The sequence below is a fragment of the Gymnoscopelus braueri genome (assembly GCF_963280865.1).
Source record: "Gymnoscopelus braueri genome assembly, chromosome: 8".
NCBI classification, from domain to species: Eukaryota; Metazoa; Chordata; class Actinopteri; order Myctophiformes; family Myctophidae; genus Gymnoscopelus; species Gymnoscopelus braueri.
Genome location: NC_137609.1, coordinates 21,322,731 through 21,386,386, shown reverse-complemented (window position 1 = coordinate 21,386,386; position 63,656 = coordinate 21,322,731). Strand labels below are relative to the sequence as shown.

The window sequence follows — 63,656 nt, the reverse complement described above, 5'->3', positions numbered from 1 at the left end:
TACCATGGCAAACAATGAATGGTTCATTCTTAATAATAATAATTCATGTGATTTATTGTGTTATGAATGTTTATATATAGAGAGCCTGGTTATGCAAAAATAGACCCTGGAATATATATGTTGTGTCAATAACAAGGTTGAGATGAAAGAGCAAAGACATTTGTGATATTCTCAGGAGATATTTCTGGAGCTGCGGCACTGGCAACATATTGGAGACTGGTTTGATGAGATGACTAATAAAATGTGTGAGGGTGTTTGCACCAAGATTTCAAAGCATCACAAACAGTGCAGAATTTTAAACAAGACCATGGGCCCTATTTTGAAAAAGGAACTTTGCACCATGGCACATGGTCTTAACTTGGCATGGGGGCGTGTGTCCAGCGCTATTATGCTATTTACAGGACATGCCATGTGGGCACCATGTGTTGCACTTGGCACCAAGGGTATCGAATTAGTCGAGGGTGTGTTTTGGGCGTTACATAAATAAAACCAATCAGAGTTTCGGGTGTCATCACCTGTAAGAACTAGATTGTGCCCGATGTGAGGTGCAGAGCTCCTAGTGGAGAGCTGAAGACGAATGCTTTGCTGATCTTGTGCAAGTGAAAGCACGCACGCTTACAGGAGCAGCATTAATAATGTGATATAATGATGCTTAAAAGTCCTGCAACCTCGCATAGAGGCTAAGGTTAAGGGGTCACTCAAATGATTAGGGTTCATCCTCCAGGGAGCATGAATGTGCTGGGAACGTTTCATAGCATTTGATATTGTGTGAAAGTGAATTTGGCCTATGGGTGGTGCTGGAAAATCAGTAGGTTCATCCTCCGGAGGGCCATAATGGTGCACAGCAGCATCAAGTTACTCAATTACTGTACAGGGGGAGGCGGGTACTGTTTGTTAGGATAAGAGATTTATCATGGACCCATGCTTTGCATATACTGATTTTGTTATGCAGCATTCCCTCTGTTTTACGTGGGAGATCGCTCTGTTCTGCTGTTCTGAGCCAGCTTTCACCTGAGTCAGAACAAACTCAAACACAGGTGCCTCAACAGTTCAGTTCACATTTAAAAAGCAACACAAGCCTGCAGCACTTGTTCAATTTTTCTTTTTCATCTATTCTAACCATATTCCCTCCAGTTAAAATGTCAGTACATGGCCAGATACAGAAAATGTTACAAACCACCCTCCATGAAAAGCTGTCTCTGATAAACATCCAAATACATACTGTAAATATTGGATCAGTGTTATGTTTGCTGAACTGCTCTGTAGTAAGCAAAGCAGATTTAAAAAAGCTACTTTCCTGGCTTGTGCAAAGAATGGGGCTGGTGACTTCGTAATTATGATTTATAATGCATGTCAACTCTTTAACTATTAGAGAAATATCACATAGGGTTTCATCACTTTCATGCCAGACAATTGGTACAGAGGCACAACACAGGTCTGAGGTCTCTGACAGTTTGGATCCGCTAAGCAGGAAAGTTTATTTCTCTTGCTGTTCAATTGCATTCTGCCTTTGCAACCTTTTTTTCTTTTGATGGAATGGTCTTTCACTCGAAGATGTTAATTGTGGCATCACACATTTTATTACATTTACAGTAGTGCTCAATCACTGCGTAAAACATGTGATTATACTGTATATATATAGTATAATTTGGAGTTATATTCACATAGTTTGATTTGTAGATTCAAAATACATTATTTAGAACTTTGTTATCCCATCATAAATACAAATCGGTCTGTTTTACTCTGTTTACAATTTAAATAAACAGCCCCTGTTTCCTATGGTGTTTGTCCTTCTCCCCATAGCTGGGTCAATCACCTAGAAAACAGATAAAAACGTGTCTCCAATGCTCTTTAAACTCTTTGGTGAGATCCCCATCCCTCTCGCGATGTAGCGTTTTGTGAGCTTGTAGAACGGCTAATTTCGACGTGTAAAACCATAATATTCGACAAAGTACCTCAGGCTTAAATAAAAGGATTTTCTTCCAATCGAATTGAGGGCAGAACAGAACAAAGCAAAGCCTGATTAACATGCTACCTGGCGGAAATAGAGCAATCCTGTGACATTGATTGCACATCCGTATTTTAAATTCCTGTCATCCAGTCATCAGGCTCATTGATTAACGGTGACTTGAGTCAGAATGAAAGTTAAATGTTTGAACCATTTCAAATGTATTCTACTAATGGTTTACTGAGGAAAACAATGTGAACTCTGAAAATGTATTTGACACTTACATGATGAAGACTTATGGAATTATCAAAGTTCTCTCTAACCAAACCACATACACAGATAACATCAGGCTTGCAGAATATATTTAGTGAGGGAAGGAAGGAAGCTCAGCAGTTAAACATGTCAACACAATATGCATGTTTCATAATATTCAAATGGAATTCATAGATAAAACTAAAGTAGAGGGTCCCAGTTACCTTAATTGTAGTTAGTACAGCATACTCCTCTTCCAAGCTGTGAATTTCTCTTGAAGACAGATTTGCATATATCGCTTAAGTAGTGATGACATTCAGTCTTTCAACAGAACATCCCTTGCATGTACAGCATGGAGACACACATGCATGGAACACCCTCCGGAGATAACCCTGCGTTCCACTCTACATTCACAGTGAAGTGGGAATGGAGAAGCCAGCCTATTTTGTATTAAACCCACCCTCCCACTGTGTCTCCCTCCTCCCATCTCTCTCCATCTGCTTATCTCCCCATACAGTATGCTTTTCTGACCTTTTTTTTGTAGTTCCCTTGTTCCATCTCCTTTTGTATAGTGAATCCTCTCTCTCTCTCTCTCTCTCTCTCTCTCTCTCTCTCTCTCTCTCTCTCTCTCGCTCTCTCTCTCATACTGTTGATACTGGACTGGTCATTAGTAAATGAGAGAGAAAGCTAAAACAGAAGCAGACACAGCTTGGAGCAAGACACCTTTGATTGTATACGAGTCTGCTGTGGGTGAAGGACTAACCCCGATCCCTAATGAGACATGCATCGCATGTCACTTACCACTGTTCAGAATCCTCAAACTATCCTAGCACATACAGTAGGTGCATTATTATGCAGCTCTAATATGTATGTGTGTGTGTGTGTGTGTGTGTGTGTGTGTGTGTGTGTGTGTGTGTGTGTGTGTGTGTGTGTGTGTGTGTGTGTGTGTGTGTGTGTGTGTGTGTGTGTGTGAATGTACAAACATTCCCGTGTCATTCCATCCATGTTTCATCTCTGTGATAACCCAGACATCTTTACATCTTTGACAGCTAATACACCATGTTGTAGTAGTTGATCATCCAGAGAAGTGTCTGTATTAGAGATAGCATGCACCTTTGATACTAGCCTAGAGGAAGCTTTTATAACCGAGGTCATTAAATACCAACCACTTCTACATACCATCTCAGAGCTAGACCGAGTGTAGCTATATGGAATGGAAAAGTAATTAAACCCATCTTTTTATTTTTTCTTCTTAAAATTGCTAAATACAATGCACAAGAACGTAGTATCAAATAATCGATTATTTGCATTGCAAAACGATTCGATACCGATTATTTGCATTGCAAAACGATACGATACGATACAAAGTCAAACGATACGATATGTTGTTGTTTACATATCGATATACTTCGATTGTTGAAATTAAAATCGATATTTTGATGCAATTAATGTATCGTTACCCCTACACCCCTACTATTTACACAGGTAAGCAACCTTTACACAGTAAAGTAACCTTTACACAGGTAAGCAACCTTTACACATGTAACCTTTACACAGTAAAGTAGCCTTTACACAGGTAAGCAGTGAACTTTTGACACTGGTCAATCACACTTGGAGTCATTAAGTAAGACGTTACCACTTTTGAAAGATGAGACATTTAGGAATGCAAAATTACTGATGGTGATCCAACAAACTCAAAGCTAACCTTTACTAAATAATGGATTGAGATAAAATTATTTCAATGGCTGATATAATTCTAGATTAGAAAATGCTTCCAAAATATTTACACCTAGGTGTATATATATATTTAGGTTGCGAATTTGCCTCCAGAAACCCCCCAAATTATCTTTTGAATTGTCATGGAAGGGAGCCCCACGAGGTTAAAGTAAGATAGATTTTGATACCATGCTGATGATGAAAGGAGGGACAAACAGCATCGAACAAAGTGCATTCTCTGTTGATGCTTTACATCATAAATATCGCAGGCAATAAATAAACATCAAATAAAGGCATGCTCAGTGTTGGGCAATATTACTTATTACTCCTTTAAAAAGTATTAATATTATATTACTTATTACTTTGGATCAAGTGTAATATATGATCAAGAGTGATATATTATATTATAATATATTACTTTTATTTTTTACAGTTTTTCTGCCTTTTCCATATTGGAACAATAAATACAGGAGGAGTAAAAAATCAACCAAACAGCAGAACGAAACACATTGAAGATAACAAGTAAAGCAGCGTTACTTGGACCAGTAATATGTTTTCAATTACTGTTTTAGCAGTTGTAATAATTACACTACTTGTTACTGGGTTATGGAATAATATTACAGTAATATATTACAAAGTAACGCATTACTGCCCAACAGCATGCTATTTTTTGCCAGTATAATGTGATTTACTACTACTAAAACTGCACTTTTATACAAAACCATTTTATACAAAACCTTTTGATTTTCAGCCTACTTCAGAGATAAGATCTCGACCATTAGTTATTAGAATGAATATCAGCCAAACAAGGTTGCATAATGATAAAAATAATGGACTGCTGCACACTGTGAACACATTATATGGCCCTATCTTGCACCTGGAGCAAAGCAGTGGAATTGTCATTGCTAGTTTCCAACCCACGCAGTTGTCATTTTCACACACCGGCTTAGCCATACACTCGATCTCTTCCTATCTCATGGTTTCCCAGTTTCCAATGTCAATATATGGGGTCAAGTATACTGTACATCCGACCACAAACCGATTCTATTCAATGTTCCTCTACCCTGCCATGATTGAGACCCCTCCCCCTCACTCGAGTATAGAGGAGATGGTCACCTTATTTCATTCCACCTGCTTGGGCATCCTTGACAATGTTGCCCCCTTAAAATCCAGTCAGCCTAAATGAAATCCCCAGCCCTGGCTAAATGACGCCACCCGAGCGGCCAGACAATACTGTAGAAGAGCAGAGCGAAAATGGAAGAAGGATATGCTGAGAGACTCCCTGATAAATCACCAAGGTTGCATGGGGGGAGGGGGGGGGGGTTGCAATGGTCAACAGAGGAGGGTGAATTGCTGGAAGGAATGCTGGCTACCTTATCAATGAAAAACTGAAGGAAATGTTCACAGGTGGTATGGAAGAAACCAATACCGAAGGAAAAGTGTGTGTGTGACCTTTTAAAATAATCTTAAATATTATGAAAAATAATAATAATAATAATGGTTTGACACATTCCACGCTAAAAAGACTTTATGAGGTTTTTAAACACAACATTGAACATCAGCCTCTTTCCTGCAAATGTCAGCAATGATGAATAGATGCTAAAATATGAAATACATTATTGTCTGATTCAATATGATGTGTTAAGAGAATAAGTCAACGCACCTGCGGACCTTGTAAGCATTTTGGTCAGACAGACTCCCACATCCTCTGGAAGAGGGACCCAAGAGAGGTGAAGTGAATATAGGGCTAGGCAGACACAGTCAGTGATTTCATGTACAGGTACCAAAGCGCTAAAAGAATGAAACAAATAAAGCGCTAAACAAATTAACCACTACTGCTAAACTTATGGAGCAACCAAAATCTCCAGTGGACTGTACAGCAAATGGAATGGAATGATGTATGCATGCAAAAGATTATAGATTAATACATTATGAAAAACAGAAGAGAGTGAATCAAAACAGATACCAGTCAAGCAGATACAGGTCAAACCTAAGGTCAAACTGATACAGGTCCATCCTAATATATATTATGACAATTATACACAGTATTTTACTTGCAGCTATAAATTAAATAAGGTAAACTGTAAGGTAAACTGCCATGCATCGCTGTGTTACCATGGGAACGGTGGTGTAAAACAGCACATACCATGGCTAAAAGAACCGGAGACAGAGATCAAGGCACAGAAAGTTGGAAAGAAAAAAATGGTTGAGCCGAGCTGAATGCGGTGGTGTTTTGTCTCAGTGGGCAGTCTACAATGTGTGTTAATTCATCCTGCACAAAGAGCCTTGAAGCAAGACTCTCCCAACTCACTTTCCTACCTCATTTGGTATTCAGTGGGCGACTCTCTGGGCTTTATGCATTCTTAAGCTGCCAGAATAATTAAAAACACATTGCAATTTCAAGGAGTGTAAATAAAGTATGATCAACTCAATGTATAACCAAATATTACACACAAATACTTAAAAAGTTGAATGGATTTAAGTATCCAAGCATGCTTCCTTGTTTTATATGAGTGCATTTCTGTTCATTTGACAGTAAGTCCACAACATTGTATCTTTATGATGAAACACTGTTGATGAAACATAATGGAAAGAGATATGTAAGTGCTAATGAGTACTTGTGAATGAGCTCATTCAATACAAACCCCTATGTGAATGTGATCCTATATTGCCCTTCAAATCACAAAGCCATGTCAGCATCTGTCAGGGGAATGCTAGCGAGGTAGCAGGAACACAGGGGAAGGAACCAAATGCTGAACGGAGGTTGAGCAGGTGCGATACAAAGGATTTATTCAAACAACAGGAGGTACAGTACAATGCGTATGGAGTGGTGAAAAGGTCAAAACCAGGAAGACAGTCCAATACAGGCAAGGAATCCAAATAGGGAGCCGAAATCCCAATGCAAGGGTCAAAAACCATAGTTGAGGCACAGAGCCGGCCCAGCCAATAGGCAGAGTAGGCAATTGCCTAAGGCACCATTAGGCTGGGGGGGCGCCCACCAAGCCAAGATTTAAGTTTTCTGTTTTTTTTAAAGAATAGAAAAATATACATATTTGGACATGAGTCAAATTTGTGTACATGCCTAAATAAAGTGACTAAAGGGGTGCATATTTTCGATAAGCACAAACGGACGTGTGTACCAACCGGCGTGTAAATCACTCTCTCTCTCTTTCTCTCTCTCTCTCTCTAAATTAGATAGCATGTTATTTAGACAGATACCAGGTCATTGTTGACCTGGCATGGTTGGTGCTGAGAAGCACTCGCTCCTGCGGGATAAAATGAATGATTCTATTTTATAGCGTAATTTAATAAGCCTGTAATGGTTAAGCCCAGACTTGTCCAGGAGAACGGATGCTCCGGGATCTGAGCCTGTGATGGAGGAACAATCTTTACCTGTCCTTGACATGAAACGGGAACTTATAATCAAAAGAATCTATCCAGTCAGATGAAACGTTTTTTGTTTAAATAAAATTAAGGTAGCCTACATGAGACATGTGACAAGTAGTATAGGCTAGCCTAAATTTTACTGTGTCTGGTACCAATACAAAAAAAGAAACTGGTCTGAACTTGTAGATCTGCTACTTTCGCATTAAAACGGCGATAACAAAGGAACGCAGGCTTGCACCACATACAACGCTGCCTGGCCAGGAGTCGGTGCGTTGCTTCCCGGCCTGCCTACGACCGACAGACCTCCGCCGCGGAGGCACAAGGGGGCTATTGCCTCCTCCCATGCCCACCAGGGGAAGCTCCGCCCCAGGTAGTGGAGCCGGGTGGCCCCTGGTCCATGCCCGGGCGGAGGCGGGAACCACTTTTTGCGCATGTCAAAAGTTATATTCCGAATGAATGCTTTGGGTCATGTAAACAAGGAATACTTTTATTCAGGTTCCATGTAAACAGGTGAGTGGAACAGATTATGAATCTCTATTCGGAATGAGTTCATTCTGAATGAGTACATGATGCAGCCATTGTAACCGCAGCCATTGTAGATCAGCGCAAGCGAGTACTCAGATAACGCCCAATATAAATTCATTAATATTAATATATAATAGTTTTGTTTTAAATGTTAGCCTTGACAACCATGCAGTCTTATGCAAACGTTAAAATGTAAATTAGATAGCATTTGATTTAGACAGATGACAGGTCAACCTGTTGACCTGGCATTCTAAGTGTGTGTATAGTTGCAATGTAATTTTTTTACATATTATGTACATTTTTACATATTTTTTTATATTATTATAATGTTTAGACTGATGATAGGTTATTGGTTTATCTATGATCCTAGATTACTGAGGCACTACACTATGCATTTGATGTATTATCTCGAGTTGCTTACTGTAAATCAGCTTTTGTAATTTACACAGTGTCCTAGTTATTTGTGTTTGTGAAATAGCGTTATTTATTATTAAATAATAGGCTATGGGGGTGGGGGGGGGGGGGGGCGGGGCACCAAGTAAAATGCTGCCTAATGCACCAAATTCCTCAGGGCCAGCACTGTTGAGGCATGTAGGTAGAACAGATTCCAAAGATGGGACTCCAGAACACAGATACAAGAAAACAGAGGCTGAGACGGGACACCGGCAAAGAAATGGAAACTTTACTGCCAAATCCAAATGAGGATTTCAGTCTGATTTTTGTCTTTTATGTCCCATTCCATGTAATCCACCAGACATGTTTTTAGTCATGGTGTGGCCCAAAGTATTATTTTTTTTATTGTACCATGGAATTAATTATTTACTAACCAAATGGCCTTGCTTCATTATTCAAAGACAAATGGCAAGGGGAAGCAGTCTGGTCCTTGTTACTTTATGCAGAGGTTTCAGGGGTCCTGAAGTGGTTCACAATGGGGGTGGACTGGATTAATATTTAATTAAGACAGTAATTATAAAGCTCATTTCAATAGTTCACACAATTACACTCAAGAAGGCAAGGTTATGTGCCATTTTTCCACCCACCAGGTACAGAATATTTTCCTCCCCAGCCATCATGGGGAGAAGTACATAAGACACAAGGGTTGTGGTAAAGTAGTTCTGCAACGAATACAGGGATCAGACCATAGTTATACTCAAGAGAGAAGCTGCTTGTGTCATCAGGACAACAATAGATACCAGGGCTGAGCCATGGCATCTTGACAGCGTGTCACAGATTCGATTCCCGTTCCCGACGACCTTTGCTGTATGTCCCCCCCATCTCTCTCCCCATTTCCTGTCAGCCTACTGTCCTGTCAAAATAAAGGCATAAAAGCCCCCAAAAAATATATTAAAAAAAAATAAAATGTTAGAACATATCGTAAGGCAAAGGTGAACAACACGATAACAATATAAGATATAATTCTACCACAATTCTTCCTCAATATAAAATATATATTTCTCAGCAAATATCTCACACCAACGTTGCTATTGTGAAGCAGTTTGTTTATTTATTATAAAGGTCGCTGGAGTCATTTTGCAGCTCAGGGCTGGTGCTGTGAGCGAGACAGAGCAGGCTGCTCTCCCCAAGATCAGAACCCCTCACAGGCTCTCGTCGGGGGTGGACTAGTCACACACAACACCACTTGAAGTGGACAAAAATAAACTACTGTATGGATGTACTGTAGCGAATATTCGTGTTAGCAGTTGTAGATTGACAACTAAACAACATACATAAACAATCTATCCCCAGTGTTGTAGGACTGCGGACTCACAGTACTCCTGCGGTTTGATATATTATTTTTAGCCGATAAATAGGTAATATGGTTGCTCAATATTGATTCCTTTCCCATCTACAGCTTGATTTCAAAATGTGCAACTTCGCATATAGTCTGTTTATTCACCTCGACAGCAGACACACATTGTTGATACACGGTGACAGCTGTCACTCATAACCTCAGACATGCCCCATTTATAGCATTTAGCCTTGTGGACTAGTGTCGACGCTTTTCCATGCTTGTCTCCACAAAGCGTGAAAGCGTGGAAATGTTCATCTCCATAGACTTTACATTTACGCATCACTATCAGAAAGTGCCAGCCCAGTGACGCTGCTTGTGTGAATTGGGTATTCGGTTGGCTGTGGCGGTCAGTCTGTCGGTCAATTGTTTAATCCTTCCACCACTGTTAATCAGTTATTCAGCATCTACTCTTTGTTGATATTGTCTGCAAAGCATTTTAAAATCTGTTTAGAAAAGTGATATACTAATAATGTGTAACCTCTGCCTCTGTTTGTTTGTCACTCTGTTAGCAAAATAACTGGTGACCATCAGTCATGAAACTTTGGAATAAGAGACCTGATTAACTTTTGGGTAAGAAAAGACAGAGGTCATGGTCACTACCAAGGTCTGTTAGATGGGTAACTTGAGAACGCATTCTTATGAAACTTGAGTGGAATTATCAGTAGACTACCCTGAATATTGTATTAAGATTTGGGTCAAAAATATCAAAGGTAAAGGTCATAAATAATGAATTTCAATGTCAAAAACAAGAAAGAATTGGTGGATTTTGATTCAATCTTGTTCAGCAGGCTGCATGTTCAGTAGGGCATGCATTCCCAACTTGCAGGACACTGTTCCGGTCTAGTACACTAATGAGTAATAACTGACAATTGCATTGTCTTGATGGAGATGAGTGCAATCTTTCTAGTTTATTCTTATATGTATTCCATTGTCAGGGATAAGTACACAAGGAAAGGAATAGTTGGCAATTTGCTGATATTACTAACACCATAAAAGACATTTGTTGTTGAATGAAAGAACAATGTTTTCCCTTGTATGCATGCATGGGCGGGCATTTCTCATGAGTCCTCCATGTGTACTAAGATGTTGACATGCTTCCATGCCAGTTAGTTACAGAGGATCTTAAGACTGCCCTGAACATCTCTGTGGAGAACACACTTAATCCTGCTGATCCTGCGTTGTGTCTACTGTCAATAAGTTTGACTAACTCAGAGTAGAGATCACAGATGTATTGCCTGCATTTACATCACATCCATTCTTGGTTTTGTATGGTTGTGTATTACATAGCACATATTATTGTCATAGATTCTTTTTTATTATTAGTGCTAGGTCCCAATTGTAATATCTTGTGGGAATTATGAGACATACTATACACAACAAGCACACAACGGTTATAAAATAGATTGTCTATTATCGTATTTACTGTATGGAGCCAAGTACAGACCCCCGACCGCGGTCAATGAAGTATCTAAGGTTTAAGTGGTTAAAAGGCACAGCAGTATATATGCTCATGTCAACAGTCAAAAGAGACTGGAATCTTCCTCTGGCAGCCCACTTGATTGTGGAGTGTCTAAGGTTATTAACACAGGTTATTAACAAAAGAAAAACCTCAGCCTGTTTTCCATGTCCTCCCACATTTAATAATGAAGACCTTCATCTTGGATGGAGACTAGGGTAGGGAAATAATGGGAGTAATTCACTGAATGTCACTCCTAATCCACACACACACACACACACACACACACACACACACACACACACACACACACACACACACACACACACACACACACACACACACACACACACACACACACACACACACACACACACACACACACACACACACACACACACACACACACACACACACACACACAACCTACCTAGCAATTATTTGCCCTGGGTGGTGGGAGGGTGTGGTAAAAGGACAGAGAGGGTAATAAACTTGCATTGATTGGTTGCCGTACAAGCCCTATAGGGCTGATACAGCATAACTATCACTGCTGAGCATGCATAGCTGCTACAAGATCCCCACTGTGTTCCTGTTTTCCTCAATGAGAAAATACCCACGGAACCATCAACAACCAACCACTGCTGCAACCAGGACGACTTGAGCCTCCAGATCCTCCATCGGTTAGGTGTGTGCACAAGGCTGCAGCTCCTCCAAAAGTACCAACAGGTTAGCTCAGTTAATTCAACTTGAGGACCTCCTTGAAAACGAGATACTGCATCTCAAGGGGCTTATCCTCAAATTAAATTTCAAATAAATATATTTATTGAGTTAGAACTAGTTAATCCATTGTCTAAGTCAGCCCTTTCCCTCTTTTAATTTCCTCCATATTCAATCATTTAATCTCCTGTCTGTTGTTTATTCAATATGGGCCACTATTTTATATTCTCGCCTTTGCAGTGACCGTGAAAGGCTATACTTGGGTTTTATAGATTTGGGATCATAAGAATGGTTTTGGTTTATTCAATAAAATGAGTTACACAGTGTCATTCATTGCTGTATTTCACTGAAGATTGTTGACTTCATCAACATCATCATCAATCATATAACGGTAGTGTGTGATACATTTTAGAAATATAATTGTTTACTCAAGTGACTATTAAAATTAAATAATTGTTTTGTGCATTCCCACTATTGAATCTGACAACCCTGACATGAAAATAAATCTCACGTCCTTTGGACAGTAAATTTGTTTATTAATAAACTCCATAACCCGTAAAAAGCGTAAAATACACGGCAGAGGAGACACTGAAGTCTATCTGGGTGCAACGGAACCAAAACACAGAGTGGAAAACAGCTACCTTTAATGCAACTTTAATGGCATGTGTAATGGCAAAGCCAGCTACCAGCTGCATCTGCTGTGTTTTCATCCAACTCCTTCCCTGCACTGTCGGGAAATCCCAGCGGGAGTACAGTTTTATATTTTCTTGTCATCTATTTATCATTTGTTGTTGCCTTGCTATTCAACCTTGTTCATGACTGCATCAGCCCTCACCCACAGCTTGGGCTATGCCAGCCCTTGGTTGGATAACCTAGCGAACTGACAAATTACATTATTCACTCAGGGTGAATATAGGTATAAGGCAGAAAAGGTTAAGTGAACAGCCCAACATTCTCCAATACTCTCCTCTCTGTCCTGTGTCCTCCTAAGTTCCCTCTAGTTCTAAACCCAAAAAGCACTCTCAAAGGCCTCTAGTCAATTTTTTCAATACAGTACTCAAAGGCAAGGCACACAAGCTAACTAAACAGCCACTGAGCTGAGTTAAATTAGCACATTCCAAGTAACAATTATACAACATAACAATTCTTAGTTTGGAAAGCTAAACTCTTACCGTACATAGACTCTATATATTGGCATTTGGCAAGGACATGCTGTCATTCAGGTAAAGAAACAATCATATTTCAGTGTACCTGGAGGCACTTGATTATCTTCAGCGCTCACATACTGTATGTGATCCATCCTTCTCTGTCCTCCTGTCAGTTGTGTCAACAAGACAAATAACAGTGTAATTTGGAGCGCATTGGGAGAAAGTGAAAGCAATGGATCCTGGAAATAATACAAAGCTGCACAAAACAATGTAGCAATAGGGGTAAAAGGCTGATCCCTACATGACTAAATGTAAGAACCCATAATACCTTAGATATGTCATGGCCCATTCAGGTTTTAGTGGAATATAGATAGATAATTCATCTGCAAGATGTGCTCCTCTCTCTGTTTTTCCTTCATAGATAAAACAATAATGACATTCATGACGTTCATGTTGGCTGTCATTACAACCATTAATTATTTCTATTTACAATCTGTAGACAGCAGTCAACAAAACACATTAACAAAGACAAGAAGTGCACACATTTATAGAAACTACACTAAATTGTAAACTAAACTGCACACAGTAAAATCTGTAAACATTTACAAAACTGACCCTTTACAGACACAAATGGTTCCTTATGGGTTCATTACATTACAAAGGTCATTATAAATTGGCATTTGCAAATACAACAACAACGAATACATAAATGAACAGTTAATCATTATTGTGTTGACATTTGAAAGTGCCCTGTTTCTGCACAATCTGTTTAAAACTGGGAGACCCAAGTGTACCCTTATGGGTCCTTTTGGTAACCTGAACGCTCTCCCCATTTCACGCTCGGCCCCATTTTTTTAATAGACTGCTCGCCCCCAGTGGCGGCCATTCGCCCCGCCAGTGCGCAACGCTCGTCCGGAACATTCGCCCTGCCGGTGCGGTACGCTCGCCCGGAACACTCGAGGCCGAGTAGGTTCTGGTGGCCAGAAATACCTGGTGGGTCCGACCATTCCGAGGTCGCCGGATTTGTGGGTCCGACCGTTCCGAGGTCGCCGAATTTGCAGGTCCGACCATTCCGAGCTTGCCAGATTTGACTGGGGCAAGTGGACTTTGGTGGCCAGACATACATGGGTCTGACCGTTCTGACGTTGCCGGATTTTACCCGGGGCGAGCGTGTTTTGGGGCGACCGTTGTATTCGTCGTTTTTACCCTTTCAGTTATATTAACATTATATTTTAACAGTTATATTAACTGAGTATTTATAGGTATATGTAATAATGTAACATGCATAATGGCACATGCCCCTCATGCATTTGACCTTAATTATCTCCATATTGCAACGCCAGTGACAGAGATTACAGTTTTCTGTCTGTCTGTCTGTCAGTCTGTCAGTCTGTCTGTCTGTGCGTTCATGGCTAATCTCTGAATTCACAATTTATAATAAAGTTGAGTTTGTGCGAACAGATACAGATAGCACTTAAAAACGCCAACACTATTGTCTTGTTTAACAGCTGAAACTGTGGACCTGGCTTTATAAAAGTTCATTAGCAACAACAGTTGCTTCATCAATACTCGGCATCATGAACATCATGGATTTTCTGTGAGCATATTGCATGGTTGTCCAGTATCAGCAGACAGGAGAACGTGAGCAAGAACAGAAATACAGGTGGATAAGTTACCAGACCAACATCAAAGCATGATATTTGAAAACAGGAGCATAAAAGCATAATACGTTTAGAATTCGAACAATAAAATATCATCTCTTCATGGATATTTCTTACTTTTAGTTGACCACACTCACCCAAAATGATCTGTATAGAAATGCAATGATTTGTTGAATGAGTACATAAATACTTCATTTCTGTTGGCTTCATGTTTTATGATATCCCTCATCTCCTTAGATGCCTTCCCTTGATTGAAATTATTGTTTGATGTCATGGTGGTTTATTCTCAAATGCATTCCAGCCCTAGATTAACAACAAACATGGATAAAGAAAATGGATGACTGACTGGTCCATGACTTGCATGTGATAACTAATTCATGAAGATGAGACATTTCCTTGGGTCGTCAGTCACAGAATATTTCACAGCCTGTGTGTGTGTGTGTGCATGTGCTGTGCATTTGCAAGTGCATGCATGTAAGCGACTGAGAGAAATAGAGAGAAGTCTATTGCACTCTGTTGAGAATTTGAAGAGAAGTTATATTACATGCTATCATTTACTCCCACTTGAGCCCAGACATTTTACGACATAGAATAGGATGAGATGAATTTGTATTTAACCCTAGTGGGAAATTTGGTAGATACAGTAGCCAATAGTAGAATAAAGATATACCACAAAATAGGAAATAACATTATATTAAAAAAAGGATCCTATTTCCACACACAGAATAGTTTAACCACTTAAAGTTTATATAAACCCTTAAACCCTATATGGAGTAACGGAGTCCCTCAGGGCTCTATACTAGTATAGTTTCTGTTTTCTGTTATTATGGGGAAGGCTTTTGCAGAAAACAGCCGATCGACAAGCTTACAACGCGTCACAGTGCGACGTGTTGTAAGCTTGTCGATCCTTGTCAATCCTGTGAAGGTCTTCCCCACAATAAGGATGCTGGGGTTTAAGTGGTTAATAGATGCATCATGCAACAATAAATGCTGTATACTTCATGTTTGACATGTTTTCCAAATTGCAGTTTCACACTAGTGTGTGTTAGATCGCTCATAGGGGTACATTTGGTTCTATTTGTACACTCGGAATTACATTAACACTGATGATTTTACTGTGCAGTGTGGTTGCTAGGAATGCCAGGTGTATTTCATACAGTGCCTCAGCGAATGCTTGGCCACCCCTTGTTAACCCATTCAAACCGGTAACGCATCCGTGTAACCACTTTATCCATATTTTATACTTTGGCTATTTTAGAAAAGTCTTGAACATTTGTGCAAATATTTGAATATATATATATTTTTAAAAGGATAATTTTTTACTCAAATCTTTGCTTCTGGGGGGTCCCTGGAACAAAATATTTTGAGATGGGGGTCCGCGGCCAAATCATTTTGGGGGTCCTTGACATGAAAAAGTTTGAGCACCACTGATATTACCGCAACAGAGGTTTTTCAGAAAACTGTTAGGATTTAGAAGACATTCGTAGAATCCCCAGAAGCAAAGATTTGAATTACAAATGTTCGCTTTAAAAATATATATTCCAAGATTTGCACAAATTTTCACGAATTCACTCTGTGCCATGCTATGAGCTTGTATATCTGCTATTTTTGAATAGCCAAAGAAATCTAAAATGACACAGATGCGTTCCAGGATTGAATGTGTTAATGAAAGTCAGTGATCCACTTATATGACCATCCATCTCTATGTTGTCAGCACTATCGCTGGTGGGCAATTACATGTTCATCAATCTGGGAACCCATCGCCAACTGAAAATGAAAAACAGCGCCCTCTGCTGTTTGTTCTATGTCTGTTGGCTCTGGGGGGAAGAAAACGTAGAGCCAGAGCGCAAGGAGACCGGTGTTTGTGTATGCCTATGCCGCGTCACTTCCGGTTGGTGCGCTTGTGTTTTCATTCCCACTAACAATATTTCTACACGGAACACTAACACCACTTCTCCCAGAGAACATGGATCGTTTTGGTTATAAGCCCACTTGTTTCTATGATGAAAGAGTAAGTTAAAATGTGAATATATTTCCGTGGTTTTGTCTGCTCCGCGGACGCTATTGTTAAATTAGTTTCGGTTTGTTTCGAGGGGGAAAGATCGACGGACATGTGAATCCCGCCCACTACATTTGATTGGGTAAAGCGCGGCCTGCTTCCTGATCTGAAGGCACGCCCACTTGTAGCCCAGTGTGTACATGTTACGACGAGCCTTCACGACAGATTCTCACGCAGTGCAGAATCTGTTCTTGAGAGATTACATGTTCATAAACACAGCAGAGTTTAATACCGTTGGAAGCCAAAGGCCTTGGTTCCCCCCTGCTGCCACCATTTGGTAAAGGATCAACAAAACCCCATCCATCCCTATGCAAACACTATCCAATTAATTCCTATGTTGTTCTTCAGATAATCAAATTGGCTGTCAAAACTCTTGGGAAATTTACATATTTATTGAATCTCCCTGTTTATTTATCCATCTTAGAGTTTGCACCTGTAATCGTGATTGTTAGGCCTCTGCAATCTGTGATTCATGGCCTTAGGTGGTAAAGTGGCAGAAGGGCTGCCTTTGAGAGATGAGATGAGCATCATATCATGTGCTAATAGCATGTGACTCCATCTGTTTCTGAGAGAGATTTTATTTCAAAGATATTATAGTACTTTTAGACCCAGCACGCGCGCACGCACACACACACACACACACACACACACACACACACACACACACACACACACACACACACACACACACACACACACACACACACACACACACACACACACACACACACACACACACACACACACACACACACACACACACACACACACACACACACACACCTTTATCCAATTTGCACATTTCAAATATACATCCTCAATATGCACAAATATTCATAGCGTGTGAGGATTGCACAAAACGCTTCATCCACCATCCCCACTCAGGGTTGGACTGAATGAACTGATTAAAACAGAGAGGTATTTTCCTGACAGCATGACACAGTGCTCTGCACAGGTGAAATTAGATCTGCCGGAAAAGTGTCTAACCCCAGAGGGCAGGTTCATTCAAACGAGGGAAGAAAAGGGGATGGAGGAGTCGTAACGGCCTGCCAAGTCTCTAGTAGCAGGGGTTGACTTGATGCGTTAATTGGAATATTAGGGAGCTAATTCCACTGTGCGCTGTCTATCCTGATGTGGTGGCACTATTGCTTCTTTGGTACAAGTAGGGTGAAGTGGAGTATTTTTTCCTGGGCACCTTATTTCAGGAATGATGGTTTCTGATTCACTATTCACATTATAAGTAATGGCTAAACCATGCCCCAAGCTTTAACATACACACATACAGCACGATTCCTTCATGATTACATATCTAACATCATCAACAATAACCTCACCATGAAATAAGGTTAATTCAATTTCATTTGGCCATGTATTATAAAAGAGATATATGGTAGCATATCTTCTTGTGTGTTTCTCTTTCTGGTCTCTATAGGTTAATTAACTTACCGGATATTATCTGCCACTTGGCTCCCACCTTCTTTGCCGCTCCTCAACACACCTTCAAAGTTGCTTGGCATCACCTCTGGAAAATGGAGAGGAAAAGATAAACACGACACAAACACATTAATGCACTTGAAAATCTACAGTAGGCTATACGAAAAATAACAGACCAAAGACTTCTGAAATGCAGTCGTCACTTTAGGTATAATGACTTCATTAGACATGTGAATGTTATGTGGTCAATGTCCACACTGGGCCCCACAAGGCTGTATACTCAGCCTCCTCCTGTACTACTTTTTCACTGACGACTGAGGTTCGGCATTAGGTCATTCATTAGGTTACTGTGCAACTTCTATGTCTGGTTACGGTACGGAAGATGGTCCACCAATGACCGCAAGGCTCAACAGAGGGTGGTTAAAACAGTGCAGCACATCACTAGGACTGACCTGCCAGCCATGCAGGACCTCTACACCCAGGATTAGGGTGAAGGCCCAGAGGGATCCCAGTCACTCCAGCCATGGACTTTTCACTTTGTCTGGACTGACAAATGCAAAATTGCGTGATGTGGCAGCCTGGCAGGCTCAGGGACAGCCTCTATTCCCAGGCCACAAGACTCTTGAACTCAAAACAATGACTTGGACTACTATATGCACTGTGATACCAAAAGTCAACATGTGCCTTACAGTATTTGCCCCCCCCTTCAAGTCTCCGTTTGATGTTTGGTCACGTTTGTCCCAAGAAGTCACAATATGCCTTTTGGGGGTGAGACAGTGTTGGTGTCTCCCAGACACCATCACACATACTCACATATTCAATATTATAACGCATTGCTCATTTAACACCACTACTGCAGGCTAAGTGCCTGTAGTAACTGCAGGCACTTAGCCCCTCAGGGATCTCCATATGGGAATGTGACATCATTCACGACAGAAACCATTAACAACGTTGGTTTGAGCTGAAGTCGGGGATCTCCATATACGGTATGTGGTGTGTGAGGTCAGACCAGAGCGAGAGAGAAAGAGAGAGAGGAAGAAAGGGACAGGGGGAGGGAGAGAGGGAGACAGAGCGAGGTTGTGTATGATGTCAGACCAGAGCGCGCTCAGCGAGAGAGATAGAGAGAGTATTTGCAGTGCCTTTTTCTACAGGTACTATGAATATTTCGATCTCTCCACTGTTTAGGAGGCTCTAAGTACAAGAATGTCACTGCCTGCAATGTTGCCATAGCTGTATTGTAAGTGCATGTGACAATAAAAAAAACACTTGAAATATTGCCTTTGTAATGATTCTTGTTATATTTAAACCCTGACGGCAAATAAAATTCCCCTTGCAAGACAAAACTAACAAAAAAACAAGTTGAACTTGCACTTAAATGCGGAGGTAGAAACTAAAGTAACAAGATAAAGATACAAAAAGCTACTCAGCTTATATTTTAATAGGTTTGAGTAGCCTAATGTTTTTCTGAGCATTTTAAACTTGTATATATTACAGCTTGTATTTAGCTGCTTGGTCATGAAAATGTCTCTTTATAGTGTTGGGTGTTATTGGTATAGTGTTATTTCCCCTTGCTATTTTCATTGAAAATGTGTGTTCCTTCCTAGTGTAGGCTATGGTAAAAGAATCTACAACGGTAAGTGACCACTTCCTTCTGGGAGATCTCTGGGTCACAATAAATCAGTTGAACATAATGGGAAAGTCAGACACCTGTACCTGTAGGGTACTTTGAAAAATATCACAGCCAAATCACTGGCTGCAAATAAATCTAAATACATGAAATGCATCAGCTGAAACGATCAACTCAGCTGCATTGTTTTAGCCCCATCTATTGGTGTGATCAAGACTCTGCATTGTCTAACTGAAATCTTCCAAGGACGTTATGAGCCCAACATAATGCACACATTCAGAGTAGTATAAATGATAATAAATAATAAATAATAATAATAATAAATACAAAATACAAGATAATGCACTTTAAATCTGCACCACCATTTCACAAGCCTTGACATACGCCCTGGAGTGGATGTGATATTACATACATTTCATGTATATCACAGACATTCTAGGGCTACTTGACATGTACATTTTGAAAGGGGAGAACATTTTCATTCAGCTCAGAGTATACAGTAGAGCAGTGGTTCTCAAATATTCTAAATATGATATTATGATATTTTTTGGTTAAACCAAAAAGTTTTTTTTTTTTAGATTAAAGCACTATTTTCTGATACTAGTAATCATTGCTATAGAGTGTTTGTTCTGTAACAGGGGTCTCCATGTCTCTCCAGCTCTTTATAGAACAGAAAATACATTTACAGGTAGATGACCAAAATTTCAGCCAATCAGGAGAGAGTACCCATTCATCAGCTTCATCTTTATAGTGTTCCAGTTCCAATTTTGTCTGCTCATTTCTTTGTGTCATCACTTCCAATTTCACTTGTTTAATCTGTATCCTGTCTGAGTTCTCTATCCTGATTGGATACAATTGGTATCCTAACCTGAAAATACATTTTCTGTTTAATAAAGAGCTGGAGAGACATGGAGACTCCCGTTACTGAACAAACACTCTATAGCAACTATATAGTCATCATAATATAGCTATATAACTCTTATTTTAAGCAAAGAAAATCACTTACCCTACCTTTAATTTCAAGATTTCCCCTATAACTCTCAGAGTTAGTTACAGACCTGTATGAGTCCAGTCCATTCATTAGAACCCTAAAGGAACGCTGAGGGTCCCCGGACCCCACTTTGAGAACCACTGGTGAAGAGCCATAGTCCCATAGAGTTATAATATATCTAGAGGGCGGACTGCCCCGCCCCCACCTATTAATTTCAATGAAAGTTGCTCACAAGCGCATGAAGCACCCGGAAGTACCTCTACTTCCTGGCCTCCAATTTTGGTACCAGTAGAGCAGGCGCACTAGCGTTTCAGACGATACAAGAATGCGCAGTAGCGTCTCAAATGCGGAAGTTCTTCAATACCAGATTTGGCCACCAGGCTTCTGAGGCTTCAATCATTCTCCGCGGTTCTGGGAGCATGCTCACTGCTCAGAGCACTGGCGAATGGCAGACCGCTTTCAAATGCGCATGTGCGAAACGCAGGATTACCCCGGACATGTGATGGTGCATGAATTAAAGTCGTTCTTACATACCGGGTGACTCAATATGGTTAAAACAACGGACGGTTCTTTGTAACGAAGCCGCTTGCAAATGTTACTTCATTGGTGACGACGACGTCTGATCTATGTAATCGACGCTCAATATAATAACTTGTGAGCCCATATTGATTCAGATTGACCGTCCCTACAAGGGAGGCGGGTGGCATTGTTTAGTCTCTTGCGTGGCAAGACAAGACTTTCAATAAATCGGGAATGTCAACTATATTTAGCTCTATAACAACTGGGTGTATGGTGTCGTAAAAATAACTTTGCAATCCACAGCACATAAACACCGATCATCAGATCCGCACGCTTAGAATTGACTAGCTTTAAAGGCAAATGTCCTATTTGACCGCCGTCTGTTGCTATTCGAATATTGATCCCCACCACCAATAGATGTGAAAGTAAAGCTTTGGTGGTGATTGTGACACGCCCCCGAGTCATTCAGCGGTGGAGTCACGCACGCGCAGCTTGTCGTGCTGTTTAAATGGATGATGATGATGTGGAGTCCAGTCAGTCGGCTCGGCAGTGAACAGCAGAGGTAATGGTTCACTATCTTGTTTATTGATCAGTGGGACACTGGGGGTGTATGTTGTGCACAAATCAACTGAGTAAAGCTGCTGCTGCATGGATGCACGTGTAAATATAATATGAATGATGTTTGCATATTATTTAGTCAACCCTTCGAACTTCGAAGAGTAGAGTACACAAACTGGTCGCCATATGTAACCTGGTGTATTGTACACATGTGTTGGTGACAAATAGGCTTCCGTAATTTATTTAAAAATGCATAAGTAACATGACTATTGACATTGTAACGAAGATCTTCAATAACTTGGTACTGCAGGTTTGGGTTGAGTGGTTAACATCAAAACATCAATTCAATAAACTATCAGACCTCTCATTAGTTAAAGGCTACAAGCACACTTTCAAGTTTCTGGACAGATTTAAAGTGCTACTTCTGTTCTGAGAGAGTGATACCTGTGGTGTTTACTATGTAAAACTAAACTGCCCAAGACAATTAATGTTAATGGGGAAATGACAAGTCAGCATATTTCGGATATATATAAAATGTATAGTTCTTCTAACATAATGCTGTATGCTATTATCCTCATTGTTGTATAATGAATTGGGTGGACATTATTTCCATCTGAGACCATGATTATTTTACAGTGATTCTGACATCCATTTAATTACTGCTGCTATCTTTAACCTTAATTTGTCCTGTTGATATTGAAAGTGTAAAGAGTGGCTAATATGTAGCTGGTGTTTACATTGGCATGTTGCAACTACTGCTATTACTTAATTCTAATTATGTTGTTTCTTCATTTTTCTAGGCAAATGTGATGTCCAACTCCTCTTTGGCTCAATCCTTCATGCAGAAACCAGACTGTTTCTGAGAAGCGCCAACTTGGAAAAGTGTTGTCCTTTTCCTCTGCACTGCTGAGCCATAGCTACATATTATTTAACATAAACTTGAAAGTGTTGATATTCTACTGAGAACAGTTCAACTACATCCACATACAATAACAATTACGTTCAGTGTGATTAACCCGTACTACATGCAAAGGGGTGACACTACAAATCTGAGCTGAGAATTTTTTTTTCCCATGAAGTGCTGATTATTTTCACGTTTGGAATCATGGGGGCCACAGGCTACGGCTACTATCGCACAGTAATTTTCCTGTGCATGTTCTTTGGATATGCACTATACTACTTTAACAGGAAGACCTTTTCCTTTGTCATGCCCTCTGTGATGGGGGAAATTAAACTGGACAAAGGTGACCTAGGTAAGAATACATTGAATATATTTCTACCTTTTTACTATTGTATTTGATATTGCACAACTCATGGTTCTTGTCAAATAGTTGTAAACAGTTTTTAAAATCAGCACTATGGTTGCTGAGAAATGTCCACTGGAATTGTGTGCCCATTTCGCTGCAATTCTAATGAAATGGAATCCCTATCTTCTACAGTCAGCTTTGTGATGCACTGTATAGAATAAAGAAAATTACTGGACACAGGAAGGATTAAATCCATGCCTTTATTCCTTTTAATGTGTTGGGTCATGCAGCCATTGCTTTGAATTGCTATATTGCCAATAGTATAATGACTCGATATTCAATTTAAAGGTAGGGTAAGTGATTTTCTTTGGTTAAAATAAGTGTTAAATAGCTCTATATTCTGATAATATTCATTTCTATAGATCAGTGTTCAGTAACACAGTGTTTGTTTAGTAACAAACACTGGTCTCCATGTCTCCAGCTCTTAAGTAAACAGAAAATGCATTTCAGGTCGGGATACCAATTGTGAAGTGATGACACAAAGAAATGAGCAGGCAAAATTGGAACTGGAACACTATAAAAAGGAAGATGATAAATGGGTACTCTCTCCTGATTGGTTGACATTTTATCACCTATCTGAAAATGTATTTTCTGTTTATCAAAGAGCTGGAGAGACAGGGACACTCCTGTTACTGAACAAACACACCATAGCAATGATTACTATCCAAATATATTGCTTTAACCTTTTTTAACAAAAATCACTTACCCTACACGTCACATCACCCTACACATCACTTACCCTACCTTTAACTTAAACTAAGATAATGAATAGAAAGCAACAAAGGAATGGTGTACTACAATCTTGTAGTACAACATGGGGATTGTTGTTTTACTCCTAAACTTAAGTTCCTATCTGTCTCTGCAGGTCTGATCACCAGCAGCCAGACCATGGCCTATGCTATTAGTAAGTTTGTCAGTGGAGTGCTGTCTGATCGGATTAGTGCCCGCTGGCTTTTTGCCATCGGTCTGTTACTGGTGGGGGGCATCAATGTGGCATTCTCCTGCTGTTCCACTGTGCGCATGTTCACACTTCTCTGGTTTATCAACGGCTTGGGCCAAGGCTGTGGCTGGCCCCCCTGCGGGAAGGTTCTGCGCAAGGTAATGCTATCCACTCCTCTTCACTGTGTGTGGGGACCCCCAGGGATCCTTGAGGGGGTTCCAGGGGGTCCCCAGCTAAATGATTGATAGTTAGGAGCCAAATGGACCCCTATGGGTCTGTAACTCCCAAGAGTGTACAAATGGAACCAAATGGACCCATGCTGTGCCTTGCAAAAGTATTCACCCCCTTCACTTTTTCCACATCTTATGTTACAGCATTATTCAAACATTTATGAAATTACTTGTTTTGCTCAGAATTCTACACACCATGCCGCATAATGATGACAAAATGAAAAAGTTTTTTTTTTAAATGTTTGCAAATGTGTTAAAAATACAAAATTACAAAATCACATGTGCACAAGTATTCACACCCTTTTGAAGCACCCCTGGCAGAAATTTGAGCCTCAATTCTTCTTGAGTATGATGCTACAACATGGCACACCTATTTTGGGGAAGTTTCTCCCATTCTTCTTTTCAGATCTTCTCAAGCTGCATTAGGTTGCTTCGGTGCACAGCCATTTTCAGATTTCTCCAGAGATGTTCAATGGGGTTCAAGTCTGGGGTCCGGGGGGGCCACTCAAGGACATTCACAGACTTATCCTGAAGCCACTCCTTTGTTATCTTGTTGTGTGCTTAGGCTCCTTGTCCTTTTGGAAGGTGAACCTCTGCCTCAGTCTGAGGTCCAGAGCGCTCTGGAGCAGGCTTTCATCATGGATCTCTCTGTACTTTGCTGCAATGCTGATGCTGCGACCACCATGCCTTCCATTCCCTTTAGGGATGCTGTTGGCCAGGTGATGAGCGATGCCTGGTTTTGTCCAGACATTACACTTGGCTTTCAGGCCAAAGAGTTCATTCAATCTTTGTTTCAACAGACCAGAGGATTTTTTAAAGTGCCTTTTGGCAAACTCCAAATGTTTCATGTGCCTTTTACTGGGGATTGGCATCGTCTGGCTACTCTACCATGAAGGCTTGATTAGTGGAGTGCTGCAGAGATGGTTGTCCTTATGGAAGGTTCTCCCATCTCCACAGAGGAACACTGGAGCTCTGTCAGAGCAACCATTGGGTTCTTGGTCACCTCCCTGACGAAGAACCCAAGACCCATCTCCCCTAATTGCTCAGTTTGACCAGGTGACCAGCTCTAGGAGTCCTGGTGGTTCCAAACTTCTTGCATTTATGAATGATGGAGACCACTGTGTTTGTTGGGACCTTCAATGCTTCAGAAAGCTTTTTTGTAACCTTCCCCAGATGTGTGCCTCGATACAATCCTGTCTCAGAGGTCTACAGACAATTCCTTTGACTTCATGGCATGTACTCTTAACTGTGGGACCTGATAGAGACATGTGTGTGACTTTCTAAATTATGTCAAATAAATGTAATTTACCATAGGCAGATTGCAGACTCCAATCAAGTTATAGTAACATCTCAAGGTTGATCAGTGGAAACGGGGCGCACCTCAGCAACATTTTGAATGTCATAGCAAAGGGTGTGAATACTTAAGCAATATTTTTAAAATATACATTTGCAAAAAAAAATGTTATTATGGGGTATATTGTGGAGAATTTTTTAGTAAAAAATGAATTTAATCCATTTTTTAATAAGGCTGTAACATAACAAAATATGGAAGAAGTGAAGGGGGTGAATACTTTCGCAAGGCACTGTAAGTTAACGCTGAGGATTCTACAGTCTAGACTAGGCTCCTAGAGATAGGTAGGTAGTGAGGTAGTGACACCTCATAAGAGCAGAGCTCTCGAGGTAGAAGTTGTTCCCACCTCTTGAGCTTGTGTTGTGTGTGTGGTTACATGAAAGTATGCCAGTCATCCAGTGGCTGGCACTATTGCCAGCGTAGTGAGGAATTCTATCCCTTACCCTTGGACGGGCCTGACCTCTTAGGTTAGAGTTTAGATTCTCTCACTCTCATCTGTTTCAGACACTCAGCTTCATGTCAAGTGATATGTGACAGGACATGCAGCAAAACGGAAAAGGATATCTTATTACTTGTTGTTGATGGATGATTAATTCATCTTGTTTTAGGAGTATGTGTTGTGCCCATTTGATGATCATAACCACCATTTACCCACTTCCATTGAACTCTAATTTGTTCCAACAACTTGTCCTGAACAGGAATGAGGAGGGTTAGTTTCATCACAACCTAATTGACTTATGTTGTTAGACTCATCATTAACCCTATATACTTTGTATAGACAAAGTATAGTATAGACCTTGGGTCTATGATATACTTTGTATAGACAAAGTATAGTATAGACCTTGGGTCTATACTAGGCCCCCTCCTTTTTTTCTGCCCAAAATAGCAGATCTACAAGCTATAAATACATCACATTCTTCTCTCTAGCTGGCTATCACTTTGAAATACACAGGATCACAAATGCATATAGTAACCACAGAAGCATGATAAAAATGCATCAATAGACTGCTACAGCTGGGGACTATAAAATGCCTATAGGTTACACTGAGCATATTATAGTATCATAAATGTCTATGACAAAGTATTGCTGAATTCTACTACTATCAACTATATTATATACTGTAGCATTAAAATCACAATGATTAGCTTCAAACTGAGTCTGATCAGCCATTAGAGATCACTTTGTTGCCCCATAAGTCCATTAGAAATTTCAAAAACCTAAATAGTTGTTTCCTGAGACGTTTTTTTTTGGTTGATTTACAGTATATTCATATGGTATCCTTGAACAATTGCCAGTTGGGTAATTCGCATAATCTAAGATGGCCACTCAACGCCATGGCCAAAATGTAACTCTTGAACCGCTTGTCCTAGAATTATGTGTGATATATATTTTTTTAAATGTGTGTAGAATCCATTTCGGATGTTATATTTTACATTGCAGGTCAATCTCACCTCTCAATCTCATCTGGCAAGCAGGTGAATTAGTCCATTTGATGTTTCTATCTGTTCAATACTAAACGTAGAATCGTTCGGATTCCTTTTTTAAAAATGTATTCGCATTTATATAGGGACCTAGAATGATTTTAGCTTGGTTGCCCAAACGGCAACTTTGGGCAACTCTTGTAATTTGCATAATCAAAGATGGCCACTGAACGCTATCTCGAAACTTTTGACCCGCTTGTCCTAGAATGATGTGTAATACCTCTTTTTGGGGGGTTACATGTGTGTAGAATCAATTTCTGATGGTTCTATTTTCAATTGCAGGTTAAATTCATGTGCTAAAGCTAGGTCAAGGTTAAATTGTTATATTTTCAACTGCAGGTCAATCTCACGTGTTAAAGGTCAGGTCAAGGTCTATCTCACACTTTCTCTGCACATTCAAACCTGTGTATGAGAAGTGTAGGAAGAATGCAGGAGTCTACCCACTGTCAGCCAGTAGGATGGAGACGAGCAGTGTTCAGGTACTGGTATGTGTTAGTTAACTGTCTTCAGCCCAATTGGCAGAAACCAGTGCAAACCACTTCAAGAGTCCAGCTGATACACCCTGAAGGGCTCGTGACTTTCACTCAGGACACCATTTGAGTCGCCTGTCAGCCCCCATTATGCTGCAACCACATGCATTTCCAGTGCTGATCCGTGCATCAGTTTTGTGATGCAGCTGAGGAATGACTGTATGATATGCATCCCACCAGGATGTACGTTATAGAGCTGCACCGGCAAGTTCCAGCATACCTGCTTGGTTGCATGTCAATGGTGAAGTGACGAGTGACCATATCTGCTGTCTGCTTGGATGAGAAAGTGTGAGATCAGATGCACCTTGACCTGACCTTAACACGTGAGATTGACCTGCAGTTAAAAATATAACAATTTAACCTTGACCTAACCTTAAGCACATGAGTTTAACCTGCAATTGAAAATAGAATATCATAAATGGCTTCTACACACATGAACCCCCCCAAAAATAGGTATTACACATCATTCTAGGACAAAGGGGTTCAATCTGGCCATCTTTGATTATGCATATTACAAGAGTTGCCCAAAGTTGCCGTTTGGGCAACCAAGCTCAAATCATTCTTGGTCCCTATATAAATGCAAATCAACAAAAAAAAGTAACCTGAAAGATCATTTCTACGTTTAGTATTATATTGAACAGATAGAAACGTCAAATGGACTAATTTACCTGCTTGCCAGATGAGATTAACCTGCAATGTAAAATCAGAAATGGATTCTACACACATATAAACCCTAAAAAGCAATTGCCATGGCGTTCAGTGGCCATCTTGGATTATGCAAATCGCCCAAATCAACAAAAAACCTTCATAGGAAACAACTATTTAGGTTTAGTATTGAACACATGGGAGCGTCAAATGGACTACATGTCTGTCCTGCTGTTAACCATTTGTACTTCCTTCCGATGATAAAAAAGATATGTGATGAAACAAAGAAACAAAGTATCTGAAGTTATCGACCAACACAGTATATTTAAATGTATTAGTATACTTACTATGGGTTGCAGTGTATAGTATACTTACTGTCCACTGCAACCCTTACATTCTGCCAGAGGTCCAGAGGCGTCCGGAGGTCCTGACCTTAGATGTTTGCTATAAAAGCAGTACTGTTCAAAGGGCGCGGAATAAATAGTCATTGGCAGGTGTGTGTGCCAGCAGTGAAGGAACAGGATTGTATTACAAGAGAGAAGAGACTACATTTTGAGCAGTTATTTAGCAGAGCCTTTACACCGGCATAATGCAAAACTTTGTCATCATACTCTCCCATGAGAGACTGCCTATATCCAGTATGTAATGCAAAACTATTCTCTTTTTACTGATATCATAGCAGTAACTTATAGGACCACATTCTGTCTGGTTTGGCACAGTACCAGGGCCAGAAGCTGCATTTTCTGTGGCTCAGCAGTTTATTAAAGCATGTGTGGGCTTCTGTAATTAGCCTGGGGATTCTCATGTTACTGTTGTCAGCTGATCTGTCTGTGAGTGTTAGTCTGAAGAAGAGCTGCACACCTTGAAAAATCACATAAAATGTATATTCAACTATATTGAAGGGAGTTTCTCAGTGTGCACACTTTGTTTTTGTATATAGGATTTGAGGTGATATTGCTTTAGGTGTGTCATTATGTCAGCATACCCTATTAAGCAGTATCTGTATGCGAAGAATCTAAACACTGCTTAGATAGTGTGCTACTGCACTCTGCAGAGCCTTTGAGATGTCAACATTTCAAAAGTGCTTTTGTTTTGTTCTCACATGTCATCCACTGTCATAGACAGTGTCACTGGCATACTCAGGGTTCCCATGGATCCTTATAAAGTCTAATTGTCTAATTTGTGACATTCTAGGCCTAAACATTTCTTTAAATGTCAAATAAATTGTAGGAGTTAGGGCATTCAATATGATCTGGGGTAGAATTTATGAGCGTTTTGCAGACAGAGGAGTTGTTTCACTCCGTTGTTTATTTCCTGACTTCAGCAAATATGGAAGCCCATGACAAATGCAAAACAACAATACATTACTGGGTACACTTGGCTTTGGTAGGTGGCGGTACGCCCAAAAGTAGCTTCCGATGGGGCTGCAGCACGGTGAAAGAAAGAAAAACAAAACAAGAACGCAACGCTGCAAGCCATCCATACATGGGAAACGCACTCTTCTATAAGCTAACGACGAGTCGCGATGTAGTTCTATTTGTACACTCTCAGATTTACAAATTATAAATTAACACTGAGGACATTACTGTGTACTTTTGTAATCCCATGATCTGTTGAAAATAAGCAACGACCTGAAAAGAACTGTTATTGTTTTGCATATTGTGCTGTTGCATGTGCATTATTACCACACAACTACAGCAACAGTCACTAGTAAGTAATATGCATACTAGATGCTATGCATGCACATATGAGATACTTATGTACTGTGTATGTATGTCCCTTTCCCCCCAGTGGTTCGAGCCGTCCCAGTTTGGAACGTGGTGGTCTGTGCTTTCCTGCAGCATGAACCTGGCTGGGACTCTGGGTCCAATCTTGGCCACAGTCCTCCTTCAGTACTATGGCTGGAGGACCATCATAGCCGTATCAGGACTTGTCTGTGCAGCCTTCTCATTCGTCTGTCTGGTGTTTGTAAAGAATGAACCAAAAGACGTGGGGCTGCCCTGCATTGCAGCTGCGGCTAAGAAAGGGGCTGCAGGAGGTACTGTAATCAATGACGATGGTTGTGCAGTGAAACAGATTCCAGTTAAAGTAAAGAAACTTTTATGTGCAGTACATACAATATACACTTTTTTGATATGTGAATGATCTTTCTATTGATTTTAAATGCAGTTTAATTGTGTGTTAGTTTTATACGTAATTCTTGTCATTTTACTGCTTTTACTACTTGAAGATTTTGATAGAATTTGGATTCCTGCACATGGTATCAATTTATAATGCTTGCATAATAATATGAGATAAATCTTTAGACACCCTCAAGCAACTGTGGTTGCTATAGCAGCCAGTAACAGAATAAAGATATACTGTAGATCGAACACAAAAGAAGCTAGAACATCATTATATAAAGTTAGCAAAAGCTGGAAAGCAACCTTGCTGCTGAAGGGACTCATGCATGTCAAACATAGATGAAACTCCACCAAACCCGTTTACTGGTATTGTCAAATTCACAGCTGAGGAGGAATAAAAAAAGGAACAAAAACAACTGTGACCTTTGACATTTCACATAATGGCTAGACGGGCTGCGTTTTCAGCCAACTCCCTCCCCCACACTGGTGAATTCCCAGGACGATTACCACTGTTTGTGTGGCCATTTATTCATTGACTAATGTTATTTAATTGAGTTGATCAAATGTTATTTTGTCATGGTCTTCGGGCATTGGTTTGTAAGCAGATTATTGCCAGACGGGTGTTCATAATCACAGATATTCTTGTACATGTGCTGATGTGTTATTTTATCTAGGGTTTTCCGCTTTCTTCTGTTTCCTACACCAGATAACAGCACGCTCAGTGAGTTTCTCCTGTCGCCTTTCCTGTGGGTCCTGTCCCTGGGCTACTTGGTGGTGTTTGGGGTGAAAACAGCTGCCACTGACTGGGGACAACTCTTCCTCATCCAGGAGAAAGGGCAAACGGCTCTAATGAGTATGTTTTTCCAACTAAAACTCATTATTGTTGATTTACTAAATGGACTGCAGCGTCTTACCTCAACCATGTTGCCAACAGGTAGCTCCTATATGAGCGCCCTAGAGTTGGGTGGCCTGATGGGCAGCCTTGCGTCAGGATTCCTCTCGGACAGAGCTGTGGCTCGGGTAAGTTAGACACAACTTTACCCAAAATTCTGTTCTTGATGTCACATTTGTATGTCCCCTGTTTCGCTCCAGCAAGGACTAGGTACCCATGGCAACCCTCGCCATGGCCTGCTCCTCCTCATGATGTCTGGCATGTGTATCTCCATGCACCTCTTCAGAGTCACCGTCACACCCGAAGTCCCTGAGGTGAGGAAAGTGTTCTTATTTCTGTGGAGATCACTTAGTAAAACCATGTTTTAACTTGTAGGTGCAATCAGCTGTTAACCCCACTGCACACAGTTAAATCCTCAGTGTTAATTTAACCCTGAGTTTTACAAATGTAACCAAATGGATGCTTGATGAATGTCAGGCGATAATTTACACAAATGGCCTTATTTTTTCACAAATTACAGGTCCATTTGGTTACATTTGTAAACTCCCAGGGTTACCGATGGATAAATTAACAATGAGGATTTTACAGTGTAGCAAGAAGGTAGACTGAAAGCTAATTTAAAAATGTTTAAAAATGCTCATTCCTCAGGCTCCTCTTTGGGTCCAAGCCTTTCATCCTGTGTACGTCTTCTTCGGGGTTTCAGAGAAGGAGGTTATATTGCAATTGGCATGTTTCGCTGTTTGGCTGTTTGTCTTGGCTAAAGTGTGGCTCGACGGTTACACCAACATTGGTGGCCTATCGAGGCCGGACGGACACGCGCACACACAACAGAGGGGGGAGGGGGCGGGACAGTTTGTTGCTATGTTATGCCAGAACACCTCTCCAATTTCCACCACATTTCGCCCTAAAAATCTATCATGCCAAACCACTAAACAGCTATAATGTTGCACTTACTTTCCTCCCTCGCGGTAATGTCCGGATGTACTCCATTCAGAGGTCGTGCTAGGATTTTAAACTGCCGGTCACCGTGTCCGGAATGATTACAATTTATCGGACATCTGATAAAAAATAACGGACATAATCAGTTTTTAATGCATGAATGACAAGCAGGTGCGTAAAAGTAACCAATAATAACAGTTCAAGCATTATATTTGGGACTGAAAACAATTTCAATGTAAAGGAGTAGGATATAGAAAATAATTACAGCTTCATCTTGCATAAGGGGATTAATTAGCCTAGCCTACAATCGCGCAGGTTGTGTCCGTGGTGCGTGCGTAATGATTAGATTTTTCAACAAGGTGTTGCATCATTAGTTTCATGGTAAAGCATGTCCTTTAGGAAGTCTAAAAGTCTGGTCTGCGACTCTGCGCAAATCATAAGGTTGATTGCTTCATCTGTCCAGCAATGAATCAAAATATAGGCTACTCACCATATATGGTCGTATGGTGACATAATTATATGTTGGGAGTGCGTCCATGCATCTGTTAGATGCAACTTTGGGACTGTTGAATATTGTGGGGATCTTAATCTAGTCTCCTGACTCTCCTCATAAAGAATTTAAATTCAAGTGGTGTTGTTTGTTTACGGGTTGGGACCGCGCATGCATTCCATATTCCTGGTTTAACCACGCTACGAGACCTGGCGCTGAAATAGACTGTTGTCTCTGCTTCATCTTCAATGAAATGCGTGTGCATTGTTCTTGATTTGTGGTATAAGACAGCTTTGTGTATTCATGTAATTGTCTGTGGCAGTTCAGCTCCACAGTAACTGCACAGAGCAGCTCTGAGTGAGTGTGAGAGAGAGAGAGAGTGTGAGTGTGAGAATTTGAAATGTGTCTTATTTGCAGAGTGCGCACATATAGTATGGACTATAATATAACAATAATGCTGATATCTATTGGCTCTGTTTGTGGTTCAAACTGGAAGGGGTCCTTGGGGCCAAAAAGGACTGTTGCTGTACAGCACATAACCCAAAGTCTGTTAATACTTTGACTCCATACTCATGACATCAGGGATCTCCATACATGGGAATAAAAGGGACAAGTACTGACAAATACAGAGATCTCCATATATGGCTATAAAAGGGACAAGGACTGACAGACACACAGATCTCCATATATGGCCATATCTGTCAAATCGGCAGTGGTACAGGTGTCGAACTCTAGCGGTTCGGGCCGTGAATTTCTAGTTTGGTTGAATTTGTAAACTCTCAGGGTTACCGATGGAAACATTAACAATGAGGATTTTGCAGTGTAGCAAGAAAGAAGGTAGACTGAAAACTAATTTACATTTCTTTCTCAGGTTCCTCAGGTGACTCCTCTTTGGGTCCAAGTCCTTCATCCTGTGTCCGTCCTCATCGGGGTTTCAGAGAAGGAGGTTTGCTTATTAATTCATGTGATGGCTTTACCTGTGTATGTGGCCTTGGCTTCTCTTTAATAAGACATTCAAGAGCATCCTGTTCCTATATTTTCTTTTTTTTTTTCTCTCTCTCTCCTTCACAGATCTGGATCCTCTTCCTTGGTGCTGCGTTTGGTTTCTCTTGTTATGGACCAATTGCCTTGTTTGGAGTGATAGCCAATGAAAGCGCCCCATCAAACTTCTGTGGAACCTCCCATGCCATTGTAGCTTTAATGGCCAATGGTAAATGGCTTACTAACTTTATCTACCAAACACAAGTTCTTTTTCATTTTTTCCCCCAAAATATTCTCGATAACATTTTTGTTTGTCTTTGTTTTAATAAGTGTTAGATAACTTTATATTCTGATATCAATCATTGCTATAGAATCTATATGAGACGCCTGTTACTGAACAATCGTATATATTGTTTGTTCAGTAACAGGGGTCTCCCTCTCTCTCCAACTCTTTAGTAAACACATTTTCAGGTCGGGTTACTAATTTTAGCCAACTCATACAAGACACAGAATAAACAAGTTAAAGGGATGAAACGAAAGAATTTGCTGGCAAATTGGAACTTGAACACTATAAAAGTGTTGATAAATGCTGATTATATTACTGATAAATGATCTTTGTGGGGTTCTCTCCTGATTGGATAAAACTGGTACCCCAACCTGAAATGTATTTTCTGTTTACTAAAAAGCTAGAGAGACAGGGAGAACCATATTATTGAACACTATAGCAATGATTACAATCAGGATATAGAGTTTTAACAAAAAACGTTTTCACTTAAACAACCATCTTTTTCTGTTACAGTTGGGGCGTTTATAGCTGGACTCCCATTCAGCAGTGTTGCAAAAGAATACAGCTGGGACATGGCATTCTGGATAGCTGAGGTGGCAATGGCCGTTACCACTATATGCTACTTCTTTGTGCGCAACATACGCACCAAAATGGGACGAATTGCAGAGAAAATGGATTGATATCCTCTTCAACTGTGCCAGTTGACGCCCTGTTACAGTATGTGACTTGATGGCCAGTCTACACATGATCAGTTGACTGATCATACAGAGCACTGCACGTTAAATACATCTCCAGTTCCACCAATGATAACCATTTTGTCTATAAGTGATTCATCTTATGGTATTCATACACAAATTAGATGGATTCACTCACTGCCAATAAAGGTTGCTGAACTTGTTGACCGAAATAAATCATAACACTTATCTCTGAATGATGCACAATGAGCTACAGTCACCATGCATGTACATAATACACTTTTAGTCATATTGAATATCATGAGGGCAGGAAATGGTTATTTTGGTTGTGCTTGAATTTCTTGACTTCACTCACTAGACCAAAACAAAACACTTGAAAGTAGTGTAAGATTACGTATCTTCATTACAAAACTTTAAATTCAGCGAGGCCAAGAATCTTCATGTATTGACTATATATGAATGTTTACGGGATTGCACATGATCCACATAATTATTCTTGGTTAATTATGTGGAGATATGCACAGGTCTATGGTGTTCACTCTTCCCTTTTATGATACCTCATATTTCACTGGAGAAAAGCAATGCTATATTTTTCTAGTTCACATTGTGCTACAGTATTATGTTAGATCCAATACACAGATTCGTTTTTCGTAGGACACATCAACTTGTGAATGTTGATGTATTTTGAGGGCAGGAGTTTGTCTGGTCTTTGCTACAGAGTAGAGGTTCTGTCACTGCCATTGTAATTATACAGCAGGAACGCTCCCTGAAGCTGTGTTATACAGCATTAAAGGGGTAGTTCACCCCCAAAATAACTTTTTTTCTATTGATTACTCACCCCATGGAGCCTTGAATTCATGGATATTTTTTTGTTTTTGTCGCATTCCTTCCTTTATTATTTGATTATAATAAATTTAGCCCCATTGATTCCGGTAGGAGACACAAATGCATTTGTGTCTCCTACCGGAATCAATGGGGCTAAATTTATTATAATCAAATTATTGGCTTAGGAATGTGACAAAAACAAAAAAATATCTATGAATTCAAGGCTCCATGGGGTGAGTAATCAATAGAAAAAAAGTTATTTTGGGGGTGAACTACCCCTTTAACCTTTTCATCTCTAGAATGCATTACTCTTGTATAAACTTTTCTTTATTGATAACTATGTCTGCTCAGTGCCACTTGGCATATTTTTAAACTTACTGGAATTCTTATATTGACCTGTAAGACGGAAGAGTTCATGTAAATCTCTTTGTAATAATAAATATGTTATTCATGTCAGATTAACTCCCAAAATGTATGGAATTGGAAAGAGATGCTAAAATGATATGTGGTCAATATTTATTTTGTATGATATGTGTTTTATTTGTCCTAACTTATTTGTCCTTACTCTGCAACTGTGGCTGGCAAGGTCCACTATACTGTGTTAACATCAACATAATAAAGATATAATAAAGATGCATACAAGATATGTTAATATGGATAATATGTTTTTGAGGATCTTCATTTGGGTCACAGAAATATGGGATACCTGCCATGTGGCGTCAGTGGACCCCCAGGGGTCCTTGAGTGGGTTCCAGGGCGTCACGCTAATAAAAATAAATTTTCAATATTTTTCAAAAATAGCAGATGTACAAGCTCTGAAATTGTAAATTTGCTACTTTTAAATAGCCAACATATAAATGAATGAAGTGGTTAAAATTATTGTGATGCTATATTAACTAGTTTTACCAAGGACCCCTGGGGGTCCTCGGACCCCACTTTGAGAAACAATGTGCTATGGGACATAACATCAACTCCGATGTTAAAGCGAAAGACAATTTGCCTGCATGATGGCCAAACAAAAATGTAATTGTAATTAAATGCATCGTTCTTTACTGTCCATTAGGATAACTGAAACCGAAACGACATAATAAATAAATAAAAAATACCGCGACGTCAGCAACGAGTCAAATTAGGTAAGAATTGAGCTGTCCGTGGTGCTGAAATCTGGGCTGTAACAGCGGTCGCATGATGTAATTTCGCTTTAAATATTCATTTTGTGATATTAATACCGATTTTTATGCCAATGTATTGTAATAAAATGTCATTTCATTTTCGGTCAATCATTAATTGGATGGTATGTGTATCCGTTTTATCGTGAGTAGGCCTACTAGTGTCTGTGGTGTTATGTCGTTATGTGAACATTTTGGAAAAATGCAATACAAATATTTGAATAATATTCATACATTTTGACAAAATCTGAAGGCGATTTCAGGTTTTAATGTTGAACCATGGAGAGCCAAAATACACGCTTCTCGTCTAAATACTTTTTTTTTTTAATTGGTCAATTCCATTTCTCGGAAACGTGCTGGTTACGATTTATGCATTTCAATAATGTCATTAATATATACGGTTCCCTCCCTTCTGGCACCAAATCCTCTATGTATGTAAACTCCAGGGAATCGTCTCACAATGGGCTACCGATTGTCAAAGAACCTAAACAAAGTAAATGTCCAAAAAACGATTGTCATATGATGACCCCCAGCCGTCAAATAATTGTTAATATAACCGTTAGGATGCATCTACGATATACTGTATGATGACGCTTGACCTTTACCAAGGGGATCAATAAAGGTTTATATTGGACAAAAAAAAGCCAAAATATTTTTTGATACAAGATTAGATACATAGTATATACAGTATTATAGCCTGATATTTGGCTTCCAATGCAATTAACATCTTGAGTAGGCTAGTATCTGGTGTGCTCACACAATCAGAAAGCAAACAATTACCAACCAATTTTTATTGGCTTGTTTATAACAATCATTACACCAACACATCTACAAACAAAGAAAAAAAGAAACTGTACACATGTACTTGAAACAGATACCTAAAACCCACATGAATATTGCTACTGCTGGTATGCATTTGACATCGTAAGTGTAGTTTGTCTCTTGGCATTCAATGAACCAATTTGTCTTGTATGGTTGTAATCCATTAGCTTGGCTAAGAAAACATTCCGTTTTTACCATCCTCACAATGTACCATTACACACTGCGTATAGAAAATTTGAAAACCCTTTTCACAGCAGCTATACAAATTTATTGCAATGCTATCACAGAACAGAGACAACCAATACACGCGATGCACGGGTCTGATAGGGAGAACTCCAATACTAGGGACTGTAGATTTATTGATCAGTTTGGTTAAGAAAAACTGCATGGTACAAGAGTTAACATACAGGAACAAAGCTTACAAACATTCTAACCCCCTTCCCCAATTACAAACAATAAAACCATGTGTTGCTCCATGGGTTCTCTCTCCATCCCAATCCCAACAGATCATGTATCATGTCCCTCATAAAGCATATGGAATGTTAGCGTCTCAGGCAAGCTCTCAGTTGTTGCACCAACTCCACTAAACGGCAAGCTTGCATGTTGATACAGTAATCTGCTCATATCCCTCCCCCCCTCCCTCACATTGAAAATAAAAGCCATTGACATTTACAATGACTGCAATTGTTCTGGTGATGCAAAAAAATGTGGGATGTGATGAAATCCACCTCTCCAAATGTACTCGTTTTATTTTGTAAAAAAAAAAAAAAAAAAAAGTGTTCTCTACAATCAAACTACTAAAAAACCTGCATTTAGAAAATAGTTGATAAAAATATTCCCCTGAATTGTACAAGAAAAAGAGGTACAGGGAGCGCTGATCAAAGATGTGGTGTGAGAGATGTTATTCAGCCGCCTCCTCTTCTTCTTTCTTTTCGTCTTCTTCTGTAGCAGGGGCCTGAAAAACAAAGCACGTAGTGTCAAATGGAGTCTTACGCTTTGCATGTTTTACATCTTAAACCTTTCACAAAAGCATCTTATTTTTCAGGTATTCATTACATAACACTGCATGCACTGTCCCACACGAGCCTCTCACCTCTTCCTCAGCTGTGGCTTCTCCATTCTCTGCAGGAGCCTCTTCCTCTTTCTCCTCAGGTGCGGCCTTCTCTACCTCTTTAGCTTTCTTAGGCTTGGCAGGTGCCTTCTACAAATACAGATTATCGGTTGACATACATTTTTAGTGACAAGTTTGATTTTTTTTGTGACCATTTGAAATGTTTACCAGATTTCGTAATGATATAAGCATGTGCTGCAATAATAAAATATGAAAAAATATGGTAAGTGATTCTCACCTTTGGCTTAGCCTTGGGCTCTGCCTTTGGAGTTGCAGGTTTCTGCTTGGGGGGAAAACAAAATTATAATTTGTTGACTTTGTTCTCAGTATGTAGTAATACACATGCCGTCTATGGCAATAATATTGTCATATTAGGAATACTTACATCTTTCAACCTGTCAGATCTCCTCTTGGGCTGTAGGGTGGTTAGAGAATAGTTAATTAAATCATTTGACATAATTCAGTGAGTGATCTATACTGACCCCTGGTGGATATACAGACTAATAACAGTCTCATAATAATTGAATAACGATGAATAATGCACCCCTGCCCTAATAAAACCATGCTAAATTGATTATTTCTTACCTCTGCTACCTCGCCGTCAGCTCCTGCCTATGAGACAGAAAAGACAGGTGTTAGGACATCCTGCAAGCACACCTATGATGGGTTGGCTGTGGGCATTGGTAGTTTATAGCCTAGCCGGGTTATATAGCTCAATGCATTAATTACATTAATATTTATTTGTTTAGCTTAATTTATTATCCATCACGCAGCCGCAGGGGTTGTCACCTGCCAAAACTGATCCATCAACAAACTGTTAGCTTGTGGATCTGTCCTTTTTGGCAAGCACAGGACACCGTCAAACCGCTAAGTATAAATCTGCTGACGTCATGCTTCCGCGGTCTCCCCGGGCGTATACTCCGTCGTACGCCTGTGTCGCGCGCCGAAAATAGCCGATCTACAGGCGACGACGCCGCCTGTAGATCGGCTATTTTCGGCGCGCGACACCGCCGTGCGGACGAAGTAATCGCCGCTGTAATAGAGGAGGGAAAAGCAGACCCCGCCCCCCTCTCGACACATTCATTCAGCGTGTGTGTGATAAACGGGACATGTGTGTGGGGGGGGGGTTGATGCGAGTCGTCCTCTAGTGCCGAGGACCCATGTACTGTGTGTGTGTGTTCCCGCCATCCGTTCGAAATCCTCAACTCTCCGAGATGCTCAGCGATTCTCCGAACGGTCACAGAATCTACCAGAACCCCCAGCAACAAGAGCGATGTGACGGAGAAACGCCATTGCATTGCATAACCTGCACCAGCAGGCATGAGCCGACAATAAATCGAAAAGGACACGACGAAGGCTTTAGATTTTTTTTTTCTGTAACCCAACGCAATGGCGTCCATGATGCAATAACAATAAACCAGACGAGCCTGTTGTTGTGGCCGTTATTGAAGAAAATCCGTCTTAAAAGGGGAAGGCGAAACATGGATGCCATAATCAAGTCTTGCCCGCTCCGAATATAACCAAACATATAGCTCTAATCAGACTTGTGCAAAGCATAACATCACATTATTGGGCGATAATAAGCCTCTGGTTTTGTGGAATTTTTAAAAGGCGATGTTACAAAATGTAAATAAACTTAAAAATCAACCCCCCCCCCCCAGCCGAGGGAAAACAATATAGCCACAACTTTATCTGCAGAAATGCAATTTAATAGCGTAGGAAAAAGCCATTTTGGTCATTACTTTAGGTAAACACTGCATTTGTTTGAAATTAAAACCAATAATCCCACCGTTCCGGTAAAACGTGGTGTGTGTAATATCACAGTAAATAAAAATCAATTCGCACAAAGATAATCACTGCACGACGAACAAGAAGACCGCCAACCAAACACTTATGGCTCCAATCAAAACAAAGAATATAAACGTTAACATCCTAAACTCCAAACGCAACGCTTGCATTCGACGAAACAAACACAAAACATTTGGACATTTTACAGAAAACATTTTTGAACAACTCTGGGAAAAACTGGTGGGTAAAACCAGCAACCAACTGCACAAATCACAACTGTTTAGAAACGTTGTGCTACCATTAAATGCATGGAAACTAATGCTTTCTACTCACTTTGCTCCTTTTAGGCATGGTTGGTTTGTGTGATTTTGAAAAGAAAAAAAACGCGCAGCCTGTCTAAATAACAGGATAAAAGGCCGTGTATTATATTCTGTAGACGAGTCTTTAGCAGTAGCGTCTGATACAGCCGAGCCGAGCAAGACGTTAATGTTCCATTGGAACCAAAACTAGCTGAAACCGGATTGGATTCTCCCCCTCCCTCCCTCCCTCCCTCATGGAACAAAGACAACACGGATGGGTCAGTGACGTCACGTCAAGGCGGAAGTATCTCGCGTCGGGACGTTTGGGTTATTTAAGCTATCCGTTGGTATGTTTGGATCGATATAACGTGTTTACAATGTGAAAATTGTCGTATGACTTGTTCGTGCACGTTAAACGTGTCTACGTCGTACCACGGGCGTTAATTTGCGCAAAACCTAAAAGCCCCGTTAAAAGCGTTGCCAGGTTTTGCGAGAGAAACAAGCAAAGGGGTCTATGAAAACAAGCCCAAATGAAGCGACTAAGCCCCATCTGAAAATAGCCGATCTACATGCGATCTGCTATTTTCGGGGGGAAATCTCGAAGAAAATTTGAGAATGGGGAATATTTTTGAAACATTTTAACACCACACATCTTGTATGTGGGTGGTCCCTGTCATAAAATATTTTCAGATGGGGCTCTGTAGACGAATACATACTATTTTGACATGAAAAAGTTTGAGAACCACTGGTTTAAACAACATTAGGAAGCAAGCCCAAAATAAGCAACTACACTATAGAAACAAGCCCAAAAAAACGCAACTACTAATATTTACAAGCAACATTACAGAAAAACAAGCCCAAACTTGCTTATAATAAGCGGACATGGCAACCCTACTCGTTTAACTACAGGCTGCACGCATCATCCGATTGTTTGTGACGTCACCGATCTACACCTTGGTGTGTTCGTCCCTCCACCCCCCTCCCCCGGTCCCCATTCAAATCATTATCGTTTCAACCTGATGGACGGGCCACGCTCCGCCCACGGTGGCAATGGATTGGCTCAGTAGTCGTCAACAGCTAGATTTCAAATGTGAGCCATCACCTGTGTGGATGTATTCAAACGCCAATCACAAATATGTAGGCTAGCATCTATCTGTCCTCTTCTATGCGGCCATGAGGAGATGGCAGCCACAACCAGGCAGCAGCTGCAGAACTTGCTGCAAAAAAGACATTATTTATTCCCCAGTCCCACTCTGGCTCACAGCCTCACACACGTCGGCCACAATTGTTTTTGTTTATCTAATGCATTCCGAGTCCGCAGCGCATAATAGCATTTTATTGCATCGTTTCCTGCTTGTCATAATGACACAGAGCAGACATGATGGCATGGCATGTATAGGCAGGCAGGAGACTGATCAGGGTGTGTGCTCTCCTCAAGTCTTTTTGTACATCGGCTTGGGAAAATGGCGACAGTTTGTGTGTTTGCTGACCCCCAGATTCTGTGCTCTTTTGCGACCTCGTCGCTGTTACAGTCATTCTTTTCTTCAATTTGAGAAAGAACCATCGTTTCAAATATGAATGAAAATTTGAAAATGTTAAAAAACGGCCCAACTGATGTTTTAAAGACGAGGTTCCTTATTTCAGCCATGGTTTCAGTTTAATTTCCATCTTTCACTGTGATCAAACCACTGTAAAAAGTCACCACATGTCTTGACTCTCCAGGAATAATAAACAATTATTTTGGCTCCAACTCCAGATTTTCTATAACATTGCACAGTAGTGTGATATGATTTATCTAAATAAATAAAACCAGATCACAATTATTTTGTTTTTGTTTTGACACATCCTGACTTGCACACCAAACATCTGGTGACCATTTATATATTGTTTGGCAGAATTCAAATTTGTATTGTGAGGGTTTCTCCAACTATTTACAAACCATTACATTAAACTTCTAGAACACATGCAAATAAAAAAAGAATAGGCCTAATTGTAGTAGCCTACAGCTGCCACAAAGAAAACAATCTGAAGAAAAAAGAACAACACATTTACATTTGCAAAATATGCAACAACTACCAGTCTCAATACATGGTAAAACAGAATAAAATCAATCAATCAATCAATCAAAAAGTAGCTGGAGTCACTGAGGAAGAGAAGAAGCAATAAGGAATGCTAACCTCACTTGCTTTCACTCAAATATCCTTATGCAGACCAGATACACGCAAATAAATTTGAATTTAAAAGTTTAGTGCGTTATTTATCATAATTTTCTTCGCAAGTACTCATTTTTGGCTTCATTAGTGCCAAAAACACTGGTCAAACACACGGCAACATGTATTCAAAGATATCTTTTGAGTTATGTGTTCCTAATCATAACCTTCCCCAGGGAGATGGCTGAAGCCAGTAGATTAGACTCATAACAGTCCTAAAATTTCATTTAAATTCCTTAAGAGTTAACCAAATTCAGCTATGGTGCAGAACTCCTGAAGATTGATGCGCAGTCTTTTTCACAATTATTCATATGTTTTAGAAGCCCAAAAAGTAGTAGATAAAAGGCAGACATAATACATAGGACTACAACTATATAAAATATATAATAAGAAATAAATGGGTTGACAGTCATTAAAACAAAAAAGGATGTTTGTGATTATTGTGTTATTATTACTATTATTGTGTTTGTAATGCGTGTTATGCCTGCTAATCACAAAAAAATCTAGTCTTGCTTCACATATTCGTATAGGTTTCATTAACTGACATCTGTTATTGCAGTATTTAATTTTGACAGTATCTTATCGACACAGGTGGATTTGAATTTGTCAGTGGTAGAATACAATACGTATAACAAGAACAACAGTGTACAATTCTACATTCTATGGTACTTTAAAGGCCCAATCCACTAGTCCAAAACAAAAATCCCCTTCCGCCCCAGTCTTGCATTGTCTGTGTTGTGGTGATCAACTCAACACAACTCAACTTTATTGTCACATCACAGGTTTACAGAAGTAAATTTCATTATTGTACAAGCTCTATCATTGCAGTTTCAACAAAAGGTGGAAACAGGTGAAAAACAGATAACAATATGAGCAGTATATGAGCAGCTGTAGGTACATAAGGTGTACGATACATACATAAGTTGCATTGTTAAAAAATAGCAGTGGGATGAGGCAGTTAGATAGCAGCAGATGTAATAGCAATATTTATAAGGTGCATGGTTTAAGGAAAATATTAATAAGATGTGGCAGTTTAAAGCAGCAGATATAATAGCAACCATGACAGAGTATAAGTGACCCTGCAGTCATATACACAGAAACAAATATCCTGATGTGCATTTCAGTAGCACAAGCTGTGACCAGTGCTTATAAACACTTATTATAAACGACTTTGGGCTTGTTTTTCAGTAAAGTTTCTTGAAATATTGGTAGTTGCGTTTTTGGCCTTCTTTCTAAAGTGTAGTTACTTATTTGGGCTTATTGCTGTCTAATGTTGTTTACATCAGTGGTTCTCAAACATTTTCATGTCAACCCCCAAATTAATATGAATTTGTTTGCTGCCCCTTACCTGAAAATATTTTGTGCCAGGGAGTGGGACCCCATATAAGATTTGTGTAAAATGTTCCAAAATATTCCACTTTATTTTTTCAAGATTTCTTTGCAAATAGCTCTACAAGCTCACAAAGCGTTGTGAGCTCGTAGATTGGCAATTTTCAAATTGCCGATATTGTTCTAAAGTGCTCTTGGCCTAAGTCACAATCTGTCTAGCTGCTGTACAAAATTTTATATTACTGTAATAATTACTTTACAAGAACTTACAGGTTGGGCCATTAAAAGAAACAATAATGAATTGTAAAATGACAACGCATTTAACTTTGCACAGAAAATATATAATGATCCAACAATATAGCCAGCAACTGTTTTTTTTATTATTATTTTTAACTGGCTAGCTGAGTGTATTTGTTTCCATTAGCATTGCTAATGCTAACAAGCTTATTTCTCAGTAGTGCCAAACCATTTGACAAGAACCTTGAGATGTACAATATCAAATCTAAAGATAACCATGTAAAGCAGTGAAAGCAGAGTGTAAGAGGGTAAAATGTAATGTTTTAAATGTCAGGCCTTACATGATAGTATAATATTGTGCAGTAATTTCAGCAAATGCTGTTTTCTTATTGGCATCTGTACTTACAGTACTGCTTTGTGATTAAATGAACAGGGTATTGAGTCAGCTGATTGGAGGGTACTGAAATAGAGACCTCATAATCCTCAACGGAAGGCCATGAAGGTAAAGGTGACCTCCACTAAAGCCTCTTTGAAGAGGGCCAACTTGTTCATTTATCTTCTGAATGCTGTCTCTATCAAACACATGCATGCAAATAGCCACAAACTGTTGTTCACTTTGTCCTGTTCTTAGTGCACAAGAACAGGTGTTATCTAACAGCTGTGTACATTTGTGTGAATGTATGTCATTAGCTGTGTACCAATTCAGGAACTGCATCCTTCGAAGGACACAGCCTACTATGCAGCCTTTGGAGGCTGCAACCTTCGAAGGAAGCATCCCCTGAATTGGTACAAAGCTTTTAGGCCATAAAATGTGAAGGAATTGTGGAATAGGAATCCGAATGGATGAACTGGATCTGAGAGCCTCTGTCTGTCTCTCTCTATCTTCTTTCTTCTCCTACTGTACATGTCCTGATGATTTCTCTGATCTGTAAATATAATGCTGACTCCGCTGTGCTCCCAACAGGAGGCTAAGTGGATTTCTCCTCTGAACCAAATGGTAGCCTTTCTATCTGGAGTAGCAGGTAAGCCAGATTACTCCAGTCTAAAAGGCACTGATGTACAGTACCACCACATCCCATCATGCATTGCATGTACATATGCGGAAGTACAGCACATATCAAGATATTATTAAATCCAATGTTTAAATGTAGCCCTGTAAGGCATCTATGATATCTGACTGAAACATGAAAAACCTTTGCTGGATTAAAATTGTAATCTTTGCATGTACTGCATGTAGTTTAAGTTCAACCATTAACTGAAATTCATCGAAGGCATCTAAGTCCAGAATCAGATTAATCAGCCATAAAGGCAGGTTTTGACAGAAATATTAGTCAAGGGGCGTTGTCAGCCCCTCTTAGCCGTGATATCACAGCCTGCTGTGAGTTATTGCTTTTTATAAGATGGTTACAAATATGGCAATAAAAAAGTATAGACACATCCCATTTAAAACAAGAATTGTGCTAAAAATAAATTACACTAAAACAAGGAAGGAGTCGCTAGCGCAAACATTGCTATGCAATATTTACATTTAGTTTGTCAAGCTCATCGTTCCGTAGCGCTTCCTGAGTCCTTTGTGAAAACTTTGGCCTCCATGGAGGTCAAAGTTCATGTTAAATGTTGCCAATTTGTCATTGATTATTGTTTCTACCTTGTGATGTTTGTACTGTTTGTAGCCTAATGTTTTTTGTTGTTTTCTTTCTTAGCTGCAGAGTGATAGAACTGTACAAAGACTTCATAACAGTGGTGTATGGTTATTATCAACAGCATAATTCTACAGATTGCAGAGGGAGTGGCTACATCCAGGCCAACAGCAGGCGCCCGTTGCCTCCACCAATTATGGTGTCCAATTTTGCAACAAATGTTGTTGTTATTATTATTATTATTATTAAAATTATTATTACTAATCAGTTTCATCACTATATAAATTGTCAAATGTCAAAATAAAATCTTAAAAAGCCTAAAAAGCCAGTAGGCTGCAATCTTAATTCTACTAAACCCAGTGGAAAGTCAGTTTGGTCTTGATGAAATGGGAATGATGGGAAATGAATGCAAAGTGAAAAGCATGCACTTGTGGCAAACACACCCCATGACCAACCAACCAGATTGCTTATTTGAGCTATCCATTTATAATTACCCGTTTTAATAGTTGTGAAAATAAATTATTCTCAAGTCTCATCATTTCACCATAAATGTGTAGCTTTGTTCGTTAGATTATCCCCCCCCCCCCCCCCCCAAAAGTGCAAAGTGATGATTGCATTCAAGCATTTGTGAAATATTAACTATAAAAACTAGGATATGGTGGAACTATTAAAGATCAAAAGGTCATAGATCAAAGGATCAAAATGTAGATCAAAAGGTCATGGCTATTCTCAGCCATGGTCTTCAGATGGCCGTTTTCTAAAAATAGAATACTGTTCTATTTGTCCACTCAGCAGTCAAATGGGCAGCCCCAATGGAGAAGAGCAACCAAGAATTTCCATTTGCCTACAGTTGAAACACCCATGTGCACACAGAGAAGTTCCCCAATAGCAACAGCTCTATTAGATCAGTAAAAACAGTAGGTCACCAACAAACTCTAGTTGGTTTAACTATTGATTAGCCATTGAATGGCACAAAAACAGTCACACAATCGGAATTAGCACTGTGTTTTGTTGGATAATCTTTGTTTTTCAAGCGTACTATGCTCAGGGCCCATATCTCAGTACCTCCCTTAAATGAAGGGGCAATTGAGTGGAACTAATCCATAGTGGCAATCACTGAAATGGCCAACAGAAGGGGCGAGGCTAATAAGACAAGTGAAGTAACTGACACAATACATAGACATGTTATAGGAAAGATGACTTATGATCTCTCTAACCTAGTAGCTTTAAGGTCAGGGGGTCTCTTTATTGCCCCATAGCAGAGAACCAGAGGGTGGTTGTAACTGACCCTCCCCCACTGTGTTTCCTGTTTCCCCTTTCTTACAATACTGGCTGTGTCTGGAGACATACCAACCCCTACTGTATAGCCTATGCTGTGTAAAGTGTAAAGCTATGACCATGGGCCCAGCCTAAACAGGATATTCCGGTATAACCTCTCTAAATAACAATAGATATTAAAAGCAAATAAACCAATATGCAAAAATATGCAGTGAGTGGGTTTTGATAAATATTTTATTATCCCGCTTACTGAATTTTGGGCAAAATAAATCCCTAGATACCGGTACTGTAGATTACATATCATGTGTAATTAATTAAATTAAATGTTTGCATTTTTTTATTTATTCATTTATTTATTTGAAGGCCGTTATGAAGCTTAATGTCATGGTTTGCCCGTTCGATTGAAAAGCCTTTCTTCCAAACTGTAATGAAGCTATCAGGGGAAACACAAGAATAACATTTCATAGTTCAAATCCAATAAACAAAGTTTATTAAGAGACGTAATGACATGTAAGTAGGCTAATCCTAATTGTCTGCCTGTTGAGAAATAGTTTGAAAGGTACTATGAATGGAGCGTAGCCGTGTCTTCCTTGGCCTAATCTTACAGAGCCCTCTAGTGGACAAACTAGAGCATCTCACACACACAAGTTGTAAGGAGCTGTCTGTAGTTCACGTTTCAATGGAAATTTGAAACTACACCATATTCAGTCATGGCTGCCAAAATTGGACTGTCAGAATCCAGGAGATTGGTTGGGCGCGTGGCTAGCGGGGGGGATTTTTTAAAAAACATAGTAGATTTCCTGTGTTTTGGTGAATTTTGTGAGTTTGATACTTTTATCAGGCTTGCTTTACTAACATTGGAAAATAATGGGTAAAATTTCATCCATTAAAAAGGTAGGCCTACAGAAATTGATTTGATGACTGAAGCAATGTAAGACCCATCTTTAATGATGGCTTGCACTGACCACACCCCCGAACCGGGGGGTCTGGGGGTCCTCCCCCAGAAACCTTTTAACATAGTAGATGTCATTTCCTGTGTTCTGGTGAATTTTGGGAGTTTGATACCGAATCCAGGAGAAAACCAGAAGAAATGACAATCCAGGAGAGTGAGGAGACGTGGTCAAAAACCAGGTAATCTCTCAAGAACAGATTCTGTCTAGTACAAACAGCAGAGGGCGCTGTTTTTCATTCTCATTTGGCTTTGGGTTCCCAGATTGAAAACCAGGAGACTCCTGCGGGATCCAAGAGTGTTGGCAGCCCTTATGGCACAGTGATGGAAAAATGTAAGTACAAACATTTATACTTAAGTAAAAGTATCAAGCTCACAACGCGTCACAAAGTTGTGAGCTTGTAGATCTGCTATTTTGAAAAAGCAAAATATAGGTTTTGATTGATTGATTGATTGATGTAGTTTATTTAGAAAGACATGAGAATAGTACATGACAGTACATAACAGTACATGGAAGTACAAATTCACAATACAAGGTCTACTAAACTGGAAACCCTCATTAAGCATTACGCTTGTTTAAGATGAGAACCCCATGCACACAAATCATGATGAGGTCTGAAGTGATTTTGTAATAATAATCCAAATCTACAAAATAAGTAGTTATCAATAATTGTAGTAAAGGTGCAATATTTGCCTCTGAGTAGAAGTGAAATTATTGAAAATGGGAAATACTCCAGTAAAGTAAAAAATATCTCAAAAGTGTACTTAAGTACAGTACTTGAGTAAATGTACTTTGTTACTTTCCACCACTGCCTTACTGTCTATCCTCTAACCAGCTCCATAATAGGTCAGTGCAGTTATTCTGTACAGGTGACCTTGCAGTTGATATTGTGGAAGCCACCCCACTGACTGTCAATAGAAAATGTGTCTGAGCTCCACATGCCACTCCACAGTAGGAGTGTGAACTCACCAGATAAACAACTGATGATGTCATTTGTGCTGTGTCCACACCTGTCTGCATTCATGTCATTAGCTTCCAACAGCCAGGACCAGACTTGCTTATTTGAACAAACTGTTTCTGAGGATAGCAGGGGTGTGGTGTAATATGGCTTGGTAATTGGGTTTGAGGAGTAACAGATATTGTAGTTATTGTGATTAGATTAAAACGCCTGTCATAATTACTAACTACCAGGTGTAATTTAATTAACTGATTTTAATTCTAGTTTATATTTATCTACTAACCTCCCCATGCTGTCTGAATAATTACAATCGATCGAAAGCCTTGTAAACATACTATGCCATAGATGCCATGCTCTTTCAATATTAGGTGCTAGGCAGAAAGTATAGTTCTTTTTTCCTGCATGAAGTGTGTACATTGAGGTTATTTGTCACCTGCAATGTTAGGTCTCCATATGGACATTACATGCTTTCTAAATACTTTTTAATCAATAGTTTGAGCATGGTGGCTTTCTTCCAAAATGCTTTCTGTTGTGTTGTGTACAAAATTAGGCTTTAGCCTTACTTGCAACCTTCAGATTTGCTGAGGGGGAATCCATGCCTCTGCTTTTGATATCCCCCCTCTGGTTACACATTTTTATTGGTGGTTAGGATATGTTTTTTGCCTGCTTCTGGTCAGAATTAATACACATGAATGTATGCATTTATTTTTGGGAAATGCACACTGATCGATATGTTTTATATTAAATTTGACATTATCACAATTTTACTATTTAATAAATTTACCTCATTAACCCTGGCATCTCTATTTTGGGCATATTTGCAGATTGTTTTCTTTTTTCCCCCCCATTTATTTATTTATTCAAAAACAGCGCAAAAACAGATCTACGAGCTCACAACGCATCTCGAGACACATTGTGAGCTTGTAGATCAGTTATTATCACTATTTGTTGTACGAAGGGTTAAATTCGTAACATAAAAAAAAAAGAAGCAGAATATTTTTTTCAACCACGTATGGTTAAGAAAATGCTTTTTTTGGTTATTGTTTTACAAATGAAACCCTGCCCTTCACTATAGTCAGTCAACCATTTGAGACATTATTGACTCACCACACAGGTATACGAGTGAGATAAGAGTAATAATGGCCCAAGGTTGGACCTTGGTCATAAGCTCATAAAGCTGTGTGAGTTTCACAGTCTCAGGTGGAGTCACTCTGCTCACCTGTTGTTTCAGGAAATAGCCTACAACGGGCATCCATTTCAGGTACAACTGTGAGAGTCAACATTACGTAAGTTTGAAATCACTCCTTTTCGAGTATGTTTAGATTACTTTCTTTCTTTTTTCTCTCCTGTTTCTTTTTTGCTATATGTCATCTGATATTCAGTTGAAGTGTTTTTCTTTGTGATTTCGAAGAACGTGCAAAAATGGTTTATGTTTTCGAAATGAACATGACTAAACATGAGCTTTTATTTTTTTGGGGCGGTGGGGGCAGTAGTGGATAGAGACATTTGCTGTTATGAGATCATTCGAAAGAGCTATCAAATTTGCAACATGGAAGATTGTTAATATAAAGTGGAAAATACAGTCATAGTGGTTAGGTTTCATTGCAGTGGATTGGATCTTTTGTTAATATCTAGTCAGAGGCTTATTAATTTAATAGTAGCATAGCTCTGGAAAAAGTTTCCCTTGTGAAATCAAAGCCTGGATAATTAATAACCCTTTCCAAACCACAGACAACCTTCTAACTTTAACTGGGACTTTTAAACACATCAGACTTGTATCATTAAATTGTATTATGCCCATGCATGTAGTCACCACACCAGTAGTAATCCGTCTCACCATTGATTTCCTTCTCAGGAGAGAAGACTAGAGCATGACTGTTATGGAAAGACACCATTACAATGAAGACATGACCAGGCTCTTCCTCATTTTCTTATTACTGTGTGCAACAGGAAGTAAGTACATTACTAAATAGTAAATATGACAGGATTTAATTAAATTCAGTCAATATCTTTGACAGACAATCTTCATCAGCTCTTTATATTTTGTATGACCCAGTTCGAAATCGATGCAATAAACCAAATTTAAACTTCAAATGAAACAATGGTATTGTGATGCAAGTTGTGACTAAACAAACTTATACCGCTTTTTGGTTTGGTCAAATACATGAAAATAGATTTTAGCATGGCTATGGCATTTTAAAACATTTGTTTTGTTAATGTTTTACTGGTTTTCTCTGTAACAACCCTTTACTTTAATTTATATTTATAATTCAATACTAATAGACATTACATTACCAATGTGAACTGAATCTCGGTACAACATAGATTTGTTTTAAGATTTTTGAAAACATATTTCTCAACATAAGAAACTGTTATACCATTTGGTGAAGCTTGGGGGAGCAATGCACAATGCGTTTCAAAGTCAAACCTATGCATATAATCAGTCTTGTCATGAAAATGTAAACACTAGTGAATGTTTGAGGAATGTGTCATTTAGGTGAACAATAAGCACGGTTTTGACTCTCTTTACTCTTCTAAGGGTGCAGCAAAAAATAAATTAAAAAACAATCAAAGCAAAGAACCCCAAAAGAACATTGATAATCTCTGGCATTATTTTCATACTAAACCTGCTTTTGTTAATATTCTGGTTGTGTTTCAGTCTTGTCAAAAACTCCAAGGTAAGGTAACATCACTGTTACCTGTAATATTTCACTGAGCAAACTCTGGCTCTCTGCACAGTTCCCCAGAATGGTACAGTTCTACAAGGCGTGACTCTCACTTCAATGCCAGTTTGCATGGAAAATGGCACATCATGGCGTGGAACATAAATGGACTGTTTGTAATGACCATCAATGCAGAGACTGGTCCTGTAGTTTTTGTCATATACATTTTCTGGTTGAGTTTCAATCTTGTCAAAATCTCCCAGGTAAGGTAATATCAGTGTTACCTGTAACATTTCACTGAGCAAACTCTTAAGCTCCCTGCAAAACAAAGTGAGCTGTAGACCATTAATACAGCAGTAATTTTGCTCTGAGGTCATTGTCGGGCATGCCGTAAGAGCAAAATGTGCCCCAGCAATTGTTTCTTGCATGAGTCACACACTTTCACTGATGGCCACGTTTATGCAGTCTGTGCATCTGAGAGAAGAAACACTTTTAGATTTTAATGCAACTATTTGGTCATGTCAGTATTAAGACCACTTTTTCTTTCCTCCAAAATTGGACATACTCAGTTCCATTGGGGGGGAGGGATATCCCCCCCACTTTTGGGATGAAGAAAAAAGAAAAAGAAGAAACCTCCGTCATCTACACTTCATGGAGTACCTTTTTTTGTACCGAATGAACCGAATGAACCGAATTAATGTAACAAAAACACCCAAAAAAGTAACAAACCCGGTAAAAAAAAACGCACGCGCGCACGCTCGCTCGCACGGGACGCATGCACGCACTCTGCGTGTGTGTGCATGATTCTAAAATGCCCTCTGGGTCCTTGGCCTGCAATGATGTTTCTAAACAAAATGGCATACTGAATGAAAGCCAAGATTAGAATTTGAATGGCAAAATTTCTACATGCAGACATACAGTAAATGGCAACTCAATTGAGAGGGAAATTAATTTAAACCCAAATCAAGCCTAGCACCTCAAAATGAGAAGATAAAGGATGCATTTAGTCAGGTCTCAGATCTCATTGCTGGCAAAGAAAGGATCCTATGTTTGACCATACTGTGTACTATAATGTGTTTCAGGGTTGTCAGCACAGTTCCAGCTGGAGCCCCAGAATGCTACAGTGCTACAAGGCTCTGACGCTCACTTCAATGCCACTTTGCAAGGAAAATGGCATACCATGACCTGGAAAGTAAATGAACTGTTTGCACTGAGCATCAGTGCAGAGACTGGTGCTACAACATCCTCAGATCGCTTTTCTGCCGACAACTGCTCCAGTAGTGCAACTAGCTGCTGGCAGTTTACCATCCATGATGTGAGCCGCAATGACTCTGGGCCAGTCACCTACGCTGTGCTGGGGGAAAATGGGGAAATGCATGCCCAGCTCTTTGTACAAGGTAAGGACTTTACTAACAACCCCTGCCCTGCTCTAACTGCTAACCAAGACACATATTGTCATGTCCCACAATCATTTAATTCACAGCATATAAGGTAAATTCCTTTAAATAAAATATGGTGGATTTCTTTACGGGAGGGAGATGTAGGTAACTGGGCTGTGTCCTCTGGAGAGGACATTTTCAATTAAATAAACCCAGAAATAAAGATATAATCCAAGACAACATGTTTGACATGTTTTGATAAGAGTTAATCCCCCCAAAATTCCAGAGGAGCACTTCATTTCCTTTATTCAACAGTGCCATCCCCATATCAATGGCTTTTACCTGGGTGTGCCATTACACATCAGTCACTGAACAGTGACTGCCTTCCCAATTACTATCCCCTCATGAACATTTTAAAATCATCAGTCCTTTAAGCTATAACTACATGCTAAGTAGTAGTTATAGCATAACTACATGCTAACCCACACATTTCACAGCAATCCTGCTGGCTCCAATTGTTACCTTGGATTGGGTATTGATTGTTTCTTAGTTCTAAGGTGCTGGAGCCACATCTAATTCCACTGATTTGGGTCTGCAAACATACTCTCCTTCATGTGGCAAAGCTCCCAGCCAAGGAAATAAGTGCACTTAATATAGCATAGTCATTACATTGATTGTTTTCATTGCTGCCTTAAGCAAAACATTTTTTAAGCATCCTGACAATTGGATAGCAACAACTTTGTCCAAGTAACCTCATATGTGAACAAAAAAAAATAAAAAAAATAATGACAGAGCAAATTTCTGACACAGGTACTGCAGTACATAGTATACTATAGTTTTCCAAATCCTAATTCTATTTTTGGGTCATTGATATTGCTTTGGCATTCCTTAGTAAATCCAAACCTCCCTGTCTCCCAGAGAGTGGTACAGTGGACATCCTGGGTGGGAACAAATCAGTGGTCCAGGATCATGAAGTGGAGTTCCATTGTATGACAACTGGTTGGTTCCCAGTACCGACAGTCATCTGGGAGAAGAATGGATTGGCTGTGAGTGCCAGCCTCTATAACACCACCACCCAGCCCCACGAGGACTCGTTCAATTCCACCAGTGTCCTGAAATTCACAGCTGCCAAAAACACCACAGTAGAATGTCTGGCGACTGTTCCTGCCCTATCAAGCCCACTATCAAGCTCTGTCTATTTGGTGGTTGGTAAGAGTCTCCTGTTACTACTTTTTACCTTATGACATAAAGCCACCTCCATGAAGGTACCTTTCTGCCTCTTCATGAGGAATAGCCAATATGAGTATAATGGTGATATATGTACTGTAGCAAAGTGTATTGAAAAGGGAATCCCATTCAAAGAGAGGAGATAAGTTGGGATACGATATGATATGACAAGTTAAGGATTGGATAGGGCAAGTTTACTCAGGATTGGATAAGACAAGATAAGTAAGGCTTGGATTGGACAAGGATACTGTAAATCAGGATAGGATAAGTCAGGATAGGATAGAACAAGATAAGTCAGGATTGGATAAGACTAGATAAATCAGGATTGGATAGGACAAGACAAGACAAATCAGGATTGGATAGGACAAGACCTCAAGATTGGATAGGACAAGATAAATCAAGATTGGATAGGACAAGATAAATCAAGATTGGATAGGACAAGACAAATCAGGATTGGATAGAACAAGATAAGTCAGTATTGGATAAGACTAGATAACTCAGGATAAAAAAGGACAAGATAAGTCGGGATAAAATAGGACAAGATGAGTCAGTATTGGATAGGGGAAGGCAAGAAAACACATGCTCAGCCTACTATACATATGTCACAGTGACTCTTGACTGGAAGCACTCACACAAGAACATATTAATCAAGTTGGCCAGCACAGGAGTTCTACAGTCAGCTTAATAAACAATTTGTTTGCAAGCAAATTTGCCTATATGAGACCTACAATATTTTATTATTGCACTTCACTTAATGGCCCGCAATCGTATCTCGTATGGATTTTGTTCCATTTTCACACATCACTCCTGCTGAGGGTAATATTGTGGATTAAGATGGATTAGTATTATCATCTGTGGAGTATAATGACCTCCAGCAACCATCAGCATCACATTAATTGTAACAAAGAGGGACGGAAGGGAATCTCATTGAGTCTTAAAAATGTCCATCGTCTTTATTCTGATGGTTTCTCCCTCCTCATAGTCCCCAAACCCACTGACTGGACCGTACTGATAGCTGTGGTTGTGTCCATTGGAAGCTTTGCTCTGCTGGTGCTGCTAATCATTGGGATCATCTTCTGCTACAAGCGCAGGAAAGAAAAAGGTATACCCTTGCCTGCACTGGATCTTTCTGTTGTTAGTTTTCCTCCAGTCTTCTCTTGGGAGAAGTACAGTGACATGTGGAGAGCTGTAATTATTACATATTGCGTATGCGTAATTAAAGGGAACAAAAAAGAAAATAAATAAACCTATACAAAACAAAACAAAAAGTTTAAAAATAGACTATACATACATAAAAGCAGTAGCACTTGCTGGTAAAAAACTCCACGACCAAGGCCCAAAATAAGAAATAATTATTTTACCTGCCTCAGATTTTGATGAGGGCACGACATAATGCAGCCATGCATTGGATCTGAGCATTAAGAGCTCTCTTAAACTAAAACACATTTGGAGCAAATGTAAGATGGAAGGTTACCGAGAATAATGAAAAAAAACAAAAAACAAAAACTATTAAAGTAAAAAACACTGAATTGCACTGTAGATGAGTGGTACTGGCTTTCTTTTGCCAACAAAAGACTATTGATATTCCACTGTAGTTAAATAAAATTGCTGTAATGTGAGGCATTTGTATGTGACTTTGTTATGGTCCAAAGTCAGGAGATGCAGTCGGCCCTAAGGTATTTTCATATTTTCCCCTTTCAAAAATGCTTGGACACCCCTGCACTACATGAAGGCCATCCTTGCTGTATCAACACATTTTCAATCAATTACTGCACAAGATTTCACGTGATAGCATTCTAATTACCGTTCATTAATCATGGTGTTATGTCTGCCTATATGATCTGTTCCAGAGTCCAACTACCAAGATGAAATGAGGTAGGAGAAATCTATTACCAGAATAGTCCACTCTCCTCATCTGTATGCATAAATGTCCCACATAATGTATCAAATAATGGCCCTGATTATGTGTTTGCAGGAGAACAGGAACACAGAGCCAGATAAGTACTGTTAGTACATCTGCACAGAGACTGGGTCAAGTTAACCAGGGATACGTGACAGATGGCAGAACAAGTAAGCGATTTACACACACACACACACACACACACACACACACACACACACACACACACACACACACACACACACACACACACACACACACACACACACACACACACACACACACACACACACACACACACACACACACACACGCACAATTGTGATTGTAATTTGACAAAATAACATTGAAATTGTCATGCTTAAGCCTAATCTATGCTCCGTTGCACAATGATGTGTTGTACGCTGACAATAGCAGACCTAACGCGTTGCATCGGTGATGCGATGTGAGCTTGTAGGTCTGCTATTTTTGGCAATGAAGTATGAATCAGGTTTTACAGTATAGGTGATCTTCTCATGCATACTGCCTTCCTTCTTCTTTCTTAACATCTCTCTCATTTGTACGGACAGGTTTAAGTCCCAGTGAACTCAACGACAGTGGCTTTGGCGGGGCAAATGGCTCAAACAGGAGTGAGGTAACAAATCCCCTATGCTCTGGCTTTAAACTACTTGTAGGAGGCTGAACAAACACATCAGCTCAACAACAATCAGCTCAAAAGTTAACATGCTATTATGCTATTTACTTACTTAAGTAGCTAGAATTTCAAGGTAGCCTACTTTTACTTTACTTGAGTAGGCTATTTAGATTTATTGATACTTTATACGTCTACCCCACTAGCCTACACCTCAACCAACTACAAAAAATGTACATACGTATTTAACCACTGCGTTAACCATAAATATGCATTAACCTGTTTTATGCTTCGGATATTAGAAAATTGCTGATCTAATAGCTGAGATTTGCTAGATTCGCTATTTTCAAATAGCCAATGTATATAGGGTTAAAGTGGTTGAACTGATGCTATATATTAACCAATTTTACTGGGGACCCCCTGGAACCCCTTAAAGGACCCGTGGGGGTACCCAGACCCCACTTTGAAAACCACTGCTACTGTATAGGGGAAATATTTGGTGCAACAGGGTCCATTTGGACCCTATTGGGAAACAATGGTCTACACAACCCACACACCAACTGCTGGGTTAGCAGTGAATGGGACAACACAAGTGTGGGGATAATTGGGAATTGCCATAATGACAAAACTGGGAGAGAATGCTATCATCATCATGATAAAATTTGAGGTGTAAACTAAAACAGCAGGCTATTATTACAAATTATATACACACCACCAAGATGTTGCAATACCAATGGTATATTATATAACAGTTATTACTACTAATATTACTGTCACTACTAAACTGTAACTACTATTATTCCTACTACTTACTAATGCTTGATGCAGGAGTGAAATGTAATGAATTGTATAATTTTCTTTGGGCAGTTTGCAGTTCCAGTACAATTTATTGAGATTGGCTCTGAGTCAGATGCAAGAATTTGCTATCTTTAATTATGAAAATGAAAATAGTTATCTGTTAAGAGGTTTACATAATTCATGGTTTCATCATTAGGGCAATCTAAGCAATAATATGACGTACTTTTATGAACCAATTTAAACTTTAGCTCCACAATTACAGGGTAGTGATTGCCGTTTTCAGTGGAGGATCACTTAGTGGGGGTGGAGGAAGACTTTACATTCTGGCTTTATAATGTTTGCCAGTGGGTTATTGGCAATAGGAGGAGGGATGTAAGGGTGTATGTCTACAGTAACAGCAGGTATAATGACTCGATTCATTTCTTAATGTTTGTGAGCGCGTATTTGCGTTTACAGTATACAGTGTATAACACATTGATAAATTAATTTGACACCTTACATAAAATCATCATTTTGCTTTTCTTTTTTCAGATCCCTAGCGTAATGAACGGTAACCAGACAACAGAGAGCTACAGCAGAGCTCACAACACCCTGGATGGTCCAAGCTATAGGAAACACAGACATCAGACCATTGTGTAGGGAAAACACTTAACGGCGTACATCTACGATCAAGGCATCTCCTCAGACGAATGGAACAACCTTTTGCGCTGCACCTTGGAACTTCTGTATTGCTGACTTTTAGCTCTTTTCTACTTTGTGAAAAAAGGTCCTTTTGCACACTTACTGGGACAGGTGCGTCGGAGTAGGCAACCAGTGCATGAAACATGAACAAAATGGAGAACCCGCACACTGTCTTCACTTACAGCAAACAAGTAGTTTATCACAACGTTTCGGTCTAGACGACCTTCATCAGGTATCAGGGGATACCTGATGTGCGGGATAGAGAGAACTGTGCTGTGCCGTGAAACCTATTTCACGGTTCTGGAGTTGTTTCCTTATGCTACGGCTCAGTTTCAGATAAGGTTCTCAGAACCTAATTTTTATATATATATATATATATATATATATATATATATATATATATATATATATATATATATATAAAATAGCAGATAGCTCATATAATTGTGAGCTTGTAGATCAGCTATTTTCGCCTTTTTAATAGGTTTTTACGGTGTGCCTCTCCCTTGAGGGGCTGTTCTGATTATGATGGAAACGTAAAGAAAACACAATCACAGAACTTCACAGGTTCTGGAAAGTGTCAGATTAGGCACGATGCATGATCTCGCAAACACTGTTCTGTGCAGTCATCCAACAGGAGCAGGAGTAGACGGTAAAATCCTCACAGGTCCATATGGTTCCATTTGTTCTCTCTCGGAGGTAAATGAACGCAACCACACACTAAAACTCTACCTTTTTTCTTTTTGTAAAAGCCTGTACCTATGTCGGCCTGTAGTTTATAATCCAAAGATGCTAAAGAATTGGACCCACGACGTACTTACATGCATAATGGTGGCAATTTTCTTCTTTGCTTGAAGTCTTTTGGGACATGTTAAAGGTTCTAGGCTTAAAGGTGGTAAAAGTGATGTTTTCTGTTGAAATAAGTGTTAAATAGCTCTATATTTTATAGTAATCAGTAATTACTAGTATAATCAATCACCCCAGCTCTCCAGTTCTTTGGTGAACAGAAAATACATTAATACATTAATACATTTCAGGGTATCAATTTCATCCAGTCAGGAAATAGAACTCACACAGGATACAGGATAGAGTGAAATAGTGAAACTACACATTTGATGCAGATAAATGGGTTCGCTCTCCTGATTGGATGAAACTGGTGACCCACCTGAAAATTATTTTTCTGTTTATTAAAGAGCTGGAGAGACGGCGAGACCCCTGTTACTGAACAAACAAGATTATGACAGTCAACTAAAGCATGATTTCAGGCCATATGCACTAACTAACTTCACTTTGAAAGTTTTCACATATGTAACCTCACGCAATGCAAGCCTTTTATTTTGAACTATTACTGAATGTTTATATTTGTCTATTTTTATACTGACACCTTTTAATGATGCTCTTTGTAATGCACCTTCATCATCCTTAACAAAGGTCCAGATCGAGGTTCCTAGGCAAGCCAACATCTCAAAAGTTTGCTTTAACATTTATATTACTGTGCTATAATTAGGATATGGGATCTACTGTTAATATATGTGATGAATGACTGGTAATCACTAAGCCTTGTTTATTAATATATTAATTAACTGCTGTATAGTAAATATTTAACATAGCGGTTTATTCTTTTCTAGAACACCACGGCATAATAGACTCTTGCTCTAAATACATCTGCCATTCATGTTTTATTTAATAGTTCTCCCTATCAATATTTCAACATCTTAGGTTAGACAAATATATGGCATAAATGAGGCCAACTACTCCTTTTTGCTATTAGTATAGCAATTAGTAAGGTAAGCACAAATAGTTTACCAATGGTTCACTGAAGGACCTCAATCCAACTCTGCAATAGAAGTATCATGTTTGATAAGATGCACTACAATGCACCGGAAACAGTTCCTCAACTCAATCTTTTGGCCCTGCTACGGGCTCTCAGGAGGACTGTAAATGTGTAAATGTACTGTGGCAAAAAAAATAAAAATACTCTAAGGGAGTGGGGAGTATTAGTGGGGGGGAATATAATATGGGTTATTAACTTAATACCAACCAAAAAGATATATGCTCACTCAAATAAAAAGGAACAACATGGCCACAGAGCTGTGGCACACAGTAGCGCACAGACTGTTTTGCAGCACTGACATGCTTCATTTGCATGAATCATCTCATCCTTTGCTTTGCATTCCTGTGAAAACTATTTTTTACATTGCCCCATTAATGTCCCATCTGCAAACAACTCATTGATTTTCTGATTGACTGACAATGATTGACTACCCTGTGCCACTTCCTTAACTCACCAATTAGTATGTTTGGATAAACAGTGTTAAACAATAATAACTATCTAACTACAACATTTTTCGGGTAATGTCTGGCAGTGTGTGTGCCTGTCTGTTCTGCTAAAAGTTTATTATGCAAAGCAGTTCTGTTCTCTGGCCAGAGAAACTCTAATGAGATGGATTCAGTGGTAATGAAAGAACTACAGCTCACAAGGAATTAAGCTCATGGGGAAAATAATCCACACTTTCATGGAGAATCGAATCATAGTGAGAATCCATGGGATCACTTTGGCAGGATCCCCATTCATGATTTAAGATGCCTCTGGTGAATATGTTTTATATTGCATTAAACTTACCAAAGAAAAAGTGGCAATTCCCACAGACACCTCTGCATTGATTTATTTAAAAAAGGTCAACCTGTCTTATCTTTTATAAATCAATGCAGAGGTGATAAGTGTGTGTAGGAATTGACTTTTTTCTTTGGAATTGGCTCTCCGGGGGATTTAATTCGATTTACATGTGGTGTGGGAGTTGCCTTGTACTTATCATTTACCAAACCATTAGCATCACTTTTTTGATGAGGCTTTCCATCGCATGACATTACACAGCGCAAACTAGCCTTGTGTCATATGTACTTTTTTGAAGTTGACTGTCAGAACGATTCAATGCTGCCTTTCTCAAAATCCTGAGAGTGATGGGCAACAGAGCACTGCTGACAGGCAGACTGGCTCTCTGCAAACTGCTTGTAAAGTAACCCCCTGCGTGAGGGAAACCCTAGACTATAATGCCTGAACATCTGCTGTTTCTTTTTTTTTTTCTTAGAGGAAATTACATTACTGACCTCACTGCAAGTAATGCTCAACCCCATTTGGTTCCTTTCACGTGGAATATGACCTGACGATAAGCTCAGTGTGGAAGTGAATCTGTTCACCCCTTATAATTTTTTGTCTGACATAGTTTTAATTTATCTGACAATCATTTTATTCTTTTCTTTTCAAGGTCTTTTTATTAGATTTTTTTTGACAATCATTTTATTCTACCAAGAAACAAGTTTCTTATAGTTTAGTTTAATTTCATTGGCTCAATAATGGAGCGTATTTACGTAGCCCTATTCTAAATTCCCTCAAAACAAACACTAACCCCAACCCTAACCCTATTCCCTTACCCCAAGCCTAACCCTAAACTGAGGGAACATAGCGCTGAGGGAACATAAGTATGACCCCGCTCAATAATTAAGAATAAATACAGTATCATAAATATATATATATATATATATATATATATATATATATATATATATATATATATATATATATATATATATATATATATATATATATATATATATATATAGATATAGATAGATATAGATATAGATATAGATATAGATATAGATATATATAGATATATATATAGATAAGTAATATATACATTTGCTCAGTAATAATGATTTTGAATTTACTTCATGAACCACCTTATGTATGTGGGCACTCTATGGGCAAGGCTTGATCCAGGGAAAGATACTGCTCTGGCTCTTCTAAGTATAGATAATTACTTAGGCAGCAGGGGGTTGGCTGAAAGAGTTAATGAATAGAACTAATAAAAATAATGAAAAGAGCTTTAGTAATGGCTATTGATAAGCCATCTGTAATGTGGCTTCTCAACTCATCCTGGCTTTCAGGGCCCTTCCCTAAGCAGTTTTACCATTACATAAGGAATTTCTAGTAAATTAATCTCCCAAAGCAGACTTTAATCATCAAATTGGCTCCATGGAGGGAGCGGGGATGCTGTGTCCAGCTCCTGGCACACACCAGGAGCTAGACACTGCATCAGGGACATCACAGGGACAGACAGAATCTGCTGTTGAGTGAACTGGCATGGATACTAGAAACAGATTCATGTGTGAATCTAAGTAGAACAATGATAACAAATAGAATGCCAGCCTTTGATTGTCTATAAATGCAGGCTACTGTCATATGAAAGACAGTCTTGACATTAATGATTCCAGGGTTTTCACTCCCTACAGTAGGCTACATAAACACTGTTGTTTTAATTTGTCAGATGATATATATTTTGGTTGCCAATGCCAGGCGTTAATAGTTACTGTACTGCAATAGCTGAAAGACCAAAATTAAGGTTTACATTTCACTAGTAATGTTTACTGATTAAATTGACTGTTGACAGATACATTTAGTGTTCAGTGTTTTTTTGAGGAGTGTAATCCTCCTGTGATGTTTTTGTTTCTTTCTTGTTCTTTTTCATCTTTGTTGTTCTCAGATTCAATTATGTTTTCATTTCATGATGATGGTTGTCAAGCTGCACTGTTATATAAGCGTAATCAAATCAACAATACAATCAACTTTTCCAAAGTTGATGTGCTCCTAAAAATAGAAGCACTTTCCAAAATACCAGGATTTGAAAGATATGTCTCCATAACACAAGTCTAGGAATCTACTAATGTACAGTAAATGATGATGACTTTATATAATCATCAGGTCATGGAATAGCAGGGTATTGGAGAAAGCAAGATGTATGATGGCCATATACTGCACATAAGTAAAGGATAATGCTACTATCAATGTTCTTTAACAATTAGCATTTTGGCTGTAGAGGCTCAGCCAAGCACTCAAAAGAGTTACCTTTTAGAGAAAATAATATCCCCACTTGATTCGGGTGATGTTGTAAGTGCTGTATTTCTGGACCAGAGGAAAGCTTTTCACAGCGTCAATCACAAAGTTCTCCTCGCAAAGCTATTCAAATGTAACTCCTCTAAATAGTGCAGTGAAATGGGTGGAATCATACCTTACTAACCG

At 39.4% G+C, this 63,656-nt stretch overlaps 3 protein-coding genes across 5 annotated transcripts in view; 2 read left to right on the top strand and 1 right to left on the bottom strand.

Annotated features, from left to right (window-relative positions):
* The first annotated feature begins 21,211 nt into the window (after window positions 1-21,211).
* Window positions 21,212-35,556, top strand: slc37a4b (solute carrier family 37 member 4b). 2 transcript variants are annotated; one of them, XM_080434954.1, is made up of 11 exons: window positions 21,212-21,794; window positions 22,591-23,043; window positions 23,963-24,195; window positions 30,067-30,313; window positions 31,105-31,251; window positions 31,333-31,418; window positions 31,491-31,604; window positions 31,939-32,001; window positions 33,591-33,665; window positions 33,791-33,929; window positions 34,500-35,556. In XM_080434954.1, exons 2-11 carry the CDS (start codon window positions 22,896-22,898, stop codon window positions 34,664-34,666), a joined length of 1,419 nt encoding a protein of 472 aa, XP_080291080.1. In that variant the 5' UTR covers window positions 21,212-21,794; window positions 22,591-22,895; the 3' UTR covers window positions 34,667-35,556. The 2 variants fall into 2 exon arrangements, with proteins under 2 accessions (XP_080291080.1, XP_080291081.1); XM_080434955.1 differs by lacking the exon at window positions 31,939-32,001.
* Window positions 35,557-37,451: 1,895 nt separating this feature from the next.
* Window positions 37,452-40,906, bottom strand: hmgn1b (high mobility group nucleosome binding domain 1b). Of its 2 annotated transcripts, none has more exons than XM_080435767.1 (6): window positions 40,730-40,906; window positions 39,194-39,220; window positions 38,994-39,023; window positions 38,847-38,891; window positions 38,591-38,698; window positions 37,452-38,452 (listed from the first exon to the last, which is right to left on the bottom strand). In XM_080435767.1, exons 1-6 carry the CDS (start codon window positions 40,745-40,747, stop codon window positions 38,399-38,401), a joined length of 282 nt encoding a protein of 93 aa, XP_080291893.1. In that variant the 5' UTR covers window positions 40,748-40,906; the 3' UTR covers window positions 37,452-38,398. The 2 variants fall into 2 exon arrangements, with proteins under 2 accessions (XP_080291893.1, XP_080291894.1); XM_080435768.1 differs by having other exon boundaries at window positions 38,847-38,888; window positions 40,730-40,898.
* An 11,203-nt stretch (window positions 40,907-52,109) lies between these two features.
* Window positions 52,110-63,656, top strand: part of igsf5a (immunoglobulin superfamily, member 5a) — a gene marked incomplete at both ends in the record, with an annotated part of 42,174 nt that continues 30,627 nt past the window's right edge. The window contains 7 exons of the mRNA XM_080435980.1: window positions 52,110-52,161; window positions 53,043-53,357; window positions 54,258-54,548; window positions 55,549-55,668; window positions 56,417-56,441; window positions 56,542-56,636; window positions 57,036-57,100. Of these exons, the coding sequence (XP_080292106.1) occupies window positions 52,110-52,161; window positions 53,043-53,357; window positions 54,258-54,548; window positions 55,549-55,668; window positions 56,417-56,441; window positions 56,542-56,636; window positions 57,036-57,100 (963 nt within the window). The remainder of the gene's footprint in view (window positions 52,162-53,042; window positions 53,358-54,257; window positions 54,549-55,548; window positions 55,669-56,416; window positions 56,442-56,541; window positions 56,637-57,035; window positions 57,101-63,656) is intronic.

Bases quoted from the DNA above. Each gene is read 5' to 3' on its own strand.
- slc37a4b (XM_080434954.1), top strand. From the start codon at position 22,896: ATGGGGGCCACAGGCTACGGCTACTATCGCACAGTAATTTTCCTGTGC. The intron at 24,196-30,066 runs GTAATGCTATCC...CTTTCCCCCCAG, and splicing joins GCGGGAAGGTTCTGCGCAAG to TGGTTCGAGCCGTCCCAGTT. The intron at 31,605-31,938 runs GTGAGGAAAGTG...CTCATTCCTCAG, and splicing joins TCACACCCGAAGTCCCTGAG to GCTCCTCTTTGGGTCCAAGC.
- hmgn1b (XM_080435767.1), bottom strand. The intron at 38,892-38,993 runs GTAAGTATTCCT...TTTCCCCCCAAG, and splicing joins GATCTGACAGGTTGAAAGAT to CAGAAACCTGCAACTCCAAA. The intron at 38,699-38,846 runs GTGAGAATCACT...CTGTATTTGTAG, and splicing joins AGCCCAAGGCTAAGCCAAAG to AAGGCACCTGCCAAGCCTAA.